The sequence below is a fragment of the Prionailurus bengalensis genome, chromosome A1, assembly GCF_016509475.1.
Source record: "Prionailurus bengalensis isolate Pbe53 chromosome A1, Fcat_Pben_1.1_paternal_pri, whole genome shotgun sequence".
NCBI lineage: Eukaryota > Metazoa > Chordata > Mammalia > Carnivora > Felidae > Prionailurus > Prionailurus bengalensis.
This window is the reverse complement of record NC_057343.1, coordinates 162,237,474-162,309,562: the sequence shown is the minus strand read 5'-3', so window position 1 is coordinate 162,309,562 and position 72,089 is coordinate 162,237,474. Positions and strand designations below refer to the sequence as shown.

General features: G+C 34.7%; 1 pseudogene; it reads left to right on the top strand.

The window, feature by feature from the left end:
* The first annotated feature begins 40,600 nt into the window (after positions 1-40,600).
* LOC122479825 lies at positions 40,601-42,827 on the top strand (annotated as a pseudogene).
* Positions 42,828-72,089: the final 29,262 nt, after the last annotated feature.

Below are 72,089 nucleotides of genomic sequence, written 5' to 3'. Positions count from 1 at the left end.
TACTGCTGATTTTATATATATATATTATATATATATATATTTGACATATATATTATATATATAATATAATGGTAATATATATATATTTTATATATATAATATATATAATATATATTATATATATATTTGACATATTAAAATTAAATATGTACAGATTTTTTTATTCCAGTAATTTAATCTCTAAGAATTTATCCTATAGCTACTCTTGGTCACATATATGTAAGAACTTTTCTGAATGTCCATAAAAGACTAATCAAATTAATTAAGGTACACCCATGCAATTTTTAATGCCATTCAAAAGATTGAGGGTTTTTTTTATTAAATTTTAGTTGATACTCAATGTTACATTAGTTTCAGTGTATAGCATAGTGATTGGACAAGTCTATAGGTTGTAAAAGACAGTGGATGAGAATTCATGAGACATGGATTCTAAGCCTGAAATTTCAGCTACTGGCCACTATTGGGCATTATGATGAGCAAAGATTTAGATTTCGTGGAAGTCATTTTCTTCATGTGTAAGGTAAAAGAATTTACCGATGACTCATATTTTCTCTACTAGCTACTTTAGGTATATTCCAATTATTTCATGTCTCTGTTACCAATATACTAATCATTTAAACTATAATTTTATAGTTAAACATAAGAGTGACTTCTAATACTGTCTCTTAATTTTTTTCATTCTTTGGATTATTAAAGTACTTTTAAGGGGAAATTGATAACTTGCAATATTTAAATGTGAAGACCTGTTAATGAATAGGATAGAGTTTCACATGAATATATTTGTGGTGAAAATTCTTTATCTTTATCATTTGGATGATCATAATTATCATTTGAATAATCATAACTATAAAACTCTGTCATATGAGCCATAATTCATCCTGATTTTTACTAAAACTGCCTTTTGAGAGAATTTCTTCATCTTATTTCCACAAATTAGTAAATATATCAATGACTGATGACTTAGCTTACATATAAACTAGTGATCTTGAGGTAAAAGTTATAACATCACATTACAAATCTACTTCCTGAGTCTTTTTTTCTTCCCATTTGTGTTTTGTTGTTTAAGCTATTCTGTGCATGCCTGAGGACTATTATTTAAAGATGTATTAGTGCTCTTAAGAACATATTAGTAAGTAACTCTAGTTGCTCTCTTGTTTTCAGGAGGATGTATATTAAATATTTACCATCAGAATAAACAAAACGACTTACATTGTAATTGCAATTCTTCTAAAATAAATTTTATCATATAAGTGAAATAAACCAGTTGTCAGCACTCAGAAATAGGTCTTTATCTCCAGAATGAAAACAAAAGTGTTATCGTAGTATTATTGAATATTATTTCATTCAGGGAATAAGATTTTGTCATTCTTTAGCAAAGCTGGCAAGGAAAATTCTGGAAATATGTGCTTTCCAAAGAGTAAAATCAGAGCATGTAAAATTTTCTTCTTGAAAGTGCCATCCATTTGTTTATCCATTATCCATATTTCCATTATCTATTCATCCATCCATCCATGCAAGAAATATTTACTGAAATCTCCCTTGCCTCAGATACAGTTCTAGGTGCAGGAACAAAGCAAAAGCTCTCTCATCAGGGTGCCTGGGTGGCTCAGTCAGTTAAGCCTCCGATTTCAGCTCAGGTCATGATCTTGCAGTTTGTGAGTTTGAGCCCCACAACAGGATCTGTGCTGACATCTGAGAGCCGGGAGCCTGCTTCTGATTCTGTCTCCCTCTCTCTCTGCCCCTCCCCTGTTCACGCTCTGTCTCTTAATAATAAAAAAATTAAAAAAAAAAGCTCTCCTCATGTAAGAACGTTACATTTCATATAAATTTCACTTTTGATTGATTAGACAGAGTCTAATATTCTTGTCAATATATAGAATGCTGTTTGACACACTGAAATATTGGACATTCTAGATTTATTTGACTTATCTTTTTATTTCTGCCATCTCTCTTTTCTCTCTTTCTTCCTAAATCACACCTTTTTCCCCCTTGCTTCCGTTTGTATTACCTAACCTATCTCGTATTGCACTAATTTATTTTACTAGTCACATCCTCTACCATTGTTTTTTACTTTCAGAGCTATGTTTCTCTTGCTAGACAGTTTTCTATCTCAAATATTTTTGTTGTAATTTTATTTTATGTTGTTGAAAGTGTAAATATTATCATTGAAGTGCTTTATTTTAATATTCATATGAAAGTATAATTAATACTTTTACAAAACTCTGTTTTTATAATTTTTCTATTTGTTTTGCCTTTACTGCAATGCATTTACTCTATTTTCCTAGGTCTCTCTTTTTCAGTTGCTGATTCCTTTTATTTGTTGATTTTAATTTGTTCAAGTTGCCTGCTTATATTTATATATCATAATATATACTTCCTGTTATTGTTAGCTAGTATGGGCTCTCCACAGCAAATATTTCTGTCACAATTTGATTTTCTCTGGTAAGTCATGCTTGCTCTCATCCCCTCGGCAGGGGCCAGTGGAATATTATTGGGTCCTTCTCAAGGTCAATAGAAAGTTGCTCTTCTCCTTACATGGGAAGAAGAAGAATGGTCTTAAAGAGAACCTACTCTTCAGTTCAGCTGGAGATTTCAGGGTTTGGTAGGCAGTTGAAACCTTCATTGGTCTTCCTCTCATAACAGGAAGATGGTTAATAACTTTGCCATTTCTGATGGCTATCTTAACAAGCACATTAATTTTCTTCCTTTCTTTTTTAAGATTTTATTTTTAAGTAATCTCTATACCCAACATGGCTCTCAAATTCACAGCCAAGATATCAAGAGTCACACGTTCTACTGACCTAGCTAGCCAGGTGCCCCCTTCAAGCACATTAATTGGAGTAGAAGTCAATAAGCATCCTTAGAATAAGGAAGTGGATATAGAGATTTCAGGCAACAGAACATATTCCTTCATTAACTCTCTCATAAGCATCTCTTGAATTTCTAGGTGAGGCTGATATATCTTTCCAGTTGGCTACACTTAGGAAAATTAGGGTAAAGAGAAAAGTTTACATGCTTAGATCACCTCCTGTGTCTTTTCCTACTGTAATTCTAATTTTCACAGTTCCTTCAAACTTAAAAAAAAAACTACAATAAAAATACTGCATATTTTTAGCTTCTAAAAATAAGGGGACAAAAATACTGTGGTAAAAAATGTCTAGAGGAGTGCATTTCTTAATATTCAATTGCTAAGTAAGGAGAGAAGATTTTTTTCCAGTTTATGTACTGATGTCAGATAGCTATGTGTTTCGGAACATTGAACTCTTGTGTGTTTGCAATTAGTCTTGAAGGAAGGTCTATTAAGTAGGACATAACATTCATTGATTGTTTTCAGTGCCATATTTCTCTGCTTAAGAATGCTCTGGCCAGAGATGGCTGGGTACCATGTAGCATTTGATTGTTTTGGGGGGACAAAAACAAAGATTTTTCTACTTCTTCAAAGTAAACATTTAAAATAATTTCTCTTAGGGATGCCGGGGTGGCTCAGTCAGTTTAGCATTTGACTCTTGGTTTCGGCTCAGGTTTTGATTTTGTAATTTCCTGAGTTTGAGCCCCTCGTCCGACTCTGCTGGCAGCGTGGAGCTTGAATGGGATTCTCTCTCTCTCTCTCTCTCTCTCTCTCTCTCTCTCTCTCTCCCACTCTGTCTCTCTCTCAGCCTCTCCTGCACTTGTGCTGTCTCTGCCTCTCTCAAATAAATAATAAACTTAAAAAAACTGCATAAATAAAATAATTTCTCTTGGACCCTCTATGGTTATTAGATCTATAAGTCTCAATATTGCTCCTTAGTGCATATGTGCATTATCATGTTTCCAAAGGTGGAGTACTAGGTATATTCAAGCATAAAGTTTTATTTGATTTGTCATTCAAAAATTATGTGCTATCTTTTATAAAATTTGTGAGAGGAGGCCTTAAAGAATAATACTTTTTAGAACTTTATAAATCATGTAACTCTAATTTCAAAAAAATGCATTTTTAAACATTATTTCTATTCTAATAGAAAAATGCATCAATTTTTCACTATCATTCAGCAGTCTTGACTCTCTTCTTTGGGAAACTTATTTAACCCTCTGTAATTTAGGTGTATGAAAATATCAGTAACCTTTAATGATTAAGTTGAAGCACTTTATTTATTTATTTATTTATTTATTTATTAAAGTTTATTTATTTTAAGAGAGAGAGACAGCACAAGTGGGGAGAGACAGAGAAAGAGGGAGAGGGGAGGGAGAGGGAGGAAGAGATAAAGAGAGAATTCCAAGCAGGTTCTGCGCTGCTAGCACAGAGCCCGATGTGGGACTTGAACCCACAAACTGCAAGATCGTGACCCAAGCTGAAACTGAGAGTCAAATGCTTAACTGACTAAGCCACCCAGGCTATTGGTACTTCATATTTAAAATCATAAAACAAATTAGTGTTAGAGGAGATTGACATTTTGGTTGCCATTTGTATATGTGTGTGTGGGGGGGGGCTGGTGTGTGTGTGAGAATGCATTGAGTCCTGCATAGCACTTTTTCCTTATCTTAGCACAACATTGTGTGATACTTAATGTCAGCTGATAACTTATATTACAGATATATGGTCTCTACTTGTAGGTATGTCTATATGAAGCAAATGTATTTTAGTTGATTATCTGGAAGCTAAAGAAGATGGTAGTAAAACTCCCAAATGATTGATGGGAAAGAAATACATTCACAACAACAGATGAAAACAGTATTCAAGAGAAAAATAAAAGAGAATAGAATAAATTTGTCCAAATATTCTCATCTATATTTGTGTGAAATATTTAATATTCTAACAAAATAGTAATGGTAAAAACTGTCCTTTCCTCAAGCCATAAACTTGGTAGTTTAGCCTAGTTTGCACAGACTGGGTAATGGATCTGGATCTGACTTTTATACTAAATAAAGCAGATAAAGCATCATGGCAAATCTGCCTCTACTTCTTTTGGACACATAGCTAGCCAATATTTTTTAACTTTTTTTTTATAGTTAGGTGTGAGTATTTGAGATTTTGGGGAATACAATGTCAATTGAAGTTATTTATGTAAACCCTCTTGTAGAATAGATAAATTATACTATTTAGCAAAGGAGAAGGAGGAGGAGGAGGAGGAGGAGGAGGAGGAGGAGGAGGAGGAGGAGGAAGAGGAGAAGAAGAAGAAGAAGAAGAAGAAGAAGAAGAAGAAGAAGAAGAAGAAAAGAGGAGAAGAGGAAGTCATCACTTGTATTAAGGTAAGGTTGCTGCCAGGGCACCTCAGTGGGTTAGTCAGTTAAGTGTCTGAGTATTGACTTCTCAGGTCACAATCTCTCAGTTCATGGGTTCAGGCCTTGCATCAGGCTCTGCATTGAGGTGTGGAGCCTGCTTGGGATTCTCTCTCTCCCCCTCCCCTGCTCTCTCTCTCTCTCTCTCTCTCTCTCTCTCTCTCAAAATAAAGACATAAATTTCAAAAAAATAGGGTTACTGCCATAACAGTTAGACCTCCCCAAAGCATTAAAATATATTTCAAAAAACCTCCCATGTGAGTTTCTTTTTGCACTTTTCCAACTTGGTGCAGGTAATGACAGGACCCAGGATATGGTGGAGCCCCAGCTGAAAAGAACATGAGTCTGTAAATTACCTGATGGAAAAGAACTACTCATGATTTATAACACTTCTTTTGTATTGTTATGAAAGTAAATAATTATCTTCTATTTTATTGGAGATGTACATTTTTAAGGCATTGTTTATGATAACTTAGCCTACCCAGATGAACACAGCATCTTTTTAGCTAAGGAGAGGTCTCTTACAAGTTCAACTTCCTCGTTGTTTTATTCTCCTCCAGATCATATTCTTAAATGTATTTGTTTGAGACATTCTAATGATTTTTGTTATATCCCTTCTTAAGAGTAGTGTCTACCAGGTCCTTTATATTTTAATCATTAAATGTTTAATAAAATAATAACATAGTAATGAGAAAGTAATACAAGAGGAATTGAAAATGCACATTTTGTAATTCTCAGAATATTATTATATCTCCTTTGGAGTATTTCTAAGTGTTTTAAATTAAATTATGTATCTAAAACTCCTTAGGATATTGATTAACGTGTAATTGGTACCTGTTAAAAGCAGGCTAGGTTGCAGAACAAAAAATAGAAATAAAACAAAAGGCAAACAAACACATAAATAAATAAAATGATTAGTAAGAAATAGAGGTTTATTCCTAATTCATGTAACAATACTGGGCAGGTAACAGGTTGGCAGGGTGGTCCTCCTTCAGTAATCATGCATGATGATTAACACTGGCTTTCTGGGTTGTGCTCACTACGTTCCAGCTACTGAGAAAGGCAAAAGATCACGGAAGAAGATCACTTCCATAGGAAGTGTTGTATGGCCTAGAGCAGGCGCAGAGTTAGTTTTGCTCACATTCCACTGGCTAGCAGTCACATGGCCATAAGTAAGATCAATGGAGACTTTGATCTCTTGGAGCCTTTTCACTTTTTCCACAAAGAAGACAAACTCCTGGATTTGGGAGAGTACCTAACAATTTTTGCCATAAATATCTTGTCATTTCTAGTTCACTGTCTAGTGATTCCTGCTCCACAGAAAATTAGTCCAATTAATTTCCATGTTATTGACCTTAGATTTGTCACAGAGTTAACAATGTATGAATATAATAATCAAAGGTAGAATTATTCAAGAAAATAAATGTGATAAACAGTAATGCTGTCTATCTTATTGAGAACCTATTGACATATAATATTTTAATTATGGTGATCATAAGTTTTAATGAGTTATTTTAAGAAAGTCTCCCATATTTATTGTGTAACTATTTTCAATAATTGTCGACAATTTACAATTTTATTACACGTAAAAACACTGGTTTTTAATCTCTTTATATTTTTGATGAGAGATTATTCTGCAGTGATGAGAGATTTTTAGCAGTGTTACTAAACAATGCATGTCTATATGGTATTTCAGGTTAGTGGAGAAATGAAGTTGTTAGTCTTCTGGAAGAAAATATAGTTTGACCATTAAGTCAGACATATTCAAAAATAGTTTGATGGATTAAAGACTTAAGTTAAAAAACAGAAGAAACTCTTAGAAAGAAATTTTATCTATGCAAAAATTAAAAAATTTAAAGAACTGAACCTATAAAAATATTTTAATAGAAATTATACCATGAAACAAAGTAAAACATAAGTTCATGGTACAAATATTGGAACTCTCAGTCAGTTAAATAGTTTATAATGTACAATTGTTGAAATTAATGAAACAAAAACTCAAAAGATATTTGATGGAAACAAAACACAGTAAAAAAGATAGGCATTCAAAAAACAAATATAAATGATAAATAATAATAAAATAATTTTACATAACCATAATAAGGAAATCCATTGTATTGTAAGACCTCCCTTTTTCACGTCTCAGAATTTCTAAAATTTAAGTGTGAAAATACAGCTGTCATGCTCTAATACAGTGTGGTTGGAAACATGAATAGGTACAGATATTTTGGAACATTATCAGACACTATTTATTAAATCAAAAGATGCATATGCTTGCTGACCCAGAAATCATGCTCATGAGGTTCTGTCCTATGCAGATTAAGCTACCAATATGTAATATTGCAAGAACAGACATATTTATCACAGCATGGTTTCTAGTGCAAACGAGCGAGAAACAATCTGAACAAGGGAATAATAGAATATCATATGCCATACTATGGAATACATGGCAACCAAAGAAATGAGTTAGAGCTGTCATATATTTTCTCAGAAGGGTTGCAGTAATGATGTTTTAAGTGTGAAAACAGTTTTCACTGAAAAAAAATGAACTGTTTTTGTAAAATAATGATACATTTCTACTAAATGACTAAAGTGTAGATGTTTAAATGATTATATATTTTGTGGATATTTGGGGCAGATTGAACCTGTAACCAGTGAAATTAGTGAGGAGCAAAGTAAGTAAGAATAAAAAATTAAATTCATGTCAAAATATGTTGTATATATATTCTGTATTACCTATCTGTATTAATATTCTGTTGCTACATAACAAATCACTGTAAACTTAATGGCCTAAAATACCGCAGTTTGATTATCTCACAGATTCTCTAATTCAGTAGTTTGAGTAAGAGTTAGTTTGGTCCTCTGCTGCAATTAAGGTTTTGTTTGCTGCTGTGATGCCTTCTGGTGCTAGAGGTTGGTCCTTTCAGAAGGCTGTGTCATGGTAATGGACAGAATTCAGTTCCTTATGGTTGTAGGACTGAAATCGCTCCGTTTTTTTTCTGGCTGTATGCTGGGGGGTCTCTCAGGTCCTGGCTGTTCCCCATATTTCCTTGCCATGCGTCCCAATAGTCTACTCATAATATGGTGGCAGTTTGACTTTTCCTTGGGGCCAACAGGACAGCATCTCTCTGATGTTTCACTTTCCTTTAAAAAGTGTGCTTTATTGGCTTAGCCCCACCCAAATTCTCTCTCTTTTGCCTTTCCCAAAGTCAGCTAATTAGTACCCTAATCACAGAAGTGATATCCCATCATATTTAATGGTCCTGCTCACACTAAAGGAGAAGAGGAAATTATAGAAGATGTGTATACCAGGGGGTAAGAAGGGGGCAAGAATCATCAAGGCCATTTTTTTTTTCTGCCCACAACCAAAAACAAATTTAAATTATATGAACCAACTTCGATAGTAATGCATTTATATACATACATAATAAATTATAAATACATGAAAGAGTAGGGCCATAAAATGTCATTGGTAATGGATTTGAAGCAGTGAGGTTTTTCTTGTTTTTCACATAATTATCACGTTTTGTCTTAAGCTTTTCTATACAACCTAAACTTTATTTTGCTTTATCATGAGTATATATTATTTATATAATAAGAAATAAAGTAGTTATTTTTATTTTAAAAATAATAGCCCTATGTATTAAGCTTAAATTCAGGTTATAAACAAATGTTTTAGAAAAGTGTATAGTGAGTATAAATGGGATTATTTTGAGTAACATCCTTTGGTAAATTGTATAATCATATAGTTACAATGTGCTTTTTAATTAATTCAGAAGAGGTTAAAAGTTTAATCAAATTCAATCCCATTTAATCAGAGTGGTTCCTCTCTATGTCTAAATAAAGCATATCAACTTGGAAAGATTGGTGTACTTCTGAGTCAAAAAAGATCCAGAGATTGATTACATTTGTCATACGGTAAGTGTGCCCCCAGTCCTAAATGAAATTATGTTTTATTTCTTAAAAGCTTATACAGGTTAATTTTAATCATTTGTTCTTTTATTATATTTGGGGATTACCGAGCAATACTCTCCTGCTCTGTCCACAAGCATTGCAGTTGTGACTATGTACGGACAAGGTTATATTAGTGTTTTGTTTGTTTGTTTTTGTTTTTTACTTTGTTTCAGTGTACTTAGTAATCTTCAGCAGTATGGCAATCTTAAAATAAGTTTCCTAAGGATGTTTTCAAATAACTTGTGTTGTCTTTTACATCTCATATCATTTCTTAGATGTAGCACTTAGTGAAAATCGTGACATTTCATTTTATTTTAGGATATTAGAAAGAGTAAATATACTTCTGGAAAAAAGTACACTTCAAATCCAACTGAGGGTATTTTCAATTTTCTCAGGAGGCATATCAGTAGACACAATTATTTCAAGCAATTTACACAATTCACTTCAAGTAATTTTACAATCAAGTCACATATAACACTAATATTATTTAAGAATTAAACCATGAAAACAAGCTCTTTTGAAAGTTAATTCCTCTGTGACTATCTACTGAATCATTATTTTAGCCAGACTCCAGTATAGACAAGAATATGCACATTTCTGCTCATAGTCCAGCAAGATATATCTGCTAACAAGATAGAGTTAACTTTGGATGTTATGAAGTAATGTTAAGGCAAGAAAGTTCTGTCATAGAAATTGCAGAATAACTTATTTTTATAATACTGTATCTTTTTCTTTCATTATTTTTCTTTTACAGCTTCTCATAAGTCATTGGACCAGTTGATTAAAGAAAGGACTTGAAGTGGAATTGCTGAGATCCAATTCAAGTTCAGACTTTTATTTACACGCTTAATTTTGATTTAGGGTCCTTTTCCAATATGTAGAACATCCCTCAATGCATAATTCTGAGAATAATCTCTCTGGAGAATTTTTCAATCATAAAATAATAAATTAAAAATTGGGGTGGAGAAAGGAAAATAAATGCATCATTCTGAGAAAAATCTCTCTAAAGGATTTATCAATCATAAAAAAAAACAAGAAAATTTGGGTGGAGAAAGGAAAATAAATGCACATATCAATGCACTTTAAAAAAATATATTTGTTTGCTTTGGAAGGTATAATAGCTCTATCTTACACTCTCCAGTTTCTGTATCATCTACTTAGGTCTTACCTCAAAGGATAAAGGAGAAGTAGTAATTTAAAGGAAAAACAGAGGAACATTAGCAAAAATATATTTTAATAGATTTAATATGTTTCAAAAATACATTTAAACTTGTGTCCTTAGTCTTCATTGTAAAAAGAGAAAGCAGGAGTAGTCCGTATAGTGTAAACTCAATATTCATGTCTAATTTAGAGAAAACAGTCTTTCATTTTCTATATGCTATACAGAAAAGTGATGTTGTTTCAGGTGTGTTTAAAGCATTTTTCAAGTGCGTGCTTTACTATTTCTCCATCCTAAGTTAAAGCAAAGCCAGAAATATGTAAATAGATTTTTAAAATTATGAGACCATTGACACACGATTTCCAGTTTTCAAGCTATATCCTATTTATGTTAGTAATAATATTTACTGGAAAATATTCAGAATATTCTTTTTACAGCTTATGCTGCCCCTAACAAAGTCAGAAATGACCACTGTTAGAAAGGTGAGATGATTTCACATAGCTTCATGGCTCTTTAATGACATGACAAAGCATCTCTTTTCCCCACCAGAGCTTGCAGCAGTCCATGATTAGGACTGCCTTCAGAGAAGTCTTTACATCCTAAAACTATGGACATGGACAATTGTCTTCTAGTGCCATGTGAATCTTGCTGAAGAGGACAGGTTATTACACTGCAGCATATGTGGAAGCCACCATTACGAGGTAAGTAAATATTGCTTGGAACCAGGAACATAAAACTAGTTCTGAATGAGAATAATAGAGAAGCCTGACAAAGGAGTTCCTCATACTTCCTGTATCACATGAAATGGATTATCTCTAACTGAGCCTGTATAAGGTCCTTTATTACAGTATGTTAGTCTCCATCACTGTGCAATGTGTTATGAAGAGCTAGGTTGATGATCTGCATGATTCTCATATAAAGCTATGGGAATATGTTAAAAGTAATTAAAATACACAGAAGCTTTGAGAGACCCTTAATCTTTCCTATAATTTATAGTGAATTCTTTAAACTTTTGCCATCTGTCTCAAACTACTTAACATAGTAGTAAGCACAAAATAGTATGAGTTTCTTGTGGGTTCAGGAGCAAGTATCTAGAATAGGGCTCAATAATTATTGGTGACTTTGTGTTAATTTTCACAGTTAATACTAAGTGATAATAAGTTTTTAACATACTATAATAGTAACACCTTAAATCTGTAATAACTTATTTTTTGGTAATTTTCATTCTAGCAAGATTATCTGTTCCTGGTAATCTTCATCACTGTACAGTTATTAATCTTTAAAGAATTAAATAGAATGTGGCAGTGATTCACTATTTATATGCCTTTCTAGTAGTTTTTATTTGTGGGTATGTGTCACAGAGAATGCCACAAACAGTAATTGTCATTACCATCCTTGTAATTGTGTTTCTAATTCTTGCTTCCTGTATCACAGAGATCTCAGGAAGATACAGGAAGCAAGATTAAAATGTAATTTATGAAATTGAAAACAAAAAGAAACAAATAAGCTTCCTTTTCAGGAAGCTGTGATAAGCACATTGCTCTTTCCCTATGAGAGATGGTTTTGGAATCTGTGTCTCTGAGAATAGGTTTTAATATTTGTTTGTGATGCTTTGTAATCAGTATAATTCTCAAGAGGGGAGAAACGATCTCCTGCAGAGTCTGTTTGAGTTTCATGAGCGCTGCCTTGATACAATGACTCTTTCAAAACTTGCTTTATATTATATGAGTGAAGTCTCCTGGCTACTGTCACCTTGTGAAATGGAAGCACAGTCTGTTTGCTTTGTTACATAAGCCATCCTTGAAATTTGGTCAGAGTTCATTTGGTACTTGTACCTCATTGAGGCCAAGGAGGCGTGGAGGAACATAAAAGTAAAATCTTAGCTTGCGGCAGAGATAGAATAGATTTCAGTTTTGTAAGGAATTAGAAATCGCTTTAGGCTAGATGGACTTTACAGATAGGAAATAAACGTCCTCAAAGGAAAAGTAGCCAATAGAGGGAAAGAATGTAAAGTATAAGGAGAATGCTGGGAGAAGGGACAGGCACATGAGAGGATGAAGATGACAAAGAGGTGTGTATGAAACCCATTAAGAAGGAATGGTATGGAATAATATGAAAGTGTGCATATTAAAAAGCAAATGCAACACTGGCCAACTGAAGAGAAATAATGCTCATATATCTGGCCAGGACTGCAAAAAGGAAATAAATTTGAGGAAAACAGTTATTATTGAACATGTATATGAAACAAAACAAGGCCATAAAATACCGAAGACTTGGAATCGTATGTACTTTGTTACAAGTGTGAGATTGTGACAGTAACAGAGACTTGACAGGAAAATAAATAACTGTGGTATCAATATAACAAAATGTAAGCTGCTTTGGAAATACTCAGAGGGGTAGTGGGAAGATAGAACTCTAAGAAACACATGCTCCTCCTGCGGCTATTCCTTTCATGTAAGAAAGTATATTATACATAAGTTTTATACTCAACCGATTGCCCTGCTGAATAAAAACTGAAGTTAAATTGGTTGGCATTCTTAGTGAAGGTTAGATGGTAAAAGGAATCAATACCCTAAGCATGCTTTTAATGGTGCTGCATTTTTAGTGCTTCCTAAATGCACTGTAAATTTTTTTTTCTCTGTGACTTATAGGTCTTTTGTTTATTTGTATGTTTGCCATTTTCCTGTGACCAGGTTCCCCACTCTGTATAATGTCATAATCACTGCCATTTTTTAATAATATTTGTTATTTTTCTATCTACCTATCCTCTATCAGTGTATCTATTTATCAACCTATTGTTTTTCTAATTTAAATTCTACCTATATCATTTTTTCTAATTCTATAGACACACACAATGCATACACATACACATATACTTATTTGTTTACTATTTTAAAAGTCTATTTATCCTAGGGTGAGTTGGGAGCCTTTTGAACTCTTTCTGTAAGGAATTTAAGGACATGATTTGGGAAAATTTTACCACTCTGTAGTGTTTGTCTACAAAATGGATAAACGTTAGTTTCGAGGACTGGCAAGTAGACTGATTTTCTAGCCATACCGCACTTTCTAATCTTTAGATAATAGATCTCTAAAAATCATCCATAGAAACCTGTATGGAATGTTTTGGGGTTTTTTGTTTGTTTGTTTGTTTGTTTGTTTTTAGTAACAAAGTGAAAAACTATATGTGTTTAGTCTCACATGGTAAAATCTTGCTTTACAGCTTCTAATTTACCATGCTTAGTTTTCTGAATGAGGCAAGTAACTTTATTTCTCTGCGCCTGTGGTTTCCTCATATGTAAAATAGAACATATAAAAATTGCTTTGCAGTGTTTTTTTAAATTTTTTTAACATTTACTCATTTTTGAGAGACAGAGAGAGACAGAGCATGAGTAGGGGAGGGGTAGAGAGAGAGGAAGACACAGAATCCAAAGCAGGCTTCAGGTTCCGAGCTGTCAGTACAGAGCCCGATGCAGGGCTAGAACTAATGGACCATGAGATCATGACTCGAGTTATAGTCGGACGCCAAACTGACTGAGCCACCCAGGTGCCCTTTGAGGTGTTGTTTTTAATAAAATAATAAATGTAAGTGTTTATCGCAATGTCTGATGTGTAAAAAGTACTCAGTGAAAGTTAGCCATTAGTAGTAGTAGTTGTGGTATTACCTGATTAGTTGCATATGTATAATTACAGAGAAAGATAGTAAATTATAAAGTGGTTCTTACCAAAATTTCAGAATATTTCACTCAGCGTCGAATAAGGGAAATACCAAGATGGTTTGCAGACATGGGAGGAAGGACAGCTAGATAGAAGGATGGTTGGTATTGACACAGTAGGAGCAGAATGAGAAAGGCATTATTAACTGAAGTGCAAGGCAGTTAGTGTCACGGCAACAAACTCTCACGTGCTGTGACTCTAGAAGAATTAGTATGTAGCACTGGTTTTGAAGCTTAGTCGATTGTTTTAAATACATTTTGAGTATAGCAGTGGTATTCTGAGAATCTTGAATTTTTATTTCGGGCCAGCTGGAATGCGTTATGCATGTTTGATCATGTGCTTTTCCTTTAAAGATAGATGAAATAACCCCCCAAGTGTTGTAGCAGTCAGATTTTTTTAAAATAATTTTCAGTCTGGTGATATCTCCAAAAACAGGTTAATTATCTTTGCGCTCTTGCCCATCTCCAAAAATTGTAAAAAAAGTTCTCATTTAAGCTTTTTGCTTACCATCATTTTTTCCTGTTTTACTGAAACTCTCCCAAGATACATCCCGGGTTTTATTGAAATTCACTACATTGTGAAAGATGATCTTTGTCAGAATTGAGAATCAAGAACATAATGCTGAGTATTGGCAAATTCTTGGATATTTATAACCGCATCAGAGATGATAGACACAGTTGAGTAAAGATGTAAACAACATTTCAGCCACCACTGTGGAATTTCCTGCTTCGTTTGTTATGTGAAAAAAAAAAGCTTTCTTGTTTCTTCAGAACAATGGCTATCTCCTGTACTCCTTCTCTAAACTCCAAATTTATAAACTTCAGAAGTTTGTTTCTTTGTGTTTTGCACTCTTGTGTTGCATTAGTTGCCAAAGCCTTAAAGTTGAAAACAAATTGAAAAATATTGATTCAGCTTGGCTTAGAGACTGTAGCTTAGAAAAATAAAACCCCATGTATCATACATCTTTGTTATGAAGCAGTAATTTCTTTCTTTGAGCCCAGGCACTTTTAAAAGCAAGTTTGAAGCCAGTCTGTATGTAGACATCATAGTCTCCGTTTTTCACAAAATGTAGATAACTAATATACCGAATAGATTAATAATGTTTAAACAGAGTATTTAAGATATTTGTTAGCAATTTGTATTTTCTCTTCAAAGTAGAAGTGCTTTGTAGAATGTGTGGTGACTAGCTGCCCCATTTTGCCTAAAACAGAGAGATTACCTGGTTTGTGCATTTAGTGCTCAAACCCCTGTTTTGGGAAAACCTGGACGGTTGTCTATCCTAAAGGTATCCCACAGCAAAACAAGAAGTATATACAAAATAGATGAACAACTCCTATTTGCCCGCCTCTGCCATATAACCACATTTTAAATTCAACCAATAGTAATTAGTTCCAATTCTTAGATAGGATTCCGTATATTCTGTTTTTCTTATAGAGCAACTACTGTTGGGGTATCTGTGGTCATTTTCAAATGAAATATATAGACACCAAGAAAATCAACACTTCACCTTAATGATAATATTCTTAAAGTTCTTGCTATTTTAATTCAGGTGAGATCATAAGTGAATTTTGAGTCAGATTAAAAGAGAAAAGAAATGTAATACGAAGCTGAGCAGATGGTGGTCGCAGATACTAAAGGAAGAGAGAAGTAATAAAGAAAAACATACAGTTGAAATCTACCTGTTTCTGTTTATTTCTAGAGACCTATTCCATTTCCAGAGTCGATTAAAATTTAAGGTAGCAATTTAGGAAAACCCAAGACAATCAGATGCTAATCTAGGATAATTTGTTTCAGCTGGAATATTGATTGAACCATACAATATTTGTAGTCAGATACTTTACATTATTTATGAGCATTTGCTAATAAGCATTTCACGTATTCCTTCAACTATGTTAACAAAGAAAAACAACACTGACAGCAGTCAACAGATACTTGGGACTTCTGAAGGCCATTTGGGAGACATTTTTTTTTGTGTGTGTGTAAAAACTTTAAATCTCTCCTGACATCTATTAAATATCCACATATTGTTTCATTTCTTTGCTTTCCATCACAGCAAAACTTTGTATATGTATAGTTCATGTTTTCACACTCTCCCTTTTCATGTATCATATTCCTATGTATATAGTTACTTATATTTCTGGCAGTGATTTTTTCCAGTATGCCCAGAATACATAACAAAATCCCTATTAACATCTTAGCTTCTCTACTATATTGTCCTGTAGCTATCTCAAGCATCATAATGAGGCAATATCTAATCTTTGATCTCAATCTGTACCTTTCTTCCTCATCTCAGTAGCATGCATTGTCAACCACCTGCCATTTACACTTTTAACTCCTATGCTTCTTTAATGACAAGAAACATTTTAATATCACTTTACAATTTATGAAGCACACTCACAAAATTCCTTTGGTCACTTGCTCATCTGTCCTGAGAAGATACTGAAGATTGTAAGCCTCTTGAAAGTAAGAACCATGCCTTCATTCCTTTATCCACAGCTTGGGATATAGTAGATGTATAATGAAAGTTTTTTGATAAATAGAATGACTTAAAAATCTCCATAATGAGTAATGAGTGGAGCCAGCACACAAACATTCATTTTAGGTCCTTTTAGTTTATCTTTTTGAATCATTGATAGTATTTACACACAAAAATGAAAGGTGTGCCTAAGAAAAATTGTTAATATTGAAAAAAAAATCATGACTTTCCTTTGTTTTGTTAAACTGTTGTTAGTTTTCTTGTAGCTCATTGTCTCAGTTAACTACATCTCATTCACTGTGATGAAGGGACACTGAACTTGCCTACTTTGTCTTAGGTAAGACCGTGGCTACCAGTAATTAATGTCCCAGACATGGCACTTGATCTATCTTGTCTTGTTTCTTCATAGGCTTGAGTAGTTCGGGCTAAAATATCTTGAAGGTCCAGTGACCAGAATTTCAGTTTGGTTTCTGTGCCAGTCAATTTTATCTTTTTATGTTTGGAATTAAAAGCCATACCCTCAAAATATGTCCCCTATTATACTCACTCATGCCGTTGATCTCAAGGGAGCCTGTGCTGTAGGATATAATACATCTGCTCAAATATTTCCTTGCTAATGAAAATAATTCAATTTGTAAAATACTTATTTAAGTTTTGTATTCTTTATGATTACAGACAAGTATAAAACCCATATATTAAAAAACAAATATAACAGATAAGTCATTCAGGTTCAACTAACATGTAATTTGCATAGGGATACCTTACCTGGGAGCCTTATTAAAGTCACTGGCCCCTGCATCCTCCTATCATTCTCTCTCATATGGTGCTGCTTCACTTTCTTCATAATATTATATAAAGTAAAACTACCTCAGTGTTTAAAGTGCTTTATCTTCTGCCCTCCCTCCACTCTCACCCTGATTAGAATGTCAGCTCTCTGTCACAGGGACCTTGTCTAGAATCCACACCCATATAAACTCAGTGCTTATCATCTAATAGATGCTTAGTATTAGATCTTTGAAACAAAGAACAAATGGAAATTCTGAATATCAATCAAGGTTCTGAATATCGATCAAATTCTCAATTCTGAATATCGATCAAATTTCAAGAAAATTGAAAAGAAGATGATATATATATAGAACAACTAAGTTTTTGATATGATAATTTTGACAACTTTCTTACATAAGCAAAACCCAACCAAGCCAAAACGAAACAATAAGCAATCCACTTCTAGAATGTGAGACCAGTCAGAATGTGTTAAGTTCTGATGTTATATTCTTATGTCCCGTCATTCAACTTTTACTTTTCCAGTGTAAGTTGGGATTTTTTTTTATTTAAATTTTTTTTCAACTTTTTTTTATTTATTTTTGGGACAGAGAGAGAGAGAGCACGAACGGGGGAGGGGCAGAGAGAGAGGGAGACACAGAATCGGAAACAGGCTCCAGGCTCCGAGCCATCAGCCCAGAGCCTGACGCGGGGCTCGAACTCACGGAGCGCGAGATCGTGACCTGGCTGAAGTCGGACGCTTAACCGACTGCGCCACCCAGGCGCCCCGGGATTTTTTTTTTTTAATTACAATGGCTTTTGTCTTAAATACTTTGTACTCCAAATTATGCAAAGTCCTTAATTGGCCAATCAACGTAACGATATTTTTTATAATTTACTCCTTCATTAAAATGATCACACCTGTTGGAAACTATCTCAACATAAATAATGAGAAAATATAAATTATACCAAGGTTTGAGTGTACCCCCACAAAATTCATGTTGAAGCCTAACCCCTAAGACAGTAGGGCCCTTGGGAGGTGATTAGGTTACTCTGCCCTGATAATTGTGATCCTCACCCTCATAAAAGAGGTTGAAGAGATCACCATTTCCCCCTCTGCCATCTGAGGATACAAGAAGTGTGAAATCTGGAAGAGAGCCCCCATTGGACCATGCTAGGGCTCTAGCCTCAAACTTTCAACCTCCAGAACTCTGAGAAATAAACCCACACTTATACAGTCAATTAATTCGTGACAAAAGAGGGAAGGATATACAATGTGGGAAAGACAGTCTCTTCAGTAAATGGGGGGAAAACTGGACAACAACATGCAAAAGAATGAAATTGGACCACTTTCTTACACCATGCACAATAATGAACTCAAAATGAATCAAAGATCTAAATATGAGACCTGAGACCATAAAAATCCTAAAAGCACACGCAGTGATTTCTCAGACTTAGGACATAACAACATTTTTCTAGATGTGTTTTCCAAGTCAAAGGAAATAAAAGCAAAAATACACTATTAGGCTACATTAAAATAAAAACGTTTTTCAGAGTGAAGCAAACCATAAACAAAACAAAAAGGCAACCTGCTGAATTTAAGGTGTTTACCAATGATATATCGGTTAAGGAGTTAATATCCAAAATATACAAAACACAAAAGTCAACACCAAAAAACCCTAACAATTCTATGTAAAGAATGGGTAGAGAACCTGAATAAAAGTTTTTCCAAGGAAGACTTACATATTACCACCAAATACATGGCAAAGGATCTTTTTCTAACAACTGTTTGATGCAAGTGGATTTTCAGAATAAATGACTTTTTTCTTTCTTTCTTTTTTTTTTTTAATGTAAGATAGGAAGGAAGCAGAGTTGAAGGGATAGAGGGAGGAAGAGCAATAAGGAGTATTTCCATTACAACCAAAAATTATTCTTGAAAATTTTATGTCCAGTTCTGCAGTATTACTGTGGCTCTTTTAAGGTGACATGACCCTTCCTTAACCTGTGCCTCTTTTTTCTCCTTTTGTGTGTGTGTTTGGCTGTGTGGTTCTATCTCTTGTTTCTTTAATCCTCTTTTTTTTTTCAACTAACATCTTACAGATGTGGGAACAGAATGTGTAAGTAATTACACACTCATAAGCTTTTGCCTCACATATTTATTTAAATTAAAAATAACCTAATAACCTATTAGGAATCATTAATTCTGAAAACATAATTGAAATATTTTGTAACTGAGTACTAATGCATTCTGTCAGTGGTTTGACTAAGTATTAGCCATACTCCATATTAATCTTATTAAGCTTTATTGAAAAATCACAACTGATAGCAATTATTTTTTGCATATTTAAATTATTCCAAAAATGTTATGCCTTTGTTTATCTAGTGAAGATTCTATTTTTCTATTATTTTGACTATAGTGCACTTGCATGCAGAATTGCACTGTAGTAAACTGCAAAGGACATGGCAAATACCTTTTTCAATCACCGTCACCCAATCAACAAGAAACCTTACCTTAGAACGTTTTACTCATTTGATTAAATTGTTCAGTTTTCAGGGCACCTGTGTAGCTCAGTCAGTTAAGCAGCTGACTCTTGATTTCAGTTCAGGTCATGATCCCAAGTTTTGGGCTCTGTGATGATATTGATGAGCCTACTTGGGATTCTCTCTCTCTCTCTCTCTCTCTCTCTCTCTCTCTCTCTCTCTGTCTCCCCCCCCACCCCCTCATCTGCTCTTATTCTCTCTCTCAAAATAACTAAGCATTAAAAAAATTGTTCAATTTTCTTTTAGTTATAAAATATCAATCCTTGGGGTGCCAGGCTGGCCCAGCAGGTTTGGCATCTGATCCTTGATTTCAGCTTAGGTCATGATCTCATGGTTTGTGGGATGGAGCCCCGCATTGGGCTCTGCACTGTTAGTGCAGAGCCTGCTTGGGATTCTCTCTCTCCCTTGCTCTCTGCACCTGCCCCACTCTCTCTAGCACACGCACTCTCTTCCAAAATAAATACATAAACTTCAAAAAACAGGTAAATCAATCCTTTCTTACTACTTCAATCTCTCTGATTAATGTTTCCCCTCTCCTCAAATGCTGTTTCTTCAAAAGGCACATGGTTTCCCCACTTTCTCACCTTATATTTCCTCATTACTCATCATTCAACTTTTATATCCCCAACTTTTATGTTCACCATCTCAACTTAAGTATTTTGTAATATATCATATCATATCAATTCATATCATATCATCCAGTGGAACTTACTGTCTTTCATGTGTTCATTACTGTTGAACATTACTGTGGAAGTTGTTTTGAAATCACAGTCTTTCCCTTCATCTGTGTCATTTCCTGGATTCTTTTGCTCCTTAAATCTTAAACAGCAGTTTCTGTTTCCCAGGCTTCTTTTCTCAGCTTTCTTTAATTTTCTTTTTATTTTATACTACCTCTTTGAGAAAACCATACACATTCTTCTTTTCAACAAACTATTGAAACTAATAGACAAAACTAGACTCATTACCATTTATCCCAGACGATTTCACCTTGTAAGATATCCTGATTGCTCTTATAACAACCAGGTTGCTATCCAAGGCTTACTTCAGATTTCTTCTCCCACATAATCTGCAAATTAAGATTTCTTTTATTCTTTTTTCTTCATAAGAACTGCTAAGATATTACCTACAAATGCTCATTATATTTTACTTGAAAGCTGTAATCTCCTAACTATTCCTTCTGCCTATATACTTTAATCCTTCTTTTCAGTTCTCTAAAAAGCAATTCTTATTTCACTACCTTTGTTAAAAATCCTATAATGCCCTCTCTAATTTGAAACATAAAAATAATAAATTCTTCAGTATAAGGAGAGGCATACTACACATTATCCCTTAGCAGCCTAAGAAGGAAACAATGCTGAAGACACCTTGATCATGGACTTCTAGCCCCCAGAACTCTGATACAATTAGTTTATTTTGTTTAAGTCATTCAATTTGTGGTACTTTAAGGCAGCTGTAGCAAAATCAATAGCTTTCATACACAAAACTAATAAGTTAGAGGTCATTACAGTGAAGAGATACTCATTAACAGTAGCAACAAAGATGATTAAATATGTAGGAATAAACTTAAGAAGAAGTGTTTAAGACATTTATGAATAATTTTTTTAATTTATTTATTTTCAGAGAGAGTGAGCAGGGAAGGGGCAGAAGGAGAGGGAGAGAGAGTCCCAAGCAGGTTCTGCACCATCAGCACAGAGCCCGATTTGGGGCTCGAACTCACCAACCATGAGATTATGACCTTAGGCAAAATCAAGAGTCAGACGCTTAACTGAGTGAACCACCCAGGGGCCCCTATGAACAAAAATTTCAAATACTACTTAAGGGCATAAAAATAGATTGAGAAAATGGAAAGACATTCCTAGTTAATAGATTGGATAAGTCAGTTCACCCTAAATTAACTTATTGATTAAACATAATCCTTAAAAATATGCCTGTTTTTTTATAGGATTGGAAAAGCTGATAATAAATTTCAGATAAGAAAACAAGCATGAAAGGATAGGAAAGCACTCAAAAAGAAAAGCTGTGAGAAGGAACCAGACCAAAGAGATATTAAAAAATACCAAAAGTCTCTACAATTGAAAAGTAGTGATACAAAGAAAGGAAGTAAGTTACTGGATTTAAGTAAAAAGCCCAGAAATAGACTAAAAAGTATGGAGATTTTAGGTATCATGTAAGTTAAATTTCATATCATTGGAGCAAAAAACCTATTCTTCAATGAATTATGTGTGATCCATATCTCATATCACACAAAGGATAACCTACAAATGAATTAGGGATCTAATGTAAAAAATTAAATCATGCAGGTACAACAATCATGGGTGAGTTTCTCTTTAAGATTGGTGTAGGTAAAGGATTTTGAGCTCTTACTTAATTTTCATGGACTATAAAAGATTCATATATTTTTACAAATGAAATAAGGTACATTGCAGATAACACCAAAAATAAAATCAAAAACTGAAAAAGAGAAGACGGGCACCTGGGTGGCTCAGTTAGTTAAGCATCAGACCTCTGCTCAGGTCATGATATTGTCATGATTTTGTGGTTCATGAGTTCAAGCCCCACGTGGGGCTCTGTGCTGACAGCTCAGAACCTGGATCCTGCTTTGGATTCTCTGTCTCCCTCTCTTTCTGCCTCTCTCTCTCTCTCAAAAATAAATAAACATTAAAATTTTTTTAAAAAACTGAAAAGTGGAAGAAAATAATTAGAATATTAACTGGAAGTCTTCATACCTCTAATATATAAGCAAGTCTTAAAAACTGATAGGCATAGGAACAAAATCCAAAAATAAAATAAGAAAAATGGAAAAAAAAAGACATGAACAGGAAATTCTTATACACACACAAAAAGATGTAGAAATGGTCCTTAAAAGGAAAAATCTCTCATCTTTCAGGTTGGTAAAAATTTTAAACTATGGCATTTATGAGATTGTAGGGAAACAAGTATATTCATACTCATACATTGCTGGTAGAAATGCGATTTGCTACACCTCTTCTGGAGGGACATTTGGTAATACTAAACAAAGTATATATGCCCTTACCTAAAGAAACTGTATATGCACCTTACATATATCCTATTTTCATAGGAGTTATTGTCAGAACCACACTCATGTTTCCCATACCCCTCCTACCTTCCATGTATAAACAATTAAAATCAACAAGGATGAGGATAAGGACCGATCCAGTATTGAACACACACAGTGACAAAGGCACTTAATTGTATTACAAGTGAATGACAAAACATAGTGAAGAGGGTTGGCAAGAGCTAAGTTATATAATTTTGGAAAACTGTACTTTGTATATTTTAAGGTTTAAGACTAAACAAAATATACACAGATATTTTACTCTAGTTAATACATTTGTTTCTTACAGGGGAATCGTTTCTGACTCTGAAACACCTTCATGCATGTACATATTTTTAATGTATATTACTACAGTAACTAAATATATTGTGCATAAGGATAGGTTTTACAATATCAGAGGAAACAATAGCAAATAAGGAAAGGAAGGCTAGATTGATCCCTGTGATGATTTCTAAATTGTAATTAGAGCTATCAGTGCACACACACACACACACACACACACACACACACAGAAATGGATAGATACAGGATTACATAGATGTATGTATGTTAGTATATAGGTATCTAGCAGCAGTGAGCACATGTGCTATCTAACCCTACATACCATTTGTCAAATTAAAGTAATCAGGGCTCCTTGGAAAAATGTTCCATTTTCATGGTGAGGTTAACAAAAGTACAAGATGAGCCTAGAATATCTAATAATGCTAATTAATGAAGTGCTCAAAAATCTGATATAGTCATTAAAAAAAAGACACAAGCACCACATGAAGCAGCTCCCAATGGCCAAATCTGGGACAATTTAAGCAACAAAATAAATAACAATGTTAATTTATGGATAGTTTATGATAAATTATGGATATGCAAATTATGGATAAACTGGGCTAATTTAAATATTCAGAATATTTTTTAAAAAATAAATAAACAGAAGAGAAGAGCAATTCTTTCTTAAAGTAGAATGTAGAAAGGACAGGGAAAATAGAATATTACCATTAGGCAAACACCTAAAGAGAAACAAATATTGCAGCCAAGATTTATCAAATATGCTAAAGTAGTGTGTAAAAGTCTGATAAGAAACAGATAATGTACATATTATTGTATTCAAGGACACTGAAAAATTTGTTGAGGGAAAAATGAACGAGGATTACATTTAAGTAGAAGATACAGTAAAAATGATTAAGGGGAAAATTTTGGTTAACGATATGATACTATTCTAATATAATTAGGCATGAATATTTGGAAATGTTTAAGTGGAAAATGGAAACTCTCTGCTATGGAAATATTACTTGAAGATATATACCTTTTGTGTGCATGGAGCTGTGTAATTGTGTGCAATGATCAGTCATAGGTGTCAGAGGGTGAAAAAAACATACAAACATTGGATGCTTGGCCCTAGGTTTTCTTAAGTCAACATGTTCTTGATATATTTGTGAAGTGATAAATATAAGAAAATTGTGACATCAATTTTTTTAAATTTTTCTTAGCATTTACTTATTTTTGAGAGAGAGGGAGAAAGAGAGAGAGAGACACACAGCATGAGTGGGGGAGGGGGAGAGAGGGTGACAGAATCCGAAGCAGGCTCCAGGCTCCCAGCTGTCAGCACAGAGCCCCAACAGAGCCCCACGTGGGGCGCCACGCGGGGCTGGACGCAGGGCGGAACTCATGAACTGTGAGATCATAACCTGAGCTGAAGTCAGACACTCAACCAACTGAGCCATCCAGGCGCCCCAATTTTTTAACCTCTGCTCTACTATACTTTGTAGGATAGTCTTTGGGTATTTGGTTTTAGTTTTCCATGCAATACATTTTTGTAAGAGTATCTTTCTCTTACTTTAATCTTTTAAACATTTTAATAAAAAAAATTGATGTGCATAGGCAATTTCCCTACCTTTCATCAAAAATGTCGGAAAGGTAAATGTGTTAGAATAAAATCAAGCATATTTGAGTTAAAACAGATGGTAGGGGTGCCTGGGTGGCGCAGTCGGTTAAGCGTCCGACTTCAGCCAGGTCACGATCTCGCGGTCCGGGAGTTGGAGCCCCGCGTCAGGCTCTGGGCTGATGGCTCAGAGCCTGGAGCCTGTTTCCGATTCTGTGTCTCCCTCTCTCTCTGCCCCTCCCCCGTTCATGCTCTGTCTCTCTCTGTCCCAAAAATAAATAAACGTTGAAAAAAAAAATTAAAAAAAAAAAGATGGTAAAACATTTTTTAGAATATATACAGGTAACTTTATATTCAAGAAAGAAAAAATGAAACTGGAGATAATATTAATAAATTTATCTCATCTCACAAATAACATGAAAATGATTATAGGTAATTTATTCAAATGGATGTATTTTATTTTTATAAAAGAATAGTAATCAGTGAGTTAAACCCAAAATAAACTCTGTTTTAATCTAGGACAGGCAAAGTGTAGTATAAGAATAGTATATGAGAAGACTTGAAGGAGTAAGCCATACAGAAGGGACTCTGGATATTAAAATATTTAGCCCAGTTTCCAGAAGGGAAGTCCAATGACTGGAAATCCTGCTGCATATGTAAAGAGAAAAAACTATTTATTGTGGAATGCAAATAAACTACTAACAAGTCCTATTAGAAGGGAGTAAAAATGAGAAGAAATATAAACTAAACAGATAAACATAATGTTAAAAAATTAAGTCTAAAATAAAATACCAAATGAACACATTAATAAAATTACAAAATAAGGCTAAATATGGCATTTTTCTTTAATATAGAATATTCATATTTCATTTAATTATCACATTCAGTGTCTGGATTCAGTAGCTCTTGTCAACCTTCTACCACAAAAATAAAGTAAACCATGGATTTGATGTTATTACTTCCTTAGTGGAAAACTTGTAAAGCTTCATCTTGTCCTGAACTTGCAGGGTCATAAGATTTCTATTCTTGGATTAATCCATTGTTTGTTTAGAGACCATTGTGGTTCAGTGTGCATGTGTGTTCTGATCAGTGACAAAGTAGTTAAACCTGTTTGGTTGATGTAAGAAGGTAGTGATAGTATGTGTGCAAGTGTAAATGCCATCTTATTCTCTCAGGCATAGATTTTATCTCCTTACCAAGGGACACATAGTGTGTCATATTTTGGTGTGCACCTGTACAACTTCCCAGCTTCATCTCCAGGATTCTCTGTTTGGAACTCTATCACCTGCAGCACTCCAGGCCCATTCTCCTTCACGCTTAGGCTTGTGATCCTCACTCAGTCTAACATAGCCTTGTCACAAATCTCCTACCCCATCTCACCTTCACTTAAAACTTGCCCTTCCCAGCAAACATTTTTGCTCAGCTAATTTAACTTATCTTTTGGTCACAACATAGAACACCTATTACTTGCTATTTATATAATAAACAGAGTGCCTACAGCGTGCCAAATACTGTCCTGGGCTCTAGTGGTAAATCTGTTAAAACAGAGTTTTTTTTCTGTCCTTGTGGCCCTTGTGCTCTAGAAATAATTAATTTTTACAAGTAATTGTATATTTATACTTGAAATAGGCTTTATTGATGAGAGAAGTTCATATAAAAATCATCCTGAAATCTTCCAGGTATGCTGAGTCCTTCTATGCTAACATGTCTGTGTTTTCTCACTAGAATATAATATTTTGGGGGCAGGTGTAATGTACTGAGTACAATGCTTCATCCTTAGCAGGTGTTTAATGGATGTCTGTTTAACTTAAACATGTATAATAATCATCCATAAAACATCAGGAAATGATTTCCTTGATATCTTGTTAATATATGTACCTCAAAAAAAATCTTTGTAGATTCATTTTCATGATGCATTCATTTTCATATAAGTGAATTTTTACTCTTCACTGGGACCTGAGTGGAAAAAAATTGCCACTTCCGTCCTTTTGCTATGTTCCCCCTAAAATGAAACTTTGTATAAAAGACTGACTTACACAAGATAGGAATACCCAGGACATTTTAGAAACAGAAAAGTGTGTCAGGACATAGCAATAACTGGAACAGTGTCAGAGACTCTGGGTCTAAAGTTCTCTCTTATGTAGCTAAAGAGTGGGATACAGGATTGAAAGTGAGAGATGGATAATTTATGGGAAAAAACAAGAGCCCCAAATAAGGGTCCTTGCCCCATTTTTATTAGGATCAGAAGGCTTACAAACATGGTGATGAACATGCATAAAGAGACAATGAATCCGTGAACATTAACTTGTGTACGTGAGGGAAAGGGGGTCTTGAAGATATTTGGGGTTAGGGGTTTGGGTTAATACAAAGCAAAATCCTGATGCCAGGCAGTCTGGCAGAAGGTTGTTTACAGGGAACATGAGGCACAACCTCTGTTTATCTTAGCTAGCCTAGAAGATGAGACAGGTAGGGGAAATAAACTCAGAGTTAACAAGGCAAATTGTTTTATTAATCATCTCAGCTCTGAGCTGCTACAGCTGTGGTATATAGCCCAATTTACCTGTTTACCTAACTTGGTCCTTTCTTCCTTGAAAGCATTTTCTGCCATAGTACTAAAATGGGGGTGCTTCCACCTTGAATATCTAATCTTGTTTATTTCATATACCTATGTATTGGGCACCTTTGCACCCTTATTTTTGGGCCTTTGCCCCCCCCTTTCTATTCCAGGAGCTCTGCACCTCCTCTCTACTCTGGGGTGCCTTTGCACCTCCCTATTCTTGGTTGCCTTGTCTTGTTTACCCAAACTCAGGTGTGAGCATCCTATGGTTTTATATTTCTTTATGCCTTGTTAACCCATTGGGGTAAGCCTGGGGTATTCCTAAGTTTATCCTCCACAGAATAGCTTAAAAAAATTATTTAAATGTGGTTTGCTTTATTGCCTGAGGCATTAGAGACAGACATATGGAAGAACATGGATGAACTCTGAGCATTTATTGAGTGTTCCTCACTAATTCATCAGTTAGAAGGTATAACCAAACAGGCTTCACTGTACTTATGAAGTCTGTTCCAGGTTGCCACTAGCTATCATCTGTTTACTTACATAGAAAATAAAGATCATTATATACATTTCTCAAAAAATCAGCCCTAATCTCTGGTATGCCCAAGTTTATAAAGGCATGCAGGCAACTCAAGAGAATAGAAGGGAATCAATTTAAGTTATTAACACAGTTCATAATATAATCAAATATTTGACTGATATTTAATTGGTTCTTGCTTCCATTTCCAAATTTGAAGGAGGTCCTAGACCAAGAGGTAAATGTTGTCTCTTAGAGTATTTGACAGAAACTCCACATTTAGTCGTTGGTACATTTTTCCATGATTACAGGACTGATTTTCTGTGGTGTTTGTTTCCATTTAAATGTAAAGTTGAATTCTTAGGGCACACCAAAATTTGGTACTGCAAATAATACATACCCTAATATTGATGTAATTTTTATGTAATTCTAAAAATTTAAATTTCAGAATTTTTAAGTGTATTGGATATTAGGTGAAAATGTTGCATGATAAGTATATTCTGGCTATAGCTGGCAGGTCATTCATTTAGGTACTATATTAAAATTTACTGCAATAATTTTATTAAAAAGGGCAAACAAACTGAGGATATATATGAACAATATACTTGGAGAAAATAAGTTAATATGATTCTAATTTTTACATAGTTGGTTAAGACTTTTTTTTTTACTCTGACATATATTGGTATTTTCTAAAATGATTAATACAACTTTCATAATAGTTTGAGACAAATCTTGAGTTTATAATGTACAGTGAAGATTTTATTCCAATCTCACTAGCAAAAGCTAATTTTAGATGAATTTTTAATTTTTTTTAACGTTTATTATTGAGAGACAGAGAGAGAGACAGAGCATGAGCATGGTAGGGGCTTAGAGGAGGAGGGACAGAATCTGAAGCAGGCTCCAGGCTCTGAGCTGTCAGCACAGAGCCCGATGCAGGGCTCAAACCTGCAAACCGCGAGATCATGACCTGAGCCGAAGTCAGATGCTTAACCAACTGAGCCACCCAGGTGCCCCTAGATTAATTTTTAATAATAGTTCCAAAAATATTTCTTAAAATATTAAGCATGCATACATGGAAAACACTTATGTATCTATGCTGGTCCTACCTCAAGTCTCCATGTTCTAGATTTCACCTAAACTCAGTATATCTCATGCAATAAACCTGAACCTTAAATTTTGTTCTCCCATTTGTTTCAGAAAATTTTTTTCTTTCATTTTCTGTGAATAATGATATTTGGTCAATTTTCTCACCCATGTTCTATTTGGTGGGTCCATTAAAATTTAACTTCACTTACATTGCTTCAATAAATAAAAAGTTATGGGGCGCCTGGGTGGCGCAGTCGGTTAAGCGTCCAGGTCACGATCTCGCGGTCCGTGAGTTCGAGCCCCGCGTCAGGCTCTGGGCTGATGGCTCGGAGCCTGGAGCCTGTTTCCGATTCTGTGTCTCCCTCTCTCTCTGCCCCTCCCCTGTTCATGCTCTGTCTCTCTCTGTCCCAAAAATAAATAAACGTTGAAAAAAAAAATTTAAAAAAATAAATAAATAAATAAAAAGTTAATTCATAGAAGTGAAAAAGCTAATCAAAGACCAATTTAGTGCTTGATATGTACTAGTCACTTATGTACTTTCGGGAGGCCATTTGGGGGAGCCATGGAGACATAAGATGACATCCTACCCATTCAATAGATCATTTCTGTAGGATCTTACATCCTACATTGTACATGTGCAGCTCACATCATAGTTTTAGCTCAGTGTCACTCACCAAGGAGTGTATACCAAAATTTCCTGTAGAGTTTTTAAAAAGTATAAATTCTTGAGGATCTAGCTCAGAGTTACAATATCACAATCTCTGAGGATGAACTCTGATCACAGTTTAGTTAAAGAGTACTGATTTTTTTGTGGATCCATTCTTATATATAGTATCTATATATTTAACTTTTAATTGTGGAATGTAATAAAACATTTATATTTTAGAACTAAAGTAGATGGTGTTACATTGCTGGGGAATTGTTTTAGTCCATTACCCAACCAGACTGCTAGCATCTTGCAGGAGAGAAAATGGTTTATGCCATTGAAATATCTCATGACAGTTTTGGTTGTTTTTTCTCTTAATAATGTTTGTTGACTTATTGATGCACTCTTCTTAATAATGGATTATATTCACCCTCCTTCTACCCATCCAATTTCTATCCCAACTTGACACTCTTCTATGTAGAGATTAGAGCTCTAGAGAGCAAGAGCATACTGCTGAGGTAATTAGTGGGATTCTAGGCAAGCATTTGGGGGAAGAGAGCCATACCTATTTATGATCATCACAGTTAGAATATCTGCATTGTATAGATACAGGATATTTGGACATCCTCCACTAAGAAAATAAAACAATAGTTCTGTCACTGTGGTGTAAGTCTTGTTGATAAAAGGCTGTTTTTGATCACAGTGAGTATAGAACTAAATCCAAGCTCCAAAGTGCCTTTAAGGTTTTGAAGAGTTTTCTTAACATGAATGATCAGGAAGGCAAGTCGGCTCCAGAGAGGTTTAGAGATCCTCATTCCTTTGTGGTTGCTATTACAAAATCACTTTCAATGATAAATAAAAACAGGGCCGCCTGGGTGCCTCAGCCAGTTAAGTAGACAACTCATGATTTTGGCTCAGGTCATGATCCCAGGGGTTGTGATATTGAGCCCTGTGTGGGATTCTCTATCTCCTCTCTCTCTGCCCCTTCCCTGCTCACAAGCATGCACTCTTTCTCAAAATAAACAAACAAAAAATAATAAACAAAAACTAATAAAAATAAATATTAAGTTCAAATATTTAATAGTATATCACAGCCAGGACTTGTGCTAAGTGCTCTAGAAACACCATCACATCTTATCCTGATAATAGGAGATGGGTATTGTTATAGCTTTTGTATTAGGAATGTTTGCTTACATGTAACATTGACATGAATTGATGAGAGTCGTCATAAAAATATGGATTCTCTGCACTCATTCAACAAGCATTTATTGAGCCCTTTTGTAAATTATATATGGAAATAATGATTATAAGGATGAGGAAATCTGAAATACCATTATTTCAGCAATCATCCACTGTTATAGCCCCAATACTGTGCTCATCAAAGAAAAGCAGAATGGTGGTATATGTTGGTAGATGTGGCTCACTTCCTTTGCTTCAGTCATTTGGGGAAACAATGTGAAGAACTCAGAATGGGCATAATAACAGCATGAAAATGAATCAATAAAAAAATATACAGATTAAATGATAGGATGTGCAAATATTTATAAAAGTAATGTGGGCGGAGTGATGGGAGAAATTATGTGCGGATTCAGATAAAACAATATTGACCATGACTTGTTAACTGTTGAAACATATGCCTGGTATGTTTATATAATTTTTAATAATAATACATTTAAAAATAGAAAAAATATCAATATGCAATTTAAAACCCTGATGAGTTCACAAGCAACCAAATAGTTGTTTCATTTTAATATTATAGTTCAATTCAGCAAGTGCATGAATTTTTCTTCCTCAACCAAAATGCAATTAACATCCATGAAATTATACAATTTTCTATTTGCCTTTGCCCACCTATAATAATTGTGGCTAACGGCCATCTAAATTATTCATTTTATGTGGTGAACAAGTGATTATTCTTAAAACAGATCCTGTGCTCTTTTAAATTGCTTTTCTTCATTCTCCAGTTGGCCCAGACCATTACTGACTTAAATGTTTCTTAATGAAGAATACTGCCTCACTGAACTTGGCTTTGTCTGTGAATCACAGGAATAATTTGAAATTCCTAAAGTCCAGAATGGCATCTCAAAACGAGATGGCAAATGCTAAAATTCTATATCTTTATTTTCTAACCTTTTTCTGAAATGCTTTTTTTTCTTTTTTCTTTAGAAACAGTATACTCTCAGAGAGTATATTTTAAATCTATAAACCTGGATATAAATAGTCGGCATACTGATTGTTCTAAGAAGTTGATTGTATCAATCAAGACATAAACAGAGCGTATAAAATGAACAGAAACATGATGTATGAGGGAAGAGGGGAAAAAGGGAGGCATAGAATAGTGTTTCTGCTTCCTTCCTCCCTCTACCCACTAGCCCTTCCTATAGAGAAGAGAAGCTGCTAATAAAATTGCCTCAGTCCAAGGCAATGATAAGAGTTATACTTTTTATATTTATTTATTTATATTTTGAGAGAGCTAAAGAGTGCGTGCATGCACACATGCAACTGAAGGAGGGACAGATGGAGAGGGAGAGAGAGAATCTTAAGCAGGCTCAGCACCCAGCTCGGCCTGACCCCTGACGCAGGGCTCAATCTTAAGACCCTGAGATCAGGACCTAAACGGAAATCAAGAGTTGGACATTTAATCAACTGAGCCACTCGGGTGCTCCTAGAGTTACATTTCAAAAGATGAGATTGAACTGTGTTCATGCCATTGTGCTTTATCCATTCTTTTTTTTTCCACTTCTTTGTGTACCATCCACTTCCATGTGGTGAGGTTGTTATGCTGAAGTTGACTATACATATTTGATAATGTCATTGCCCTCTTACTTTGATTCTTGTTAGGAGGAAGATAGAGAAAATAAAGAGAATGTCTGAGAAACAGTGGAAGTAAGGATTTCCATTTAACTGTGATATATATATCAATCACAGCCCTCACCAGACCCTATATCATAGTGTGGGTTTAGCCTATATGTTAATAACCTGGAATTTTCATTTGGATGCTATTTCTTTCATATATCTCACTCTTCCTGGTGTATGTGTGTGTGTCCAAGTGAGGGCCATCAGAGGTTATTAATGACATATTGCTGGTAAGTAGCCTGGATAAAAACAATGTTAAACTAACACCAGAAAACCATAATTCTACACACTGTGCATGCACACTTAGCAACGGCATTATTTTAACACTATATTATTCTTTGTTTAGTGGCTAAAGACTTGGCTTATTTTATGAAATTATTTTGGTGAGCAAATAATTAATCTTAAGTTTGTGGGCCTGACTCAGTGGCTTTGTAAACAATTGGTGCAAACATACCAAATTATAACTTGAAAGTTACAAAATCTGAAAACATTTACTTTTATTTTACCTGTGTTTGCTTGAGCTTCTGGTTGACAGAGCACCTTTCTAAGATATGGAAATCGCTTCTCCTTTGCTTCCTTCAGGTGCCAGAAATTGATTTTGCAGTCAGCAGGAATATCATGCCCAGCTGTGTCCTTTTTCATTTCTGCCTTTCCCTTGACGTTACCTTCTAGTTAGTCAGAAAGCAATCACATAACCCCAACAGTGTCAAAACTGTAGTATTCTAAATGTCTCAGCTAGGTATCTCCAAACTTCCAAAAACCTCCCGAATTTTCTTGTCATCAAGGACCCATGTATGCCTAATCAAGTGCCTTCATACAGAGACACTCATTTAGCTAAATTATTATGTGTTGTAATAAAAAAGTAATCATTTTAATGCAAAACTTTTCACTATAGTGATAAAATATTCATGCAATATTTAAATATGAAATAACAAAACTAAACACGTAGACACATTTTATTATAACTGATGAATGTAATAAATTAGCATTCTGTGAATATGTGATTTTTAAATTATTTTCCCTCCACTTTGGTTATACAGGAAATATATTTAAACTTTCTTTAAAGTAATAAATATGAAGGCATAATCAAATGTAAAATTTGGCCTTTATACTTATATCACTTTTATCCGTATTTGTTCCCACTTATTGTTAACAAGGGCAATTGCCCACGAAAATAGTCCTGAAATAAGCAATTAATTTATATGGATAATCGTACTGAAAATCCTATGATGTGCAAATATATTGGGCTGTTTAAGGTATTTAGTAGATTTATATGGGGTAGATTGTATTCTAGGAATGGAGATATAATATACCAATTCCATAAATGAGATTTCATATCTCTCAGATATACCAACCATGGATAAGTGAAATGTTCTGATGGAAAGTGTAAACACAGGGCAGAGGCCACAGCTGGTGATTCTATTGCCTCAAAAACTTATACCAAGTAAGGCTTCATCTCTAAACCCACTACAATTGCTTAGTAGTGCCAGTTATGCTATATATCTCTGTTTATATATCTTTTGATTTAAAAAATTAAAACTATGGCACGTGGTGTTTGGGGCTAAGTTCTTTGGGTACGAACCCAACTGAGTAGTGCCAGCATGAATAAAGTTGCTTCCTAGAAAAATAAATAAATAAGCCAGAAGTTGGTGGTTGACAATTATGACATATCCAACTTTGCAAATGTTGGCAAAAAAAAAAAAAATTCTGGCAAACCTTCATATAGGCCAAACCTCCTCAAGCAAAATTAAATTTATCTTTCTGAGGAATTCCATCTGAAAATTACATGTAGACACCAGAGGTTTTGGGGATTTTGTTTATTGTTATTGTTGTTATTGTTTTGTAAATTATTTAATTAATTAATTCTCCATTCAAAATCCTTTAAAGTTTTTCTATAGTGCATTAATTAAATACTGATTTCTCAGCCAGCCATTCACTTCCCTCCACAATATAGACCCAGCCTTGCTTATCCTTATATCCTTCTTTTCTCATACTGGTTTCTGCTTTTCTTGATACTGTTTTCATACATTCAACTCTTCCGTTTTTGTTTCAATGCTCATCTTGAGTGCTACATTGCTCAGAAAGTTTTGTTCCCTCCTATGGCCACATAATTGGATGGTTTTTTTTTTCCTTTTCCTGAAGCACAAGGAGATATTTATCTTCTAAAATGATGCTTATTTCAGTTTGTTCACTGGTTATACAGTTGCTTGGGTATTTCACTGACAAAATGTCTAAACTTAGGGGCATATTCTAGTCTAAGAACATGCCTGGTTTTGTCTTGGAATATTAGGGTGTTTTCAGTGTTGTAGGTATAATGGAGAGTAAGAGAACTAATGTGTACTGAGTTCTTATACAGGGATGGGCACTTGGCTTTAGTACTGGCAAATATTCAAATTGTTTTGATTCTGCCAATGTTCCATCAGTTTAATTAAAATAACTGGTATATTTGAGCTTTAAGAACTGATGTATTTGCTGGGAACTTTCAGGCAGAGAAAGGATACTTGATACATGTATTCCATATCTATTCATTTACATACTACCATGTTCATGGGTTAACTGGAAAGCCTGTTACGATGATAAAGTGTTGAACAAAATGAAAGCTGTTGGCTCTAATATGAAAAAATAAATAAAATGGGTTCTTCTGGGTTACTATTTTTTTAACATTACTGAAAACATCTTATGCCTATTCTTTACGAAAGGAGTATTATCTCAGAGAATTATCAGTTATCCCATGCTGTAATTTATGCTAGCTCCAACTATTTCCATCAGGTTAAACCATTTGCTTCTGTCTAGAATTCTTCCACTTACTCCATACAGGTTCCAGAATTATTTTTGTAAAATACATATTGATCATGCTGCTTCTCTCCTGAAAGACCCCTCTCATGGCTTGTCATGAATTTTAGGATGAATTCTAATTTCTTATCAAGGTGTTAAAGAATCCCTATAATCTGAAGCAATCTGTTTCTCAGTCATTTTCATCTGAAATCCTAATTTATTGGACAAATTCATTGCCTTATCAAAAATATTTTGAAACTGTATCAATCAGAGTTTAATCCAAAAGACAGAAAACTCTCTAGGTATTTTAACATAAAGCAGTTCAAAACAGGGAATCAAGTAATTATAATATTGTTGTAAATGCTGAAGGCCAAAACCAGATTCTAACTCAGGGTGTAAGAATGATTCCCACAGCAATGAAGAAGTGATTCACTAGGGTGCCACTCCCCCTGAAGCCAACACAGGAACTAATGTCAGAATCAAAAAGTCCCTGCCAGAGCTGACACCTCACTGTCAGAATACTGAAAAATGATCTATGGAACAGAGCTACAGAACAACTACCATCAAAATTGGTCTGAAAATTGGCCTCTGCTTCATTTCCTCCTTTCAGTTATCCTTTTTTATCATCGTTTTGGGAAAAATCAACTTCCTCCTTTGGGGAGAGAACAAAAGTCTCTGGGAGAGGGTAGTTGTCCTTCTTGACACTGTTATATTTACAGTTTCTTTTTCTGATACATGAGCATTTGAGTAAGTTGCTCAAATGTTTATCAATCTCATTTAGAAAGAGAGAGAGTGTGGGGCACCTTGGTGGTTCATTCAGTTAAGCATCTGACTTTGGCTCAGGTCATGATCTCACTCGAGTTTGAGCCCTGCCCTGGGTGGGGCTCTGTCTGGGATGGGGCTCTGCTGACAGCTCAGAGCCTGGAGCCTGCTTCAGATTCTGTGTCTCCCTCTCTCTCTGCCCCTCTCCTAGCCACACTCTGTCTCTCTAAAAAATAAATAAACATTAAAAAAAATTTAAAAAAGAAAGAGAGTGTTCTTTGGTGGAATAAATAATTTAAAAAAACAGAGAGCTTAATAGAGTGGGAGACAGAGAAAGAATTCAAATATATGAAAATTTTAATAGATTCCATTTCTGTTTCCTAATATTGAACAGCATAAGAAAGATTATTTTGTGACCTACCCACTTTATACCTGTTACCTTTTGATCTGTCCACCACTTTTCATCTACCATCTTTGTAGCTATTCTTAATTCAATAGCAGAAGAAAATTAATCTCAGGGGAATAGATTTTCCCATGTTTAAATAGAAAAGGTTAGCATTAAGGTCATTATGATTGCTACCAAACTTCTTTGTTATGTAAAATAACATTCATTTCTTATGTTTAAAATTTATGCCAGGAAAAAAAAAACATTAAAAACATCTTGTGGCCTTGCATTGTTTAAAACTGTGGAAGAAAAGTAAATGGCAATAAACACGTTGCGCTTAAACCCAATAAAAAGGTAAATTATTGGGAAAGAACAATGTACATTATTTAAATGGTGTAGAGAGGATTATTTGGCAAGTATTCAAGTTCCTCACAGGGGAAAAGCAATACTATTTCACAGTGTGGACAATTATTGGTACAATGTGTATTTTTTCCCTTTAATAATTACGTGTTCCCTTTTGTCACAACTGCACAAGACAGAATAATTAAAGTACATTAGCTACATTGTGGAAGGGACATTTGGTTTTAATTAACATTGGACCGTAAGAAAAGCAATTTGCTTTATATTACCATTCATTCTTTGATGCACACATACACACATATACGCAGAGTCTATGTGAAATGCTACAAAGCTTCTCCATCTGAAGTTAACACCAAGGCTAACTAAAATGTACAAGATGTTGTATGCAGGAGAATCACTTTCTTCTCTTTGGTATTTTAGACAATTGTGTGGCAGCCTAATGTAAAATGACTTAAAACCAGAGTCAGTTTTGTGTGATTATTCCAAAAGTGGACTGGACAATCAGCAAAGCCACCTAGTATTCATATGGCAGGAACAGAAAGCCAGAACTCAGTAGAGAGTAAAATTACAATAAATACTCATTTTAAGTTAGAACCTAAAGAAGTAAGACTGACACCTCTGACTTGTTAATACAATTTGGTGCAAAAGAAGTTTATCTTACGGTAAGTAAAATGTCAGTGAAAGCTTTTCATACAGGTTAGGAATGCATATAGATTCCCTGCATGATAAACTAATTTAACCATACTCCCCACCAGAAGGATATTGACCATGTATCAGTTAGCTTTTGCTGCATAACGTACCACTTGAAATACTAAAGGTTTAAATAATGACCATTTATTTAACTCATGATTCTGTGTTTTGGCAATTGGGTTGGCCTTATCTGGGAAATTCTTGTTTCAATGGCTCAGTCATACGTCTGAGCTCAACAGTGCGGTTGGCTTGGAAGTGGTTCTGTGGAATGACTGCAGCTGGAAGAGTGTCTCTGCTTCCCCATTGTCTTGTACTTCAGCAGACCAGCTGGAACTTGTTTACATGACAATTGGGCAGGATTCCAAGAGAGAGTAGACATTGATTCTGGACTCCTGAGACCCTGTCCTCAGAATTGGCATGTTGTCACTTACACAACATTATATTGGCCAACTGAGTCACACAGCCAGCCTACGTTCAAGAAATGGAAAGAGAAACTTCACTCTTTAATGCAAAGAAATTCCAAGTTACATTGAAAGGGTGTGAACATAAGGAAGACTGAAAGATTGTGGCCAGTTTTTCAATCTACTGTACCACATTGGGAAATATATTTTATTGGTGCAATAGTTCTCTTCATAATGAAGTGAATGATAATGAAACCTACAAACAAAAGTAGGCATCAGTGGAAGGATGTGTATATATTGCTCTTTCAGTCTTCCCATACATTTTCCAATGTCACCTCTGGTTCAGCCTAAATAATCTTCTTTGACTCCTAAGTCAGATTCATTCCAAGAACCTTAGACCACTGTTAAGCAGTTCTACACTTACATCAATTTAACTTATTTTGACATCCAGATCTACAACATACATATTTCTAAGTGTGTCCTTTCTGAGCCCCACAAGTTGATACCCTGAGAATCTCTTTAAAAATTCAAATTATTCTGTGTTTTCATGTAGTTTCTCACATCTGTATTATTATCAAATTTACTTCATACTTTTAGATGTATTCTATACAGTTAAGGTCTTCCCTGCATAAGACTCATTGAGTTGAAAATGTCTTTTTTAATTACATTTAATTTTTACCTTCATTTGAATTCACTTAGAAATTCTTTATATCTCATATGTTTTAAGTATTTGTTGATAGAAATGGTTTTCTTATCTTTCTATCTCCATTATAATACCTTGTAGCTAAGGATAACATTATTCCCTTTGTAGAATTTATAAAATCTACTACTCTAGGTATTAATTATTGTTAAAGCTAAATTAATATCTGTCATCTCTCGGCTATATTTATGTGTGTATGTGTATACACACATATGCATATGCAAATACATATCCGCACACACAAATATGCATGTGTGTATGCATGTGCCTATAAATGCGTGTTTATAGTTAGATGGATATTTAAATAGATAAATGAAAAAATATATATTGACACTTCAATTACTCCTTTGAATGTCAGCTGTAATAGCAACATATTAAAATTTCAATATAAATGGACTTAGATAGGCATTTTCTTTTTTCACACTTTGAAATATTCCTGATTAACAGTAACCATCTACATATGTATGTGCATAATAGAGCCCATGGTGAAATTTTAAAATTATTTTACTTTATTTTTAAAAATTTTTTAATGTTTATTTTTGAGAGACAGAGCATGAGTGGGGGAAGGGCAGAGAGAGAGAATGAGAGGGAGATACAGAATCTGAAGTAGGCTTCAGGCTCTGATCTGTTAGCATAGAGCTCGTCGTGGGGCTCGAACCCACAGACCATGAGATAATGACCTGAGCCAAAGTAGGACACTTAACCGACTGAGCCACCCAGGTGCCCCCAAATTATTTTTGACTCAATTATAGAAAACAATGTGATGGTTAACAGAGGGGAGGGCTGTGGGGGATGGAGAAATAGGTGATGATTAAGGATTAAGGTGAGGATTAAGGAATGCACTTGTCATGATGAGCACAGGGTAATATATGGAACTGTAGAATTACTATATTGTACACCTAAAAAACTAATACAACACTGCATGCTAACTAACTGGAATTAAAAACTTAAGTAAAAATTATTTTTGACAAGAATGATAATAAAACTTACACTCTGAATAAGGAATTAATAAAGGGCAAAGAAATACAGAATGACAAAAGTAAGACTCATGAACATCAGTGTGCTGGTTTAAGGTGGTTTTTTTTAAATTTAATCCTCAGTACATAAATGAAAATTAGAATTAAAGTTTAGATTCTTCTATAAAAATAGAAGTCTGAATCTATATAATAACAATATAAATATTATATTAGTCATGACTTTATTATACTTCAATGCAATAGGAATCAAAATTCTAAGTTCCTGCATATATCAGAGATATTCATTTGTTTTAAAATTGGAAAAGAGAGCTGTCTGGGTTGCTCAGTTAAGCATCGACTATTAGTTTTGGCTCAGGTCATGATCTCGTGGCTTGTGAGTTCAAGCTCCACGTTGGGCTTGTGCTGACAGCATTGGAGCCTGTTTGGGATTCTCTCTCTGCCCCTCCCCTGCTCATGCTTGCTCTCTCTCTCTCTCTCTCAAAATAAGTAAATAAACTAAAAAAATATTTAAAAAATAAAGATTGTAGAGGAGCTGCATTTTTATCTTGATGGCTTGTACTTGGATATCCCTAATCACACTTAAACTGTAACCCTTTCCACTTTCAGAGATACTAATAAACTAGCTGTTAGGAGCTAAAAGTCTTGTGTCAGATGATCCTGGGGTTAAACCTCTGTTCTGCCACTGAAATATTATTTTTTGTAATAAGTTATGTAAGCTCTTTAGTGCCCAATTTTCTCATTTGTGAAATATGAGTAAGAATCACATATGTCTAGTTATGGTTATGGATAAATGAAAAACTATATGCATTATAAAACTGGCAAAGAGTTGGTATTCAGTTCAAGATGATGATGCAAATATCAGATGAAGTCCCCTAACTTTCCTAAGTACCAATGTGTGTATGTTATTCTTAGGCTTGCTTTGTTTGTTAAAAATGGAAATTAAAAATAAATACTTCATGGTAATATACACATACATTAATAAGATAATGTGTATACATTCACTTAGAATAATTTGTAGTAAATGAACATTCAATAAAAGTTAATTTCCTTCTTAAAAAGTCTTGAGGCCAAATTGCAATGGTAGACTCTTTAACAAGATACGTACTGAGGACAAAGCCAGGTGACAGTGAACAGTCTATGGAAAACACTGTAAATACCTATGTGCCACAGGACCCTGAGAATCACAACATGGTATGGTTGGCCAGAACCATTCATATGGATAATAACACTGGTAGGTATATATTCTAGCATTTTGAAAATGAAACCAAAGTCTGAAAAGCTTAACATGCCTAAGGACATCCAGTTAAGTTTTTCAATTTGGTCTAATCAGGCTTCTGTTTCCAAAACTCACGATTTTTTCCTCACTACATCATACACACACACACACACACACACACACACACACACACACAAAACAGGTAAAACTTTTTTTTAAAAAACAGACTTATAAACAGAAAACTTTTGGTTTAAATTAACCTCTTCTGACAACTGATCTCTTCTTCATATTACTGATCTGTTTTCACCTATGAGCATATGACAAAATAAATAATTGGAACAGTTTTAAAATAAATATATTTCAAGGAGGCCTTGGGCATTTATAAATTAAAACATCCATCACAATATTTACAAACTCAAATAAAATGGAAACTATTATCACTCCCAAATTATAGTCTGTAAAACAAAGAATTTATGGAATTTAATGCATACTTATCCACACTCAAGTTATTATTTTAAATTATATTTTAATAATAAGCCCTGTCAAACACTTGACTTCAAGTCTTATCTTAAAGACCATCTTTGTTGTTTTTAAAATGATTTTTGCTTACATTTTGTTTAATTAATATTATAATTTGCAGGAAAGGTAATGCATATAAAAACACATTTTGTTGAAGCTTCTAGATCTTCTAGCCAGACCAAATAGTCTTCTGTTATGTAGCTTAACCCATGTACAGAGCAAAGACGTTCTGCCTCTTCAACAGTGAATTCTCACACCACCATGTCCACCTCTGCTTTCTCTTCATCTCTTCAACAACTTTCTGGTTCCAACCGGAGCCAAAGGGTTCTAGCCACCTATTACCAGTCCACAGCCAGCTTCCTGGGCTCCGTATTGCCATCACAGTCTGATTACAGCAGCAGTAAATCCTTTCCACTGTGGGCTCCAACTATCAACAACCCTATAGTGGCCAACCTGTAAATGCTAAGCCATCCCAAACTGCAAATTCTAGGACCATATCAAGAACTCCCAACAATGAAATACCAGGATCAAAAGAAAAGCTTTGAGTCAAGATTTGGAGAGAAAGCTGAAATGTAAAGACAGCGTTCTTCATAATGGAAGTCAATGGCTAACATATGAGAAGATAGATTGCAGATTACTAGAATCACAGAATGTAGTTGCTGTGTTTCAAGCTCAAAATTATAGAGAGCACAATTTCAAACACACACGACTATAAGTTCCAATGTCACAAGTAAGAAGTAGATCATTTTCGAAGGGATACGTGAATGATCAGGATTCAATCCAGAAGAAATCTTACCCACCATATTTTATTCAAGTGTGAGAGAACATGTTGACTGAATTGGGAGATTCTGCAGCATGAACTTTGTAGAGAGTGGACCACCAGCTCCTAATATATCATTCTGTATAAATGGAAGACCAGTTTAATCAGATGATTTTCACAAAATGATGATGTCTGAGAAGTGTTATCATTCATTCAACTTTGAAGTGATGAGAGCTTCAGATGCAGGGTTTTTGCATGTGCTGCCTTGAGCCGAACAGGAGAAGTCACATTTACTGTGCTGGTGAGCGTCCTTGCAAAAGAACAGAGAAGAGCACCAACTTTCACCTTTAGACAACAAAGCAAAAAGGTTTTTGAGGGAGATTCAGTGAAGCTAGAATACCAGATCTCAATAGTTCCTCCACCAAAGCTTTCTGGAAAAGAAATAACAGAATGGTGCAATTCAATGCTGACCAAATAAATTTATAGCATGATAACTATAGATTAGTTACTTTATTGATAAAAGTTGTAAAAAAGAAAGATTCTGGTGTTGGTAGTTATTAAAGATAAGTTAATGAGTGACCACACATAACAGATTAGATGTTGTAGCCTGTGCAAACCAAACTCTTCCAACTCCTAAGCTGTTATGTGCTCAACCAACTTTCAGCAAATATTTACCATTAAACAGGAAAAATTTAGATGTGAAATAAACTTTTAACCCATAAGGAGAATTTCAGCATCTGGCAGCTCAGTCTGGAATCTGTGCAAGTGAAAAACCTGAATCACTCTATCAACATTGGAAAACACATTGATATATTTGATTAAATTTTTGAAGTAAATCCATAGGTGTTTTAACAGAATATGGTTTTATTAGGTAATATAACTGATATATGTGTGTGTGTTTTCATATTTATTTATTTTTGAAAGAGAGAGACAGAGTGTGAGTGGGGGAGGGGCAGAGAGAGAGGGAGACACAGAATCTCCAGGCTCCAGGCTCCCAGCTGTCAGCACAGAGTCCAATGCAAGGTTCAAACCCACAGACCAGAGATCATGACGTGAACTGAAGTCAGACACCTAATCAACTGAGACACCCATGCGCCCTGATATGTATGTATTTTATATGTATATGTCATACATACACATATAATATATATATATGTGTGTATAAATATATATGTATATTATTTATTCCTTGACTCTTACATATTCTAGCTGTTGATCTGGTTTGTGAAGCCTACAGAAAATCTGGGTTTATAATTGAGAAGACTATTTAAAATGTGGACTTTTAACCTTTAAGTCATACACACTTGACAGCTGCAGGTTATGAATTAATACCAACTTTTGAAACACATTTAATGCTTGTTGTAGGGTTTATTGGTACAGTCTATAAATACTGTTTAACCTGTTTTCTCTTATACTTACTAATATGGTATAGATTATCAGAGTGTTCCATAGTTTTATATCAAAAGAGAATTAAAATCCAAGTATAGAAACAACAACAAAAAACCCCACACATTTCTTCTCACACCAAAACAAGTAGCTATTATCTAGGTAATTTTTCTCAGGGAAAAGCAAGCAAAATGTTAATTATGATTGATTTCATTGTTTCCTCTCAGTCTTTTGTCTCCTTTCAACTTTATTCCTAAGTTTCCTACTACTTTATTTTCCATTGGATTTATTTTTTTAACAAAAAATTTTTTAGAGAGCTGTATTAATTGGGGTAACTTTAAAGTTAAGAAAGTTAAGGATGAACCCTAGGAGGGTAGTAGGTGTAATTTCACAGTCAACAAGGCATCATCTGAGTCTTAGATTTGCTGGCTCTTAGAGTATTCACATCAAGGGGTGCCTGGGTGGCTCAATCGGTTTAGCATCTGACTTCAGCTCAGGTCATGATATCACAATCTGTGAGTTTGAGCCCCACATCAGGCTCTGTGCCTACAGCTCAGAACCTGGAGCCTGATTCAGGTTTTGTGTCTCCCTCTCTCTGCCCTTCCCCTGCTCACATTCTGTCCCTCTCAAAAAATAAAATAAAAACATAAAAAATTTAAAATATTCACATCAAGATGGTAGCTTTTCCTTTTTTGCAAAAGATGATATATTGCTTTGTTGAAATGAATATATATACTTTTATTTAATTTCTAATTACTAATTCAAAATGATGCATAACCAACACAGCTATGTAGATTTTGGCTACCAGAAGAGAAGGTGAGTGACATTTTAGTATTTAACAGGTCATGCATTATGATAACTTACATTTATTATCTGACTCTTTCAAAAAAACCTTGCAAGATAAGTTTCATCCCCACTTTACAGATTAAAAAACTGGGACTTAGAAAACTCAAGTTACTTGCTTAATAGGATGTATCTATAATTGGGAGAGCTAGAGTTATTTCTTAGCCAACGTGATGCAACACAATGCTGTGATGACATTCAGCCTTCTTAAGACATATTTTCATTTTTTATTTTTTTAAGTTTATTTATTTATTTTGAGAGAGAGAAAGAGCTTAAGTGGGATAAGGGCAGGGAGAGAGGGAGAAAATCCCAAGCAGACCCCCCCCCCCCATCGTTGCAGAGCTCAGGATGGGTCTTGATCCCAAGAACCGTGAGATCATGAGCTGAGCCTGAAATCAAGAGCCAGGCACTCAACCAACTGAGCCACCCAGGTCCCCCAAGACATATTTTTAAAAATTATCATTTGAATGACCGAAAGTCATATTTTCAAAATATGATTATAATAGGCACAACTAAAATTCAAAGGACATTAAGACAGCTGATAAAAGATTTATGCAAAATTACTGTTTTCAATCATAATTATAGGTAAATTATGAAACTACCCACACCCTCATGAAAAGCAAGATAATCTGTTCCATTTGTTTTGGGAACAGTACAAAAATAATGAAAGAGAAGGTACTTTTTTATTTTAAAGTGTCTCTCCATCATTTTATCTTGTACATAAAATGGAAAATACTGCTTTTCAAGCTCAAGAAGATGGAGATGAGGTTACATGAGCAAGACTAGTAGCATAGAGAAGGAGCCTTATTAGATTTTCCAGAGCCACTATTAGAATTGTTAAATATGCTCAAGGTAACTGAAGTGTTCAAATAAAAATAAAATGTATGAGGATTAATATTAAAAGAAACCTTCACAAAGATAACTATTAATTGCTAGTTTTCAACTAATAATTTAAGCTAACTAAAAACTGAATTTCAAAAGTAACCTTAATATTTGAGTTAGGATATAATATATATTACACTATAATATTTATTCTAAGTAAATAAAATTTGGAAAACTTATCTTCGGATTTTTGGTTGAGTTTCTTTTCCATTTTGTGATACAAACAGGGGCTCAAAAATGAGTAGCTCCTACTAAATCTTGTTTTACTCTCAAAAATATCTAAGAAAGTAGGAATATAGAATGTGGACAAAAATAGGATTTCTCCTCAGTGAAAAATATTTGCACCATTTTTATTTTCATATGCATGGTAGTTGTAAAAATTGTCACATTAAAGCTCTTAATAAATTTATTAGTAATTTATTAGTATTAAAGTGAAAACACATTTACCTTTCTCAGAAATCGTAGTTCCTTTCCTTATGTTCATCAGATGTTTTTGTTGTATATATCGTTCATCCATGTTGGTGGTGAGCTTCATTTTTCTCAAGTCTTTGAAGTGATGTGGGAAAGTAAAGCTTACTCAACGTAACTTTACTTTTGTTCACTCTAGCTATTACTTCCTTGTGTAGTTGGCATCCACGAATATAATTTGAAAACATAATGCATTACATTTGATTAAAAATCATGTCATATCTGGACCTCATTTGACATTTATGTTACCTAGGTTATACATTGGTGAATATATTAAGCAGTTACATTAATTTATTATTTTTGATTCCTTTCAAAATTAATTCATTTTTATTTTACCTGTAGTTCCCCATTCTTTTCTTCTCTTTTCTTTTCTTTTATTCTCTTTTCTTTTTTTCCCTTAAAGTCTATATTCAGATGAAGGATATTTTTGAATGGTAATGGTAGCTCACTAATTTCTTTTTAACTTACTATGCAGATGGCAATACCTAAAAAGTCTTTCAATAATAGAAGTTACAGAGTCTCTAATCACTGAAGTATGCTCTGAAAAATTTTGTCCTGTTGTTTTCTGTGTATTAATAGTTATACAGATTAATGATGGGATTTTATTTCAGGGATGTCAATTTGGGATGTAGGGTGTACAATGGTACATATTAAAAGGTGAAAAATAAGCTGGGGAGTTCATATGCCCATTTGATATCATTTGGTGTTAGACGTTTTTCAGTATGAAAGTTGATTTATTCTATTAACCAAGTTCACAACCCTTGAATCATCTGCTAGGCTTCTGTTATAATCTTCTCCATGAGGTTGTAATTTTTAAAGCTATGGTAATATTATATGCTTTTTTTCAGAAATTCCTTCAAATTATAATTATGACAAACTAAGTCATGAGATACTATGCAATTTAATGGATCAGTGAACACTGAGTATATAATTTATTTTTGAAATTACCCTCTTGAAGTTTCTTTTAAAAACTTTATAAAACCATGTCTACATACATCTGTTAGAAAAATGAATGGTTTCTACCAACCAGGTTTTCAAAACCTTAATCATTTAAAAAATGTTTATGTTCTTTGATCCCACATTTCCTTAATTTATTCGAGCTTTCCCTTTTCCAGTGACAACCAATTGTTATTTTTTTTTATTCCAGTAGAATGTTATAGACATTTCCATCTGTACTTAAATCAGCATGCTGTCATTATTTGTGTGTGTTCTTTTCTAACCTGTTTCAGATGAACTTGTTAGGGACAAGGGTATTGTGTCACTATTCTATTTTCATGTATTTATTTCCTTTATAAGCCAAACAGTACCTGAAACAATGAACATTCTTCAAGAAATTTTCCTGAAGAATTTTTTATCCATAATAATCGTTCCATTAGTATTTGAACTACTGTGCCTTAAAAAAGCTTAGTATGAGTTAATGATCCATTGACTCCAGTGGCTACAAGCAGTAGATAAGAGATACCTTTCTGCTAAGGGTACACTTTCCTCTAGATTATCTTTCAAGATACTAACTCACATATTCTTATTTTCGTTGAAATTTTGAAACCCTTCAATCCTATGCCAGACATTATTTGCATTTATGATATTCATTTTCTTCTTTCTTATTAACACTGACCCATCCATTTATGGTGGGGGCAACAATATGTATGGATAAGCCTCCTGACCTCTTAACTTTTCTTACACCTAGGCATGGCCTATGATGCATTATTGTCAATGAGATGTAAGCAGGCATTTTTAGAGGTGAAGAAATCATTTTAAGGAGGACAAAACAGGTGGTTTTGGTTTGCAGTTCTTGTAGTTAAAGATACTTGAGTAGCAAGATAAAAGTCTGTATCATAAGGCTGCCATATCACCCTTGAACTGAAAATAAAACATGTTTCTATTTCATGAGACTAAACCAGAAAAAAATGTATTATTAAATGATGCATTCAATATAATGAGAAATTGCAAAATCTATTTTATAATTTTCAAAAAAACATAGTTATAACTGATTTCAGCCTGATTTAGTAAAGATAGTGTTAATCAGAGAGAAATGTTTTGTTATATTTTTACATTTGATAATAAGAAAATATTTTCTCTTATATTCCTGAGAATGCTATTCATAATATTTAATAATAGGACTTGAAAGTAGCATAGGATGTGTATTAGAAAATATTAATATGTAGAATATGTAGATATTTAATTTCTTGAAATAATCCAGCATTTAAAAATGATGTCAAGGGGCACCTGGATGGCTCAGTCGGTTGAGCGTCTGACTTTGGCTCAGGTAATGATCTCGCGGTCTGTGAGTTCGAGCCCCGTGTCAGGCTCTGTGCTGACAGCTTGGAGCCTGGAGCCTGCTTCAGATTCTGTGTCTCCCTCTGTCTCTAGCCCTCCCCTGTTTGCACTCTGTCTCTATCTTCCAAAAATGAATAAATGTTAAAAAAGTAAGATAAAATAAAACTAATGTCAAAAGGATAAAAGTTAGGGACTTTATTTAACAAAAAAGAACCAATAAAGCACTAATCACCATCATAAAATTAAATTGTGCAAAATATTACTTGCCAATGGAGAAGCTATTCCAACAGGAGCAGGAGCCTGAAACTATTAGAACACACAAGAGGGAATTTTGAACCACCAGAGGAATAGAAGAAGCCATGACGATAACATATACACTATCTGAAACATGGATGATCAGGTGAATCTCTAAAACCTCCAAAATAGATGCTATACTATCATAGAAGATCTGTGATCAAAGTTTCATAGCCTCTCTTTGAAGCCTAACCAGCACTTAAAAATAACAAGAGTCTATTAGTCTGTTCTAGCAGCATACTCTTCATATTGTTTCAACCCATTGTCCTTCAGGAAATATGAACAATCAGTCTTTGTTCTCAGAATAAACCATTTTGAAAATCATGGACAATTATATGGTCTCTTGATTATATCTCTTCAAGATTATATAAATCTGAATTTTCTATAAAAAGACTTTTAAATGAATCTACTTATTGCCAGTGTTCGCTCCAAGTAACTTTTTAAGCATGAGACTATTAAAGGACTATAAAACTTTAAAAGAATATTGTAATTCTCAGTTTAAAAATAACATGAAGAGTCATTTGAACTTAACCATTATACTGTCACCAACAAGTCATCGATAAGTAGTCTCTAGCTTCTGCATGGATTGCTCAGTAGAGGATCATGTACTGTTCTCAATCTAAATAAATCAAATAAACTTTTTGCCATTTGTTTCTAGATCTTGTGTTTACTCTCTTTTCCACATGACAGTCCACCACCACCTGTTTGAAGAGTTGTCATGCTCCCTCTGAAGACTTCTTTCTGTTCTTCAGGCTAAAGTTCAAACAGCCACCTCAAGTACCTCTAAAATAAAGAGGGTTTTTAATTTTTTCAATAAAACAGTGGCCCTTTTTGAACAATAGGAATGGCATATATTTTTTAATTATGTCCCCTCCCACCTCTAAGACTAGAAAAACTGTTTATGGTTACAGTTGATTGCTTGAACCCAAATGTGGTATTTCCCATGAATCACTTTTTTTTTTTTTTTGAAAAATTTTAATCCTTACTCCTGGCCAGCACATAGAAAGGTTTCAAAAAACATTGCCAAGCAGGGAAGTGAATGTGGAAGGAATTAAAAAATAAAGTAAACTAGTTTCCTATGCACATCTCCAGACAATACCAAGTTGGCTTTCCTTCATATTTGCAACCCTCTCAAAGGAGAGGAATAGTTTAAATGGTCCATTACAGAATTCTCCTTGAGAATATTGGGAATCTCAAAATTTGTACTGTGGAGAGTATACTTAATTTTAATCAGGATTGTCTTCATCTAGTATTTCTTTTTTAGCTTTCTCATTCTCGTTTGTCCTCTTGGTTTACTGCCATCACTTCAGGCATCCTATCTCTATATGAATGCTGTAGGAATATAATTTGCCCAAGTCAAAGTATTTAAAAAATTCGTGTGTCTCTTTCTGAAGGCCATCTGTTTTTCTTCAGGACTCAAACCCCACCAGATACTGCTTGTTGTCTCCATTACAGATTTATGAGTATTCTTTGGACAGAATAGTCTGAAATGAAAGAGAGCTGAGGAATTACTATATTTTCTCTGTCATTTTCTTCTGTTACAACATTGATCCCATGCTGCAGGCTGATGAATTCCTTGTGCTTCTGCTTTTCAGCCAGGTAGCCCATTGTATACTTTCGCTTAACAGTTAATTTTTTTATATGTTAATTAAAATGGTCTATCTTGCATCTGAGACTCATCATCTCTTTCTATATCTGTTCAAATTGCTCATCATTGATGTGATGCTCTCACAGGTTTCTTATCAATAGCAGGAATACAGCATATAGTCCCCGCAGCTTAGTCCCGTATTGTGATTTTATTTCTCCCCTCTTATTTCAACTCAAATAGTTTTCAGTGTACTTCCAAACTCCTGTGTTTTAACATATGTTAACATCACTTCTCATAAGTCCATTTTATTTAGCATACTATTTCTTGGCTTTATTTTTTTGTCCTTAATCTCTTCTGACTTTGCTGATTTTCATTCAGTATGTATTAAGTATGTATCTTCAGTTTTTGCATATGCATACAGGCAGTGACTGATCAGATGGATTTACTTATTTCATTTTACTCTTTTAAAACTCTTGATTGAACATCTTGTGTAAAAAAATTACAAAATCATAGATATAAAAATGAAAATGACAAAATTCCTGGTCTCAGTTGCCTATTAGAAGGAGATATAAAATTTGAAGAAGTGTAATATGCATGCTGCATATTTAAAAGAATGTTTCCTTTCCATTCTTGAACTTAGTCTTATTTTTCTGACCTGCCTCCATTTAAGTATAAACTTTTAAAATCATTCTACTCCTGGGCTGAACTTGGTGATCAATCTTTGTGGTCTGATAGCATAATATAGCTAAGCTACTTACCATGAAATATCATAATATTTGGCTTGCCTGTCAATCATCATTAGGGCCGATGAGCTCCTGGAATACATATATACAACCCTTTATTCCCAGTGTTTAGAGTGCAGAGTAGATAATACATTACTTTTGAATACACAACATGCAAATGACATGTTCTATATTAGAGATTTGAAATACACACCATTGGGAAGATGGATGGATTATCTTCCTTTGAACAATGTTTTTTTTGTTTGCCTTTTAGTGCATTGAATTCTTCATTTAGCTAATTATACTTTTATTCATCCATATCAAATTTAAGAAATATTCTCTGCATCTGCGAAGTAGAGATTTGTACATTATTTATATTCTACTTCTGGAGTATAACATGCTCTAGTTGAATTAATCCTGAAGTCCTTTGTTATTAACCAAATTATGGTTTAAATTTGGTTCCTATGTCTATAGTTATATGAGCCCTATTTAAAACCATCTTTATTGATTGGGTATTGTGACTATCAGTTAAAGATAAATGGCAATCTCATATTAACTTCATCATATTAATTTCCATTTTTAAAAGAATATTCAAGCAATTCTCATAATGAACACTTTATATAAATACCAGGGCCTGTCTTACTCTGTCCTGAAGTGTATGAATGTTCTCCCTTATTTTATATCCCACTTATAGCATCATTAAGTTGCTGGATCAAATTTGACATGTCACTGTGCATTTTTATTAATGGCCCTTGTGAAATGTGCTTTTGTAATTTACTGTCAGTGAGGCTCCTTAGATACCTGAGGGGAGGCTCCCAAGAAACCTCAAAGTCTGCTTGTATAGAGATCCAGAATGGAAAGCTGCCAGATGAATAAATTAGTTTCAGCATTTTGTGAATATAAATCTAAGAAATATATTTTAATTTTTAAGAATTACTTGTGTCCACTTAGTGTAAGTAATGAGTGAAGTAAAATGATTCTGATTGATCCTAAAGCTGAATTGTGCCCCCAGATTTTACAAATACTATTTTTAAAAATTTGGTATTTTTTAATATCTAACCTCTTTAAATATTTAGGTTACATATCTAAATATTACTGTGTGTGAAATAAAACATTTGAATATCCTGAAGCTGTGAATGGATTCACCTAATTTGTGCCTTGCTACATTTGAAAATCAATAGCTAAGTCAAGACCGTACAGGAAGCTAACTCAGGCTCTATCAAGGCTAGACCCTTAAGAAAGTCAATAGTATTTTAAGAGAGAAGCTGTAAGAGAGTTAAATTACACATTAGATTAAGAAGAGCTAATGCAAATAGATTGTTTACATGTCTAATTTCTTCCCCAGCTCTGAACATAATGTTCTATCTAGCAGAAACGGGAGATCAAGTTTGAGGATAATTAAACATTTTCTGCTGCCAGACGACATGATCAATTCAAGGGATAAAGTGCCACAGAGCATGTTCCCATCTTGAGATTTTCACAAATGTAAGAGACACAATAAATTGGGGCAGAATTCTCTACACTGTCTTTTAATTAAAAATAAACATTGGTATCATTACCCTTTGTGCCCCACATGCCTAGAATATAACAGTAATATTGATACTATGACTACTAACAAAAATAATTTAATTATACTGTAGAGCACTTATGTGTTTCATCTCCTTTCTTTATAGCAGAATCACATGAAGGAATATTTTGAGCTTAGGACATTTTGCTTGATAAACTTGTAAATGTAACCATTTTTCATTGACATCATAAATTTTAAAAAATCTCATCTATAATCACGTTATATGTTTTTATTTTTTAGAATATTACTGATAACTTTCTCCATTTTTTCATCTAATATAGAATGTATTTTAATACATTAAAGCAGCTTGGGGAAAAGAGACTCTCTTAATGGAGTTAAAATGACAGTTTTTATCAATAAGCATTCCCAAACACTTCTCATATCAATTTCTGTAAGTACTAACAAGTCTTTGTTGAACATTCCTGGTTCTCTTTTCTAAATATTATTTCACTTCTGTGGGGTCTCTGGGTGGCTCAGTCGGTTAAGTGTCCAACTTTGGCTCAGATCATGATCTCGCCATTCGTGGGTTCAAGCCCTGTATCCGGCTCTGTGCTGACAGCTCAGAGCCTGGAGCCTGCTTTGGATTCTGCCTCTCCCCTGCTTATGCTCTGCCTCTCTCTGTCTCTCAAAAATAAATAAATGTTAAAAAATTAATAATAAAAATATTATCACTTCTGCTAATTTCCCTTAAATCCTCAGCTGACATATGCAGGGGCACACACACACACACACACACACATATAAAGACAAAATCCTTTAGTATAAAAAGGTAAAGTTTTAATTAAATTTTAACTATGAAATATTACACCCCATTTTCTATTTACTAAAGGAATATAATCACATTTTCAATCATATTACATGACAAGTATTGACAAGTAATGAATATATAACTTATTTTGAAAATATTTTAAAATATCTGTCACCCTCCCAAATAAACACAGGAACTAAATAAAATGTCTGTTGAATTAACAAGGGTAAAACCTATTTTTGATTGAACTGTATACAATTGCCAGTATTTGATAACTTTTGACTTACAAAAATGGCACATTTACTTAATTTAAAGTAAATACACAGATTTATACTTAAGGGAAATAATAAGCTTGGTATTTCCCATCATAAGAGATACTAGTAATTATGACTTAAATGTAGTTTCCCATTTTTCATAAGGTATAATGTACACTTTATGCATCGCAATGGGAAATATGCTGCATATTCTCCTCTGCTCTGAAAGCTTTCCAACTTTATATATAGATGATATAGATATAAATATAGATATAGATATAGATATATATAGATATCCCACTTATAGTATCATTAGGAAAAAAAACAAAACAAAACAAGACTGCAAAGGAAATAAAATCAAAGTCACGTAATTGCCCATTGCCCAAGATGACAGCACTATAGAAAACAGTTGCAAGTTAATTCTTAGAGATGACCAGAGCTTTTCAGTATATACACAAAAGTACATAGTACATTTTTTTCTTTTTCTTTTTTTTTTTTTTTTTACAAAATAAAACGTCATTTGCCACCATAAGCCTTTTCTTTAGAGGAAAATTTTTTGCAGCAGGTCACAAGCGTTCTAGAGTAAGTCATTTCAATGCTGAGGAAAACAAATTGAATAACAGAACTAATCACTTCCCTATATATGGATGTTAAGATGACAATTCAGATTATTTTTGAAACTAATCCTAAGAAAAATCTGTTTACAATTTAAACAGTAATGTTATGTAAAATGTATTAACAAATCCACTATTACAAATATCAATTTACTAAATGGTCATCTATATATACACACAGTAAAATGGTAAATATATGCAAAAATATAAAAAAAAAAAGAAAACATGCACAGATCACTTTCCCCTTTGGAATCTGGACTTTCTGTAAGATATTTTTGTTTTCTTTCCCCACCCCATCCTCTGAAATTGGTTTTTGTTCCTATCACCCTACTCACACTGAATACTATTCCCTATAACTCTGCATAAAGCCAGTGAGAAATATAGTTATTTTACATTCAAGCTTTAAATCTTAAAATGACCCTGTTGTAGCATATGACTTATCAAATGAGCAGCCGTCCCCCCCCCCTTTTTTGCTTGCTGTTTGTTTTTGCAGTTGTCAGTCTTCATGATCCATTCCATGGTGAGCTGGGAAAAAATGCAGTTGCTCAATCAAAGTCTAAACAGTGTAAGGCTCCCAAGCTCCAGGAGTCCCTATCCAACTGTCCTGAGCCATATATATATATATATATACACACACACATATATATACACATATACATATATATACACACATATATATATATATATAAAATTTATTGTCAAGTTAGCTCACATACACACACACACACACACACACACACACACATATATATATATATAAAATTTATTGTCAAGTTAGCTCACATACACACACACACACATATATATATATATATATATATATATATATATGTAATTTATTGTCAAGTTAGCTCACATACAGTGTATATATACAGTTTTGGGGGTAGATTCCTGTGATTCATTGCTTACATATAGTACCCAGTGCTCATCCCAACAAGTGCCCTTCTCAATGCCCATCACCCATTTCCAAGTTATTCCATCTAAAGAAAACTATAAGTTATCATGTTCAGAGAAATTGCAGCCTGAAATAGAATAAAGAATTTGATCTGTGTAGTCAGGAAAGACTGGTTAGGATGATTTCTCTGCCATTGTGTATCCTGTGTCCTCCATAGCCTTCACCTGTCTGAATCTTATTATCCCCATTATTTGTTTTTTAAGTTTCTTTATGTATTTTGAGAGACAGCGGGAGACAGAGAGAGAGGGGGGGGGTGGGGCAGAGATAGAGGGATGCAGAGAATCCCAAGCAGGTCTTGCACTGTCAGTGCAGAGCCTAATCAGGGCTCGATCCCATGAACTGTGAGATTGTGACCTGAGTTGAAATCAAGAGTCGGACACTTAACTGTGCCAGCCAGGTGCCCCTCCATTATTTGTTACAAAGAAACACCAGAACCTTCCTCTGGGAGAAAAATGAGTAACATACAATGACTAGTCCCATGCCCTGGACAGTGTAATCACTCCCTCCCATTGACTAATTTGTAAACACTGAATGTGTCCTTGATGTAGGCCCTGTCTTCTATCTTACTTTGTTTTGGTAAGCTAGAAATGTTCTGGATATGCCTTTCTTTGTCTGCTTTCTTTACAGTCAAATGCAGCTACCATTTTCTAACCTGTCTTTTTTGTTTGGTTGGTTGGTTTTTGTTAAATTTCTTCTTTATTAAGAGTGATGGATGTAGAATAAATAAAGACCAAAGTGACGGCACTACAACTAAGAAAATGAGACTTACATTGCAAATCCAGCCCCAGAGATGAGTGGAGGTGAGCCACAAAAGTTTCAGACTTCAGAGAAGGTGGATATGGAATTCTTTTGTGCTGAGGTTTTGGGGAAATCTTAGTCTTTCTCTACCTACAGTCATAAAGTGTAATGACTATTTTATAATAAAAATATTTCCTCCATGTTATTACTCCCACCACTAGCAAATAATATAGAATGATCACTAGATGCTGATTCCATTATCTCATTTAATCACTGCAACAGCCTTATGAGTTAATTATATTATTATCATTTTTAAAATGCAGGAACAGAATCTTAGAGAGTTTAAATAAGTGATAATATCAGTATTTTAGCCCAGAATTGCCTGACATCATAGTAACAAGCACACAGTCAGCATATCATATTTACTTTCTTATTACAACATCTAGATCGTATATGAAGAAAGGATATTTCTCTTTTAGGGAAGCTGACAAATATATCAGCAAAGACTTTTTTTTTTTTAGTTTTATTCTTGTGGAACTCGTTTTAAAATTAAACGTACACAGGGTCTACATTTTCATATCCAAGAAAAAGAATGAATTTGAATGTTGCTTAGAAGGGAGATGTAACACAGGCAATCTTAATCCATTTTACTTAAAAAGAATTTTATTAAAGATATGGAGATATAACTAGATTTATCATCAAAGAAAATTGTTACATGTTCTTAGTCTGTCCTCTCAGATAGATTTCTAAAAACCAGCTGCTGCTGAAACAACTCTCCATAAATGCAACATAACAGCCTCCTGCTTTGTAACTCTTCACATTGCTTAATCTCTGAGCCTTTGAGTTTAATATGCAGTCTATATTATTTTTATTAGTAATCATATCGGTATAGTCATTAGCATTTAGAATTTAGCTGATCGATTCCCCTTCCAGAAACTATATAATAGTATCTAATTATGTATATATATGTACCTAATTCTATATCTATATCTATCTGTCTATCTAGTATCCTAGGAATTAATTTGAATATGTGATCCTGTGCCCTTGGGTTTTCTAAGCAACCAGGAGCAGTGGGGTTATTAGACTGTTGGCAAGTCCTGACACAGTGTGAGACAAAGGCTTCTTTCCCTGGGCTAACTCTAGTTTCCCTTTAGAGGAGTTCTTTTTGAAGAAGTTCTAGGATAATGAGCCCTGTCCTCTCTGTACTTGTGAGTCAATCTTGAGAGAGAGGGTGATCTGCCACCATGCCAACTGAAAAGAAGTAAGCTGCGTCGTGAGGAAGTCGATATGTGTGATTCAGCATGGTCCTGCCATTGGCTGTGTTCCTCAGTCTCCTCATCTGTGAAGTGATGGCAACACCATCCACATTACAAGAGTGTTGTGGGCAGAGATAGATGAGAAAAGTAGCAGTTTTAGTGAATACATAATACATACCATATATTGTGCTTTTACATGACTTCTCACATTCTTGTAACCCCCCACATTTGGTAAATACCGTAACAACCCACTTTTTTAAACAAAGAAACTGAAGATCTGAGATACTTCTCTTTGTCCATGGTCACACACTAGGGAGTAACAGAAGTAGGATCTAAACCCAGGTCTTTAAGCTTTAGATCTAAAGCTAATGTCCCTTATGGCTATGCTGGATAGTGTATTGTACAGCTTAACATGTTATAATTACTGTTTAACACTGAGAACAGAGGCTGAATTCCTCACAGAGAAGAAAGGATAACAATATTCTTGTTGACAATGAGGAGTCTGAAGTGTCTGTCAGGGCTGGAGCCAAGTACAGAGACCATTGGATTCCTTGCCCAAGAAGTTTTGGTTCAGGGAAAAAGTTTAAAAGTATAATTTTAGGGCACTGGCTATCTAAATGTTTTTGTAATTTGTTTACAGTACCTATTTTTAAATTTAATATAATTTGCTTTTTAAGCTTCCATGTAACAATCAGATATTTTGGGTGAGGATGCATTATTTAAAAACAAAACAAAGCAATTTACTTATTAAGTAGCTGACACCAGGAACAGTTATGCCCTTTATCTCTGTACATATCTGTTAACCTAAGAAGTTCAGACTCCTATTCTATCTCCCATCTTCATGTAGCTCTGAGGAACTTGTTTTCAGACTCCAACTCCCATAATGTCTAACTTCTAGAACACACCCCTGTGCCTTCCAGAAGTCGTGAACTTTTAAGGATAACTAAAACTCCTAAGACTTCTGGCCCTTTCCTAAAAATAGACATTGTCTTTTTTTTAATGTTTATTCGTTTTTGAGAGAGAGTGCAGGTGAGCAGGGTAAGGGCAGAGAGAGAGGAGCACAGTGGATCTGAAGCAGGCTCTGAGCTGATAGCATCTAAGCAAGGTGCGGGGCTTGAACTCACGAACTCTGACATCATGACCTGAGCCAAAGTCAGACACTCTACTGACTGAGCCATTCAGGTGCCTTGACATTATGCAGCCTCCTCATGTCAAATGGTTTTGTGACTGCTTTTTGTTTCCCCATATCCCTCAATCTCTGAGTGAGAGACCTTTTAATTGCTCATTGATGCCTCAAAGCCATTCTCCATCCCTCCTCTCTCAAAAACAGAACTAAACCACTTCAGCTTTGAATCGCATGCCATCAACTATAAACTTAGTATCCACTTGGGGATTACTTACCCTTCTCTCCAGCTAGATCACCATCATTATCTTCAACACTAGCCCTGTTGTGAATCTTAGTGCTTTTAAAGTCCTGCTACAGATGTAGCTGATTCTTTCTCTGCTCTCCCAGTTCCTCAAATGTTTTCAACTTCCATGCTACTTCAACCATTCATTCCCATAGGGTAGGTTTTTCTACTCTGGTTGTAAACTTGAATAATCTGGGAACACCTAAAAATACAAAAGCTCAGGACTCACCCTAGAGTTTTGTGATCTGCTTTAATTTTGTTTCAGTTTACAAAAGAATCACTGTAATTCACATTATCACAGTCAATTATTACTACTATAGTAAGTTCACATTAAAGAATCCTGTTCTTCAAATAACGTCTTTATTCCAGCCTAGTTCCTCTAATGCTCTGATTTAAACAATCTTTTGACTTCCATCAAGATCGACCTTTCATTAATACGGCCAATGTTTATTGTCCTTCACAAATCTGATGTCTTTGCTTCATTGCTTACCAGCTAAAACTCCATGGTTAATGATTAAAATAATTTTTTTCCTGTATAACTTCAATTTTCTTTCATTTCTTTCATTTCATGTCAGTACCTGCAAAACCCCAACTCTAGTTAATTTCCTGTTCTTTCTACTTTGTGAATGAAACCTGCCCAACTGAAGATGGCTGGAGAAAATCACAGTTGTCTCATTTAAAATTCATGACCACTAACCTAAGTTCCATAAGACCAGAAATCTCTTTTATTTACTGTTGTATCACAAAAGCCTGGAGGAGCACTTAGAATATAGAAGGAGTACAATAAATATTTGTCAAATAAATGCTTAAGTGTCAAATTGTCCATTTGTATAGCCCAGCAAAACTGTTGTTTCCACCGCCTGGTGTTTCTTACCTTATTCTTTTCCCTCAGAATACCAACAATTTCTTTCCATCCTTACTTTCAGCTAATGACTTTGCTTGTTATTTTTCTAAGAAAAATAGGACAACTACAAAAGAACATAAACTCTCACTGCTTCTGTTGCAATTATGCAATGCATAATTAATGCAATGATGGTTAAGAAAGAATGTACTAGAAACTATACAAGAAAATCTGATGGAGTTAACAATATAAAGCTTTTAAAATATGGGGAATATATTTTAAGTAATGAATAAAAACAAAATAAAAACTGGGAAATATATTTGTCATATGTGTAAAAAGCATTATATAAACTTACACAAAAGCCTTTTGAAATTATTGTTCCCCATAGAAATAATAAACAAAAACTATAGGTCAAAAATGCAACCTCACTTATTTAACCTCACTAATAACCAAAGTAAGTTTAAATTTTTCTCTACACCATGTTGATAATGATTAGATAATGAAGACAATCCTGTTTTTACAGGGGAATCAGCCTGTGGAAATGCCCAGACAAGACAATATTTAACATGCTCAAGGTGTGAAAGCAGGTCAGAATTCCTAGAATATATTAAATGAAGGAGACAGGTCATTTAGGTAATTACAGGCTATGGGCTAGAGTTTGGATTTACTTAGAAGTGAAATGGGAATAACTTTGTACTTCTAAACAGGGAAGTGATAGAATTTGTTTAAATCTTTGAAAGACAACTGTGGTTGTGGTGAGGGGATCATATGAGGGCAGCAGAAGCACTGCTGGTTTTGATCCTGTAGTGTATGAAATATCATGAAGTTCTGGACCAGCATGGTGGCTGCAAATATGGAAGAGAAGAGTTAAGAACCCCTGGGGGAGCCAGATTTTCAGAAATTGCTGTTGGAGTATTGTAAAGCATGATGGTGCCTCATGTCCTCTCCCAGTGGTAGATATATTGGGATGTGAAAGAAACTTGAACTTCGGTGTCCTTCATTTAGTTTCCTTCAAATGCACTGAGATGGCCCTAGCAATGTGTTCTCATGGCAGTGCTTCTGTAAAAATATTTTAACTATGGTTCATTCCACTATCATTCTGCTCAGGCTCATCTCTCCCTATTCTCCTTATGTTGGGTGTCACCAAGATGGTCTTTAAGTTCCCTTAAGATTTACTAAACATTAGAAAGTTTTCTTTCTGACTTTAGGCACCGAAATCCCTGTTGCTAAATCTTTGCTTTATAACATTTGTAATTGTAAATTTTTTCTCTGCCTTTTTTTTAGAAATAAATCTCTTTAAAAGGTTCTTGCCAGTTTTGCAACCCAAGAATGTTTTTCTCAAGGACATGGGATTCATCTCTCTATAGAATGAGATCATCAAGACAGTGCACCTATCTCCTAACCTATGTAGGATTGGAGCCTAATTTTGTAGGTGGGAGCCTAATTTTGCTGGGCATCTTGCTCTAAATTGTAAAACTACCTCCTGTCATGAAGATATGAGAAAATTTACTTTATCTTTGAGTAAGTCCAGTTACCAAGCACAGATGACATATGGTCCTTCGCATCCCAGCTATTAAAAGTTCCTCCACCTTTTGTTTCAATGGCTTTGAGTTCAGATTGTGTTTTGATCTCTCTAATTTATTGCTATAGCCATGAATAAAGTCTTCCATTCCTGTTTAACTTTGCTTGGTGCAATTTCTGTTTTGACAGATGACTTTTCAGTAACTATAGTCACTTTGGAAATCCATTTAAAGTTAAATAGGGGATACAAATTAGGTTTGGAGTGTGTGTGTATGCGTATGTGAGAGAAAGAGAGACAGAGAAAGGGAGAGAGAGAGAGAGATTGAAGGCACTTCTGTGGTTATTTTAGTTATTGCTAATGAGTTTTCACAAGCTAACATGAATAGCACTAAAATTAAATCCTAATTTATCTGATATAAATGCTAATGATCTTAGAAATACATGATATCATCTGGTATCAGGTTTTATTTTAGAGCATTCTGGTTGATCCTAGTCACTTCCAGAATTTAGCACTGTGAGCCCCTCTCCTTATCTGGCTCTCCTTATCTGTTTTCTACTCCTTTTGCTCACTTAATGTCCCACCCATACACTGTAGTCTACCTCACTCTTTGTCTCTGCTTGACTGTGCCTTTACTCATGTTCTTGCTTCAGCCTAAAATGACTTGCCCAGTTACATCTTTACAGATTCTTATTAATTTCTATTTAATAACACAAAATGTTAAAAATTATAATGGTAAAACAAACCCCAAAAAATTAAAACAAGGCTTTAATCAACAAACTGATTCTAACCCTAGGCATTGTATAAAAATGTACAAAAAAAATTCTGAACTTTTAACGTTTATACATGAAAGAAGCTCAAAAGAGATTTAAGCAATTGGGGTGCCCAAATGGCATAGTCAGATAAGCGCCCAACTCTTGACCTCGGTTCAGGTCATGATCTCAGAATCCATGAGTTCAAGCCCTGGAATGGACTCTGTGCTGATGGTGTGGAGCCTGCCTGGGATTCCGTCTTTCCTTCTCTCTGCCCCTCCCCGACTTGCTCTCTCTCTCTCTCAAAATAAATAAGTAAACCTAAAGAAAAAAAGAGAGCATTAGGCAAATTTGGAAACAATCCTAGAATTTATATAACATTTCCAATAGCAGGTTTGAAGCCAAAATAAACTTTTCTAAATAATTAATAAAAATTTTCATCAACCATGCTAGAAGAAAGACTGGATTATATTTTTATTCCTGTGTTGACAATGATCTTACAAGATTATTTTCATTTGAGAAAACAATCGGAAATAATAATATGTAATAAAGAAGTATTATAAAGATGGCAAGACAGCTATTGGGTAAAAATATATTTTTCTGGATTTTGAGATGTAGCTGTATTTGTGATTTTTTACAGTTTGCTATTTGTTGTGACTTATATAGCCAGTTTTAGATTTAATTTAACAGCTGTAATTATGTATTATTTTTCTTATAGAGGACACATCAAATATTCTGCTTCAAAACCTGGTTATGCCTTCAATTTTTCCTCTAAAGCAGTCTGTCTTAGGATGTCAGGTAACACTTCATAAATATGTTTTGTTAAAAAACAGGCAGTTTATACAAAAAGAAATGAGGAAGGCTTCTGACATTTCAGTAAGACATGATGTTAGCTTTAATCTGATGAAGTTGTTCAGAGAGCAGACATGGTTTTAGGATCAATGAAAGTGGGTCTGAGATATAAGATCCTCAGGATCTTAAGGAATAAGTGGATCGTGGCAGGATTGCAGGAGGCTGTTAAGTACTTGAGAGCCATGTAGTGCAGTGCAACCTGAGGCTAGTGTGTAAGATGAAGCTGTGAAGTCTGGACTCCAAATCTAGGATGAAAGAGTAAGAGTCTGTAGGGGCAGTTGCGTGGCTCAGTTGGTTAAGTGTTGGACTTGATTCCAAGTCAGGTCATGATCTCAATGGTTGGCGGGATCCAGCCACATTGGGCTCTGTACTGACAGCACTGAGCCTGATTGGGATTCTTTCTCTCCCACCCTCTCTCTGCCACTTCCCCCACATGTGCACACATGTGTGCTCTCCCTTCCTCTCTTTCAAATTAAATAAATAAACATTTTAAAGAAAGAGTCTGTAATAGGGACTGCCTGGGAATATGGTGAAAAAAAACCCACAAGGTATGTGAAATTATTTATTACTTGGGTCTATATGGTGGTTTAATGCTGACATTGAATCCTATAATATTGCATATATTGATCCCTTTGTGACTTGTGAAAAACTGAACCCTATTCTAGTACAAATAAATGAGGACTTTCTAGAAGTTCATTCTGGTAAATAAAAAAAAAAAAAAGCAGTTTGTGGTGGTCAAAGCAGTGAAAGCAGTGTGCTATTTAGGAAAAACTTGGAAAGAAAGGCATCATATTCAGAAACAATATCCGTCTTTAAATTTCAGTCATCTCCCAACTTAAATATTTCCCTATAGCCCATTTTATTTACATTCTGGGACAGTTCTAGGTATAAAAACAAGGGTCCCAAAGGTAACATCATTCTGGACATTTATTGACCATCTTACGGTTTGATCAGGAGGAAAACTAACTCAACGTTTATAATATAGTAATAATAATCACAGCTAGAGAAAGAAGACTGGGGAGAAAATTAAATGATTCTTAGAAAACTCATTATATTTAAAGAAGATTACATTTCCACACGTTAAAGTGTTGATAGAACAGAATTTGTTTTCACTGTCCCTGATACCATGGTGGCAAATAATTATCCTCAAATTTTAATATATATTAAATTTAAAGGCAAGTACCATTCATATCATGCTTTGTTTCATGTACAAAATATCTCCATGTCTCTTAAATAGTCATCTGCATATTTGTGCTTTGGTAATTTAGACATTTTATATTAATTGTGAAAAGAAACTTTAGTTTTTAATAAATAGCACTCAGAATCTTAAAAGGCATTTTAATGTATGGGTGTATATTGATTTATTTTCTTTATTAGCACATATTCTTACACTCAGTTTTTATTAGTTGAGGAAAGTCTTGTTCTATCTGAAGATCATAAATTGTTCCCAAACTCATAACTGATTTTGAGCTAAGGATTACATTCTTTGGAGCATCTTTGCAAACTTGTATTGCATATTGAATATAACATTTGCCTTATTATTTAGTTGTATAAATTACTATTGGAATATAAATGAATATGTTTATATATAAGCGTAGAGAATTATATCCATCTCAATCTATATTCTGTCATATAGTAATTATAAGCCACTGTACCAAATTCTGAAGGGTACCAGCAAGAAATGTGTATGTGAGAAGTGGTTAGGGTTCTAGAAAAATTGAACAGCCCTCTCAGTCTATTCTTTTTAAAATTTTTCACCTTTGTTAAAGGTATGGATATAAAAACGGTTACCAGTTGAATTGTTCCCCCCACCCAAAAGAATGTCCTAGCAGTACGTCATACCTTAGAATACCTCTATTTGGAAATAGGTTCATGGAAGATATAATTAGTTAAGGTACAGGTCATCTTGGAGTAGAGTAGAGTGAATCCCTAATCAAATATCTTGATTTTGGACTTCGGGGCTCCAGACTGCGTGACAATAAGTTTCTATTGTTTAAGCCATCCAGTTTGTGGTACTTTATTACAGCATACCTAAAAACAAACAAATAATCAAAAAAAAAAACAACAACAGCAAACTAATAGAGATTTTGGTAACAACAAGTGGATTGCTGTTCTAAGAAATACATAAAAATGTAGAAATGGGTTGGAAATAGGCCATAAGTAGAAGCAAGAATAATTTTTAGGTACATGATAGGAAAAAAAACTAGATTGCCTTGAAGAGACTGTTGGTAGAAATATAGATGTTAAAGGTGATTCTGCTGAAGGATCAGATAGAAATGAAGAAGGTATTCTTGGAAACTGGAGGAAAAGTGATTCTTGTTTTATAAAGTGGCAGAAAACCTGTAAGCAGTAAACTTGGATATTTAGCTGAGAGAATTCCCAAGGAAAAACTTGAAGACACAGCCTGGATTGCTCTTGCCTCAAAATAGTAAAATGCAAGAAGGAAAGGAGAAATTGAAGGAACTGCTGAGCAAAAATAAACCAGACCCTGATAATTTGGGAAATTCTCAGCCTATCCAGATAGTGTGCTCTGGAAACAGTGCAGAGTTTGGCTGGGCAGCAGTGTCCTAAAGAGATGAGACATGTGATTGTGAAGCCAATCAACCATCTCAGGAGAAGCCAGGAGTAGAGATGTGGTTATCTAGGAGAGACTTGTGGAAGTCCCTCTAGTCAGATGGCTTAGGTTCTCATAAATTGCACAAGAGACTGACAAAATTTTGAGAATTGCCAGCCTGGACTGCAAGAAACAGAGATGGGATGAAATGCAGGAAGAATAAAACCCAAGACAGAAGAGATCTGGGTTCGCAGGTCCTGCTAGGTTCCAGAAGATAAGCTGCTGCCCAGGTCAAGGGGCAGGGCCACCCCTGCAGCCTCAAAGAAGAGAGAATCCAGTCCCAGATAATTACTCTTCAGGCTTAAAACCTAATAGAATTTACCCTGCTCTGTTGTCAACTTGCTTTGTACCAGTGATCTCTTTTTCTTCCTTCCAGTTTCTCCTTTGGAAAAGGAAATGTCTACCATATGGAGATAATTTGTTTCCTGGTTTCACATGTCCACGAATGGGATGGGATTTTGTCCCAGGATGGAGCATGCAGTGCATCTCATCCATACCTGATTTAGATGAGATTTGGATAAAATTTTAGAGCTGGTGTTGGTTTGGGCTAAGACTTTGGGGGATGTTGGGATTGGGTGAGTATATTTTGCATGTGGAAAAGACATGAATTTTGGGAGGTGAGAAGGTGTTCTCTTGAATTGTGTGATCCCCCCCCCCACCGCAAAAAAAAAAAAAAAAGATATGTTGAAGGCCTAACCTGAAGTGACTTAGAATATGACCTTATTTTGTAGTAAGTTAATTGCAGATGTACTTAGTTAAGATAGAATCATAATGGAGTAGGGTGAGCTGCTAATTGGATGTGACTAATGTCCTTATAAGATAATGGCCATGTAAGGATAGAGTCACATAGGGAGAACATCATATAATAATAAAGGCTGGCCTAATGCAGCTGCAAATGGAGGAATGCCAAAAATTGCCACCAGAAGCTAGAAGAGCCAAGGAAAGATTCCTCCATAGCTGTTCAAGGAAGGTGGCCCTTCCAATACCTTGATTTGGACTTCTAGCTTTCAGAATTGTGACGCAATGAATTTCTCTGTTAAGCCACCCAATTTGTTGTACTTTGTTACAGCAGCCCTTGAAAACTCATATAGAATCTATATTCTTCTGTTATATATATTTTTAAAAAAAGTATTAGCACAAGAAAGATGATTCATGCCTATCAACAGTTGGCCTTAGTGGTGGGAACTGATAGAAACAGATGTAGAGTATGGTAACCAAAAGACCAAGTGCCCTGTCTAAAAGACAAAACCTTTATTTTGGTTAGACAAAACCTAATTTTATTACACATGGAGGTTTGGGTATAGACTTTCCAGTTTGTCAAGAAAATTTTAAAAATTGGAATTTTTAAGTGATGTTTCATTAATTATAGATTATCAGGTTAAAAAAATATTCAGCAGATTAAACAAAACAACACTCAGTGAATATCTAGGTCATAGGTTATCGATTGGCAGTCTACAAGACTGGTGTTTAAGGAGTAAAGTAGCTCTAGGGCGTGTCTGTGGCTGTTACAATTTGCTTGTGTTATACAGCTATGATAATTTTTGCCAATCTTTTAAGTGTGCCAAATAAAAACTTCTACCATTTTAATCTTCAATCAGTGCAACCCAAAGGAACATAAAGGAAGAGCATTGCTTCACCTTACCTAAAGTTCTGCTACCTGTCTTCATTATTCCAGACTCATATAATTCTTGTGCTTTGGTTATTAAAATGTTTTTATCATAAGTTTACAATCCTGCTCAGCTGATGGAAGCAAGATATATGAAAGAGTAACATTTATTAACTCTCAGAGTCCTCTGGATAACAAATTCAGCATTTAATTGTTCTTGTTTAAAGAAAGGCTCAACAGGGGCACCTGGGTGGCTCAGTCGGTTAAGCATCCGACTTCGGCTCGGGTCATGTTGTCGTGGTTCGTGAGTTTGAGCCCCACATCGGGCTCTGTGCTGACAGCATAGAGCCTGGAGCCTGGTTTGAGTTCTGTGTCTCCCTCTCTCTCTGCTCCTCCCCCGCTCATGCTCTGTCTCTCTCTCTCCTTCAAAAATAAATTTAAAAAATTTAAAAAAATAGAGAAAGGCTCGACTATATATATATATATATATATACACATTTTTTTTTTCTGAGCAATGATGCCTATGTCAGGGATTATGCTATTAGACACATGGGTTAGATTTCAGTAATTTTGGTGTCTTTTCTGTACTCTTTGGTGTCTATACTGTACTCTTATAGTTCCTTTCATTTTCAGAACTGTGTGCTACAACTCCAAAAATAAATATTGAAAGCCCCATTTAGACAGAAGATGGTCGTAACAGTATGGTTGTATAATGGCTTCCTATTGAACACTACCTGTTCTCCATTTAACCCTCATTTACAGTCATCATGGCTGGTGAATTCCAATTAAAAATTACTTGATGCATTTTCTTTGACTCTACATGGAAAGTCTTTCCTTTTTTTCCCCCTAACAAGATAAAGTACATAGTGGTTGGCAATGTGATTTTCAGCAATGGGGTTAGGTTTGTAAAGAGTAAATTTGTAAATTTACTCAAGCAATTAATATTCAAACCAGCTGTAGAAATGAAAGCTTAAATATTAATTCAATTTTCTTATTTTGACTGTTAAGGGAAAACCCTTTTACAGCAGCAGCATTTCATTTGTTTTGGTTTTAAATCCATTATTCTAATAAATCAGCTTTTACTCATGTGAATATTGATTTGGGATTTGTTTTTTTTAAAAAGAGAAAATGCACTTAATCGAAAAAAGCAGAGAATTTACAACCCCTAGAAAAGGAGAGAAAATAAATGAACAGAATATAAAACCAAGTCCCAGTGCAAAAGCCATTTATACTATGCTTAAAAAATACTTTGTAAGTGAAAACATACTATTTATAACACATGTAAAAAAAGAACATTTGTAGAAACCATTTGCCATGCCTTAATACTTACTGGGGGAGGAAGGTTTATGGATTTTTCTCAGAAGGTGCCAGCTCCTCTATGTCTGTCCTGCTATAAACTTTTGATAATTAATAGGCTGTCAACAATACTTCTAAAACTTCCATGGTCCTAGTTCCCATGAGTACCACCCAATATAACCCCTCTATATCAAAGACCTATATCCACACTGTAAAAAAGGCCAGATTTACCTGCCTACATGCTGGTCTCCGATTATCAGCACTTCTAAAATTATTTTTGGAACCCAATTTACAAATAGTCTTTGATTTTGATGCAAAAGAATATCCATGGAAATTGTATTTTTCTAAAAATTAGGGCTTATGTATACTATGGGTTCATGCTTATGACAAAGCATGAATATATTTACTGTACAAACACAATAGAAAGCATCTTTCTCAGAATTCTTTACATCTACTTACTTTCCAGGTTGAGTCTTCCCAACCCACTTCAGCGTACAGCTATTTCTAAAGAAGAGCTGCAAACCTAAAGTGTCTCCAGGGACTGACTACTAGCATCCAGCAGTGCTTATCTCGGGGGAATTCTAGGGGGTCATTTTGCCCTGCCTAACTTCTCAATCATACCGAGCTTACATTTCAGATTTTTGACAGTACCTCAGAATGAGGCCCAACTCTGCATGTGTGCTTAGGTTTGCATGTCATTATGTAAACATTCAAATATATCAGTGTATGTATGACAATATTTTATAGCCTTCAAAAAAAGACAGGAATGAAGGGAGGAAGGAAGGAAGAAAGGAAGATTTCCCAGGCCATTTTGTCCTCTGTATTCCCTGCTTTATTAATCCTTTGTTGGCTATTTTGTTTGGAATCGATGTTTGATTTTTATTGCTTTGGTTACATACCTTACAGACCCCCTCCTTTCCCAAACACTTTGGATTGATATGTATGTGTCTAGATGATCTGTCTGAATTCTTGGAGGAATTCCTTCCCAAGGTATTACCTCTGAGAAATACCATCCATTTGGTTACTCAAAGCAGCATCTCATGAGCATGTGTCAGGCACTTCTCTTGTCTTCTAAATAGGCTTTCAAGAAACTGCTCATGTCCATGAGCATTTTCATTCTTATACAGGGATGGAGAGCTAACACTCCTTAAGAAATAACAAAAATCAAAGTATGAATCAAATTTCAGTTTAGGGGTATCTGGGTAGCTCAGTTGGCTACATGTCCAAATCTTTTGTTTTTAAAGTTTAGTTATTTTTGAGAAAGAGAGAGAGAGAGAAGGAGAGAGAGCCTGAGAGCAAGTGTGAGCGGAAGGAGGGGAAGAGAGAATCCTAAGCAGGCTTCACACTGGCAGCACGGAGCCCTCTGCAGAGCTTGAGCTCACAAACTGAGGAACCATGAGATCATGACATGAACCAAAACCAAGAGTCTGATGCAAGTCATCTGAGCCACCCAAGTGCCCCCAAAGCATCCAACTCTTGATCTTGGCTCTGGTCTTGACCTCAGGGTTGTGAGTTCAAGCCCACGTCAGGCTCTGTGCTGGGCATGAAGCCTACCTAGTAAAAACTAATAATAATTAAAAATAATAAAAAATTTCAGTTTAAACAACTATCATTTTATCTGAAAAAATAAAGCAGAAAAATAATCAAAATTTCATCAATTCTTAAATTATGAAGAAAATTAAAAGTGCTTCATGCTGGGAGGCCTGGGTGACTCAGTCAGTTGAGCATCAGACTTCTGCTCATGTCCTGATCTTGTGGTCTGTGAGTCTGAGCCCCACATCAGGCTTTGTGCTGACAGCTCAGAGCTTGGAGCCTGCTTTGGATTTGTGTTTCCCTCTCTCTCTGTCCCTGCCCTGCTTGTACTCTGTCTCTTTTTCTCTCTCAAAAATAAATAAGCATTAAAAAAAGTGCTTCATGCTGTGAAAGTACAGGAAACTTTCATTCCATCAAGTTAAAGCTTATTCTTCAGGAGTTTAAGATATAAATGTGGACAAACAGTGGAGCCATGCTATGGATATAACCCTCATCATGTGGTATTACTGATCTGTTGCAAGTGTCAGTTACTCTAGGGACTGTAGAAAAATCTGATTGGGTAGGTTCACAAGGCAAATATGTGTAGAGGTTACAGGTTAAATAACAGATCAATTAGCATCTTCCTATAAGTTAATCAGTAACTCTGTTCCGCTTCCATTGCGTTTTACGAGTATGGACTGCAATGAGAAGTGAGCAACCTAAGATTGGATGAGACCATGAAAAACAAACAAACAAACAAACAAATAATTGAGCAAGGGGGTATAACTCAAAATGTGAACATAGTGGCATAATTACATCCCAGGATATTTTCAAGGCTTGATATGCACTAAAATGCTTCTAAACCCTAGGAGGGTGATTAATAATGTTTTACATGATAACCTTATCCCCCACGGTTGCCTCATTTCAAAGATAAGGAATGCAATTATTAGAAGTAAATATTATCCCCAGAGATAAAGAGGATAGTTAGGCAGTGTGGAGGGCTGCAAGGGCTGTACAAGAAATTTGGAAGAATTTTAGTATAAGGTTGTTTAGTATGGATTTTTTTTCTTTTTTTTTTAATTTTTTTTCAACGTTTTTTATTTATTTTTGGGACAGAGAGAGACAGAGCATGAACGGGGGAGGGGCAGAGAGAGAGGGAGACACAGAATCAGAAACAGGCTCCAGGCTCCGAGCCATCAGCCCAGAGCCTGAACGCGGGGCTCGAACTCCCGGACCGCGAGATCGTGACCTGGCTGAAGTCGGACGCTCAACCGACTGCGCCACCCAGGCGCCCCTGTTTAGTATGGATTTAATCAATTTGGTGTTAGAGGATACACCTTCCCATTAAATTGAACTGTGGCTCACATCCATAAAAAAGTAAAAATCCTGCAGAAATTGTTTAATGAACAGCCTAGAATTCCACCCTGAAGAAACACTCTCCCACACCTCCCACCATGATGGCGCACCACCATATACAGTCGTCTCAGGTTTTAGGGTTGGCTTGCCGAGAAAATTGTAAATCTCCTCTAGTTCCCTTATTACAAATCTCTCCATCTTATTTAGAGCATCTCTCCTGCCTCCAGACTTTAAAGTGCTCTTGGGGGAAGGGTAGAACACTATAGACAAACATGTTTTCCTGAAAGAAAAGTCCTTAAAATTTTGTAAGCAATTTTCCTACTTGTTTGTGCAGATTTATCCTTTACTATTACTAAGGAATATAATTCACAGAGAAATAAAATAAAGTGATTAAGTTCTTTTAGTACATTTAGTGTTTGTCCACCAGCATGTCTCCATTTCCACTGCTCTATATAATCTGCAAACATGAAATAATTGTGATTAAATTGGATTTTTGTGAACCTACGATTAAAGAAGTTATGTAGTTGTCTTGTTAGAGAAAGGATAAGTTGTTAACAAACTAATTTCTAAGGCTGCTTCAAATATGTACATTTAGAATGTAGATATCATACATCACTAAAAAATTAAACCCTTTGAAAAACTCCTCATTTCCCTTATCCTCAGTGTCTGGAAACTATCATTCTACTCTGTGCTTCTATGAGTTTGAATATCTTAGAGGCCTCATACAAGTGGGCTTGTGCCATGTTTGTCCTATGACTGGCTTATTTCATATAATATAATGTCCTTCAGGTTTATCCATATTGTCACATAAAGCAGGACTTCTTCTTTTTTTAAGACTGAATGATACTCCATTGTATGTATGTACTACCTCTTTATCCACTCATCCAAGATGGATGCGTAAGTTATTTCCATATCTTGACCATTGTGAATAATGCTGCAGTACATATGTGAGTGTGGATACCTCTTAGTATCTATGGTTAATAATACTGTATTGTACACTGAAAATTTCGTTCAGGGGTAGGTCTCAAGTCAAGTGTTCTCACCACAAAGCAAACAAGCAAACAAACAAACACAAAGGGGCAGGAGCAAACTTTTGGAAGTGATGGATAAGTTTATTACCTTGATTGTGATGATGGTTTTATAAGTGCATGCATATGTTCAAACCTACCGAATTGTATACACTAGATATGTGCATTTCTGTATGAATTTATACCTCAATAATGCTGATAAAAATAGATATATTTGGTACAACATGTTAGATATTGCTTGTATATTGGACAACTCTAAAATTGTTTTGAAATTTTTCAGTGACTTATCCTTATCCAGTCCTTGAGAACAAACTGATGGGTACCAGAATGGAGGTGTGTGGGGGGATGGGTTAAATAGGTGATGAAGATTAAGGAGTGCATTTGTGATAAGCACTGGGTGTTATATTGAAGTGTTGAATCACTATATTGTACACCTGCAAGTAATATTACCCTGTATGTTAATGATGTTCAGTACTACATGTCATTAAACAATTGTAAATTAAAGCAACAATTAGGTACCACTACATACCTATTAGAATGGCAAAACTCCAAGGCACTGACTACACCAAATGTTAGTGAGGATGTGAAGCAACAGAAACTCGCATTCATTGTTGTTTAGGAATGCAAAGTGGCACAGCCACTTTGGAACACAGCTTGGCAATTTCATCAAAACTAAACATACTCTAAAGATCCA